This window comes from Coregonus lavaretus, assembly GCF_964263955.1.
Source record: "Coregonus lavaretus genome assembly, chromosome: 5".
NCBI lineage: Eukaryota > Metazoa > Chordata > Actinopteri > Salmoniformes > Salmonidae > Coregonus > Coregonus lavaretus.
Genome location: NC_139992.1, coordinates 23,900,478 through 23,971,792, shown reverse-complemented (window position 1 = coordinate 23,971,792; position 71,315 = coordinate 23,900,478). Strand labels below are relative to the sequence as shown.

Here is a 71,315-nt window from a genome sequence, read left to right as displayed (position 1 = left end):
GTCGCGTTAAGGCCCAAACACATGATTAACACTAGATATGAGGTCCATCATCTCTGTGAAATTACATTTCACTGTCCGGACACTTATCTGTCTCACTCTGGAACTGCCTCTGCTTCTCTCTCTCAAGGTTTCTGATGTTCCCAATCACTAATAAAACTCTCCTAGAAAATGTGTAGGCTTAGGCCCGACAAACACTGCCACCAACAGAAACAGTCGTACAGTCCTCCAGCACTGGCATGTTTAGCTGCGTAATTACAGCACACAACAGATGGCTCTGAGACACAGGATCTGCTGGCTGATTTTACAGGCCGCTTAGTTTACGGTTCTCTCTCTGATAATGAAGCGTAGAGGAGCCCAGGCAGACCTGCCCCAGCTGGAGTTCCTCCTCATATCCTAAATATGGCTGCTCCCAGATTAACAGGTTTTTAAAACAAACTGTAAACATTTCAGATGGATTATTACACAATCATTAGTTGTGGCTGTGTACTGGCGAAGCCAGGAGAGGCAACATCCACTGGTTGTTTGTCAGGAATGTCGTTAACAACTCAAATGTTGTTGTTTATGTTTCTGTCTAAAACTCACAAATTCACAGGTTGTTGTTCTTTCAATTAAAATTCAGTCTGAAGCTTTGACTTTGTGTCAATTTTCTATTGAATTTTGCTCTATACATTTATTGATTACATTTATTTTGAAAATAAAAAATCTAAAATTAGTAAAATTTGACACAACATTTGAGCAAATTTGTATTTGTACTAATATTTTTGTAAGGATATTATTCATTTTCAGAAATTACTTGTGCAAAATGTAGATACCAAACTGAAATAGTCTAATAAAAAAGCATGATCACACTAAACATCATATTTTAAAATTGATATTGGTATGTTCTTAGCAAAGTATTTAATCTGTTGACTGAATACTTGATTAACAACTACATTATGGTCTCAGATAAGTCAATGAAAATGTATTCATAATTTATATAATAATTATATAATTTGGATTTGTCTATCAATCATGACTAGCCACGATCCCTCTCTTTAAAACCAGGAAAGTGTCAACTAGCAGAAGAAACCAGCCTTTTTACATTTCAAAACTACTGACTCACAGAAAGAGAAACAGAGAAATGGATCCTATACATCTGCCTGATCTCAGTAGTTGTGCTTCCTAACAGCCTGTCTGCCTTTGTAACCCACATCCTCTAATGTGGCTATATGTTACCCAATGACTCTATTCACTTAGTATTTCAAACATCTCTCACATTCCTCCAGCCGTTTGTTCAGCTGGGTCCTACCTCAGGTTAAACAGCTTCTCACCTCACAAGGGATTCACACCCACAACCCTCTGGCCCGAGGATCAGAACAGACTGCCTTTGCTTACTGTCTACCCTGCCCGCAGCAGCCTGAGCAAAAACGTTAACAATAATTACATTTCCTGATTTTCTCATTTAAAAGAGTTACTTCATGTCTTACGGCTGAATAATGTATTTGTCTTTAGAGTGGTGATTTATTTGATTAATGGAGGTATGACATTTAATAACGTTATAGTTTAATTAGTTTAAAGAGTTAGGTGTTGGAGAGAGCGGTAGGGCCCTCTGCTGGTTCTGATTGGTTAGCTGGTCTCTCCTGACACTACTGGACTTGTCCGGATGTTGTAGGCCTACACTAATACCAAGTTAACGTGCTAGTCGGAACTAGGAAACTCAGACATTTCCGACTTGCTAACTGGTTGAATGCTGCACGTGTATAACTACAACCAGTTAGCAAGTCAGACATTTCTGAGTTTCCTAGTTCCGAATGGCACTTGAACGCGGCATAAATGCCAAAGCCAACCACCGCCACCCCTAAACTTTAAAGGTTATGTGCAATATGGCAAAAATTCTGTCAGCCTATCAGAGGGCAAGGTAAAGATATTACCCACTGAATATTTCAATATACACAAACAAATACACACATCTTTCTCAGATATATTCTCTTGCAGCAAGAGTCAGACAGAGATATTCAGGCCATAAAAGCAGAGACATATTGGTGGCCTACCAGACTTCTACATCCTAAGCCCTCTCTGCTTGTCTTCTCCTCAGTAATGTCACATTTCATCTGCAGGTTTCCTCTCTAGGAGGGATGCATGTGGCCAGCAGGCTGAAGCCTTGACTTCACGCCAGGGGCAGACAGCAAGCCTTGGCAGAACACTACTGCAACTATAGCAATGTCAAACAATCATCCACTTCAGATGGTGAAAAATAATATATTCCCAAATGGAGCAGAAGATGTACTGTATATACAGTAATGCACCATATTGTGATATTCAAATTTTACAAAAATCATTATTTTCACTAAAATATTACAAGTGATTACTGAACAGAGGAAATACATCACTAGTAAAACCTTTACACAATATGTGGGGTTCCCAATACATGTAGGCCTATGTACTGGACAAGAAGACAGGGTATCTTTCCTGTGTAAAGGCCTCCGCCTAGTGGCCAGGCTGAGAAGTGCCTCAGAGAGCAAGGCCCGTTCCACCAGGCTCTTCCCTGAGCAGAAGAGACAGAGAGAAACAATTAAGTGTCATGAAGAGAGTTAACAATCCATGACAGCTCTGAGAGAGCGATAGGGTAATGAGTCCCAACGTTGACCACAGTTTACGGGTGAACGAAGCGGAGGCACGCTACACTAATGGAAACGATACAGAATGATCAGGCTTTAATGTGTTCTCAACCCATGTGGATTGAATATCATATGGAGGGAAAGTGTGTGTGTGTGTGTGTGTGTGTGTGTGTGTGCAGTTGCTTGTGCATGTGCGTGTGTGAGGGGAGGAGGGATGGGCTGTATTCAAGAGAAGGTGCGTCAGTGTGACACTACATCTGCGCATCAGCAGTCCCATCCCTCCATGAAAACGATCTTCGATCCCGCTAATCAAGGGCCCTGGAAGAAGAGGAATCGGGTCAGCAGCCATGTAAAAGGAGCTGGGTTGCCGTGGAAACCGAATACAGTACATGTAAATAATGCGATCTATTGGTGCCATCTGGAATAGATTGGACCAGGGTGCCTTCGCTGCCTTCCTCTTACTATATGAAGGGATCCATTACGGTATTTATTTGTGCAGCTAAACCCTGGTCGGCGAATGAGATTATGTAGTGGGGTATTGAGAGTATATTCTAAACAAACAGAGTTATTAAAGCTGGATCTCAGCTATATCCCGAACAATAATGGATTTACAAGGCAAGAGTTTGTCCTTTTCACAACCTCTTCATTTTCCAGAAATGTAAAACAGACCTAGAGAAAGAGAGGGAGAGTTCTCTGCTTTGTGCACAGCGAGGGGGAGGGACCTGGCCAACTTATTTATCATAGCTTTAAAAATCAGATGTGAGGGAGAGAGGGAGATGGCGAGAGAGAAAGAATACTTACAGCATTTATGTACGTCCCCATACAAGCAAGTTCTGAGTCAAACCAACTCTTTCTGAGAGTGAGGCTTTCAAGCATTCTATGTTCCTTATTTTTCCTCCTCCCTTCTCTACCTCACTCCTGCTCTCAGAAGAATGCCATTCTCTCTCTCTTCTCCTTCTTTAGCATTCTCTTTTCCTCTTTTCATATGTGGTCTATAACTCTACCGGTCTATCTTCAGGTTGACACTGTTTTTCTGTGTTCCCCTGAATAGCTCCCTTGCCTTTCTCCTACCAACCAATCAGTGTCATTGTTACTTTAAAAAAACACTCAGGCAAGCAAACTCGTGTTACACCCAATCATCTCTCAGTCAGCCATAGCGAGAGCTTCCCCCAGTGGGAGCTGTAGTTGGGGAAGACTGGCTCTGGCCTCTCCATCAACAGAACAGGAGGAATCTTTATCTACTGTTAGTTGCTCACTGCATGCTTTTTCCATCCGAGCCATGCCCAGAGGCCTGCTGTGCGTGCTGTACTGTACTGCTCTCTTCTGTGTATCCTCCTCTATGGCCTCTGCTGCTCTTTCTGACTCTTCAGACTGCTCTGGTTTTATGTTCAATCCTCTCCCCGAGCTGAGCAGTAGGCCGAATGCTCTTTGCATTCCTGTGTTAGTCTTGGGAGAGTAGGTCAGGTCCTGTCCCAGCTCTGAGTGACTGTGACTGGTGATATCCCTGACCAGCTCTGTGTTTGTTTCTGATTGTAGCGGACCACCAACCTCAAAGCCCCCATGTGTGTGTCAGCTCCAGGAAGGACCAATCAGGGCACTGATGGGGAGCGAGAGGAAAACTGCCAGCTATCACACACACACTCGAGATTACAGGCCCAGATCGCAGACAGGAGATAAGAAAGAAAGTGAGACCAAAAGCTGGACCGAGGCATCTACACCCCCATCCTATCTACACCTCCACCCCTCCATAGCTTCTGCTCTACCTCTCCAATCAACACCAGAGGAACAGAGACAGAGATGGAGAGAGAGAGTCAGCACAGTGTCTTTGGAACCTGTCCACAACACAACTCCGTGGATCAGCATGTCACCACCATCAGTGTAACATCTAAGCTAAGCCCTAAACGCAGGGCTGGAATTCTCCAAAAAGCAGGCTGGATTTGTATGGGCTGATGTTTCGATTATCAATCTATACTGGACAAAAATATAAACACAACATGTACAGTGTTGGACCCTTGTTTCATGAGCTGAAATAAAAGATCCCAGACATTTTCCATATGCACAAAAAGCTTTTTTCTCTCATATTTTGTGCACAAATTTGTTTACATCCCTGTTAGTGAGCATTTCTCCTTTGCCAAGATAATCCATCCACCTGACAGGTGTGGCATATCAAGAAGCTGATTAAACAGCATGATCATTACACAGGTGCACCTTGTGCTGGGCACAATAAAAAGCTACCACACAATGCCACAGGGAGCCTAGCGGTTAGTGCGCTGGGCCAGTAACAAGGCTCTGTCGATGTGCCCTTGAGCAAGGCACTTAACCCTAATTGCTCCTGTAAGTTGCTCTGGAGCATCTACAAAAATGTCTCACATTTTGAGGGAGCGTGCAATTGGCATGCTGACTGCATGAATGTTCACCAGAGCTGTTGCCAGATAATTTAATGTTAATTTCTCTACCAATTGACTGATTTTCTTATATGAACTGTAACTGAGTAAAATCTTTGAAATTGTTGCATGTTGCATTTATATATTTGTTCAGCATAGAATGCAGACAGAGACCAGTTAGGGAGTGTCTGTTGGGAACAGATACAGATTATCAGCACTGATGATTTCTGTTGTCTCCCTCTCCTCTTTGGTTCTCATCTGGTCTTGATTTCTTTCTCTGCATCTTCCTCCTCAGTCTCTTAGTGCTGCAGCATCTTCCCAGCCAGCCAGCCAGCCAGCCAGCCAGCCAGCCAGCCAGGCCAGGCCAGACCCGGGAAAAACTGAGAGTAGGCTCTGCACTAATTAGGCATCCTCCACAGAGCCAAGAGGAAGTGGAGCTGCCAGGTCCCCTTTCCCCCACGATCCCTCAACCTGGCTGAGCACAGACCGCCCGGGGCTGGGCCCCTTCCCCGTGGAGCTCTCGCAGAGTGAGAGGTACCAGCTCCAATCTCCCCGATTTCTCCTCACCACTGCTGGGTCACCCCCTTGGGAGAGGGGGGACAGTAGGGGAGGGAGGGGAGGGGAGAGGGGTTACAGTAGGGGAGGATAGAGGGGGGACAGTGGGGAGAGAGAGGGGTTCTCATGGTGGTTCTCCTTCCATCTCTGTCTAAATAAGTTGGGATTGGTCTCCTGTCTTGGGTTACGTGATGACTTGTTAATTTGCCTGGGAGTATGAATGCAGCTGCATCTCAACAGTTGAACAAAACACACACACACACAGTTTTGTATTGCTATCCTTGTGGGGACCATAGAATTGATTCCCATCCAAAATCCTATTTTCCCTAACCCCTAACCCTAACCCTGACCATAACCCTTAACCTAACCATAACCCTAACCCTAACCCTAACCCTAACCCTAACCCTAAACCTAACCTTAACCCCAAACCCCTAAACCTAAAACTATACCTAACCCTAACTACTAACCCTAACCCTAAACATAACCCCTAATCCTAACCTTAATTCTAACCCTAACCCTAATTGTAACCGTAACCCTAAACCTAACCCCTAAGCCTAAAATATCATTTTTCCTTGTGGGGACCGGCAAATGTCCCCACTTGTCCGAATTTTCCTTGTTTTACTATCCTTGTGAGGACTTCTGGTACCCACAAGGATAGTTAAACAAAAACACACACACACACAGCACATTCGCAAATACAGTTCACACACTGACACACACATGCCTGACAGACTCCTGAGGCAGATCGATGTCCACACGCAGCTGAGTACCCCGATACTCAATGTGCTCTACAGATGTGTGTTACCAGAGTTACCAGTTCAGCACAGCATGAGGTGTTCGCATTTATATCTGAGAATGCTGAAAAAAACAATATGGGAAGCCGCCAGATTTTACTGGCGTATCGCACACTTTTGTGAGGTTTACCGTCAAGGTTTCAGACTGAGATGGAGCTCAAGATAAGGAGAGGATCAGAACATGAAACATGTCTGAAGTCTGGTAGAGACCCTCACATAGTCTGTCCAGTCCATCTCTCTCTCTCTCTCTCTCTCTCTCTCTCTCTCTCTCTCTCTCTCTCTCTCTCTCTCTCTCTCTCTCTCTCTCTCTCTCTCTCTCTCTCTCTCTCTCTCTCTCTCTCTCTCTCTCTCGTTGTCTTATTCCAACAATTATGTTCTCTTTCTCCTCTCATTCTCTCTCTCTCTGAGAGGTAGTTAAAGTGTCAGTTTGTGAACCGAGTCCAGGCCTCTCTACTTCCCCTAGAGGTTTCAGACACTGACTGGCACACACACCAGAGGACCCCTATGGAGCAGGCTCCACAACACACCCACGCTGCATAGGGACCCCTACAGTGCCGTCTCCACAACACACGGCTGATATTTTGATATTATTTTTTGTAAAAGCTGTACTGGAGTCTGTAGTTTACGGCACATTACACTATGTAAAGTTACACTACATTTACTTTACTTGCGCTACACTACCTTTACTTTACAGCAGAACCTTAGGAAGCAGATGGTCTTCATTGGTAGATAGAGTAACTACAGTACCAGTCAGACATTTGGACACACCTACTCATTCCAGGGTTTTACTTTATGTTTACTATTTTCTACATTGTAGAATAATAGTGAAGACATCAAAACTATGAAATAACACATATGGAATCATGTAGTAACCAATATATTTTATATTTGAGATTCTTCAAAGTAGCCACCCTTTGCCTTGATGACAGCTTTGCACACGCTTGGCATTTTCTCAACCAGCTTCATGAGGTATTCACCTGGAATGCATTTCAATTAATAGGTGTGCCTTGTTAAAAGTTAATTTGTGGAATTTCTTTCCTTCTTAATGCATTTGAGCCAATCAGTTGTGTTGTGACAAGGTAGAGGGTGGTATACAGAAGATAGCCCTATTTGGTAAAAGACCAAGTCCATATTATGGCAAGAACAGCTAAAATAAGCAAAGATAGAAATGACAGTCCATCATTACTTTAAGACATGAAGGTCAGTGGGGAGAGAGTCTTCAAGTGCAGTCGCAAAAACAATCAAGCGCTATGATGAAACTCAGCCAACAAGACGAGTAACGAACACCAAATCCCTAGCCTATGTCAATCTAATATCCCCCATAGTAATATCCCCCATAGTGGAAAAGTTTACCTATTCTATTGGTCAGCTTGTCATTCTGTGCGAGAAAGGACAGTTGCCAGATAATTTAATGTTAATTTCTCTACCAATTGACTGATTTTCTTCTATGAACTGTAACTGAGTAAAATCGTTGAAATTGTTGCATGTTGCATTTATATATTTGTTCAGCATAGAATGCAGACAGAGACCAGTTAGGGAGTGTCTGTTGGGAACAGATACAGATTATCAGCACTGATGATTTCTGTTGTCTCCCTCTCCTCCTTGGTTCTCATCTGGTCTTGATTTCTTTATCTGCATCCTCCTCCTCAGTCTCTTAGTGCTGCAGCATCTTCCCAGCCAGCCAGCCAGCCAGCCAGCCAGGCCAGGCCAGACCCGGGAAAAACTGAGAGTAGGCTCTGCACTAATTAGGCATCCTCCACAGAGCCAAGAGGAAGTGGAGCTGCCAGGTCCCCTTTCCCCCACGATCCCTCAACCTGGCTGGGCACAGACCGCCCGGGGCTGGGCCCCTTCCCCGTGGAGCTCTCGCAGAGTGAGAGGTGCCAGCTCCAATCTCCCCGATTTCTCCTCACCACTAACCCAATTAACGGGAAAACACTTGTCAAAAGCAAGCGGTTTCATATGACAGAGATGAAAATATCAGTTAGAAATGTAGAAAGAGGGGAGATGCAACAACTAGCATTGGTTGCTAATATGACTAGGATTGTGCCTTTGGCTACTGGACAATGAAAGAAAGTTCATTTGTAAACCAATAGAACATGAGAAAAATAGGCTACTGGTTTCAATGGCATATGGAAGTCTTTATAAAATAATTGCCTCCATGTTTCAATGGTTGGATTTTACTTTGAAGCAAGGTAAAACATGCCTCATAATATGAAGTAAAAAACGTTCAGGTTTCAAACAATTAAGTATGTGTTTTCAAAATGGATACTGCCTCCAGTGACGTGTGTGTGACACGCTGAAGCAGTTAGGAGAATATTCCATCAACATCACACCAAACATACACAGAACACTGTGTGTGTGGGTATCCCTAATCTTGCCAACAGACAAAGAGCTGTGAATGGATCCGTGGTTCACCAATCAGGGTCTTGTTGGGCTCGGCAAAAGTAACAAGGGGTAATGTGTACGTTGTTTTGGGGGGTGAACGTTTCTTTGGGACCATCAGGCGACATCCTAAAAACGTCTTTAGGGACGTCCCGGGAACAAGCCAGGAACTAGACAAAAACCTCCAGGGGACCAGGACAGAATATCCTATGTTTTAAACATTCATGGACACAGGAATGTTCTTGCAACATTCTAATGAAACATGTCTAGAACATTAATATCTTATATTGTAAGAAAATGGCAACAATGTTCTGTGTATGTTTGGTGTGACGTTGATGGAATATTTTCCTAACCCTCAGAAAACAAGACTTATTAATGTTCTTGCAACGTCCCATGAAACGTGTCTTGAACATTTATATTGTATATTCTGAGAACATGGTAACCACATTCTGGGTAAGTTCTGTTTGACATTAAAGGAATGTTCTTCTAACTCTAACGCCAAAACATGCTAAATAGGTTCTCAGGAGGTTTTTGCTAACATACATAGTGTTCTCCTAACTAACAGAAACCTGGACACTCAAACATCAGGGGAACATTACGGGTAAACTAGTGCTGAGTGACTACTGCTTTTTGAGGTCGGTTCGGTTTCGGTTCGGTTTTTGAAAAATAATCACGGTTTTCAATTTCAGTTTAGATTTTTTTTAAACAATAAATGCATTATGTGGGTTGATTACTTTATTATTAAATTAATAACACCTCAATGAAGGTAGTGACTGCCCATTACGGCATATCACTTATTAATAAACCATCCTTTATTCACATTACTTTACTTTAATACAATATTTCAGTTCTTGTGTATATACCATTTATTATTTGATTACTTATTTAATTCCACATCATCTTCTCATCTCTGCTCAGGCAGTAGCAGCCAGCCAGCCATCTATATCTGTTCTCCCCAAAGAGTCATCCTTCAGGCTAGTAGGCTAGTCTAGCTGACTAGCTGCCCGCCGTCTGACGAAATCACTACTTCAGTAGTTCTTCAAAGTAGATAAGGCATACTTTTAAGACTGCTAAATAACAATTATCAATCAATTAGATGCAGTGGCGAATTTAGCATGTAAATCTTGGTGGGGCAAACTAAACATATATTTTTTTAGATGCATGCCAACAAAGCCACTACACAACACAACACAACACTAAACAATACATTAATTGCACTAAAACAGTGACAAACGGTGCCCACAAACTGTTAGGGCCTACATAAAGCTGTCCCTTTCTTTTCAGCACCATGGAGTGAATCCTTACTAGTGCTACACCTGGCTATAAGAGGAGCCTTGTCTGGCGGCGAAACAGTTCATTCAGCCTCATACAGTGAGGGAAAAAAGTATTTGATCCCCTGCTGATTTTGTACGTTTGCCCACTGACAAAGAAATGATCAGTCTATAATTGTAATGGTAGGTTTATTTGAACAGTGAGAGACAGAATAACAACTAAAAAATCCAGAAAAATGCATGTCAAAAATGTTATAAATTGATTTGCATTTTAATGAGGGAAATAAGTATTTGACCCCCTCTCAATCAGAAAGATTTCTGGCTCCCAGGTGTCTTTTATACAGGTAACGAGCTGAGATTAGGAGCACACTCTTAAAGAGAGTGCTCCTAATCTCAGCTTGATACCTGTATAAAAGACACCTGTCCACAGAAGCAATCAATCAATCAGATTCCAAACTCTCCACCATGGCCAAGACCAACGAGCTCTCCAAGGATGTCAGGGACAAGATTGTAGACCTACACAAGGCTGGAATGGGCTACAAGACCATCGCCAAGCAGCTTGGTGAGAAGGTGACAACAGTTGGTGCGATTATTCGCAAATGGAAGAAACACAAAAACACTGTCAATCTCCCTCGGCCTGGGGCTCCATGCAAGATCTCACCTCGTGGAGTTGCAATGATCATGAGAACGGTGAGGAATCAGCCCAGAACTACACGGGAGGATCTTGTCAATGATCTCAAGGCAGCTGGGACCATAGTCACCAAGAAAACTATTGGTAACACACTACGCCGTGAAGGACTGAAATCCTGCAGCGCCCGCAAGGTCCACCTGCTCAAGAAAGCACATATACAGGCCTGTCTGAAGTTTGCCAATGAACATCTGAATGATTCAGAGGAGAACTGGGTGAAAGTGTTGTGGTCAGATGAGACCAAAATGGAGATCTTTGGCATCAACTCAACTCGCCGTGTTTGGAGGAGGAGGAATGCTGCCTATGACCCCAAGAACACCATCCCCACCGTCAAACATGGAGTGGCGCAGTGGTCTCCACTAGAGATCCTGGTTCGAATCCAGGCTCTGTCGCAGCCGGCCGCGACCAAGAGACTCATGGGCGGCGCACAATTTGCCCAGCGTCGTCCAGGGTAGGGGAGGGAATGGCCGGCAGGGATGTAGCTCAGTTGATAGAGCATGGCGTTTGCAATGCCAGGGTTGTGGGTTCGATTCCCACGGGGGGCCAGTATAAAAAAAAAATATATAACATTATTCACTAACTGTAAGTCGCTCTGGATAAGAGCGTCTGCTAAATGACGTAAATGTGGAAACATGATGCTTTGGGGGTGTTTTTCTGCTAAGGGGACAGGACAACTTCACCGCATCAAAGGGACGATGGACGGGGCCATGTACCGTCAAATCTTGGGTGAGAACCTCCTTCCCTCAGCCAGGGCTTTGAAAATGGGTCGGGGATGGGTATTACAGCATGACAATGACCCAAAACACACGGCCAAGGCAACAAAGGAGTGGCTCAAGAAGAAGCACATTAAGGTCCTGGAGTGGCCTAGCCAGTCTCCAGACCTTAATCCCATAGAAAATCTGTGGAAGGTTCGAGTTGCCAAACGTCAGCCTCGAAACCTTAATGACTTGGAGAAGATCTGCAAGGAGTGGGACAAAATCTCTCCTGAGATGTGTGCAAACCTGGTGGCCAACTACAAGAAACGTCTGACCTCTGTGATTGCCAACAAGGGTTTTGCCACCAAGTACTAAGTCATGTTTTGCAGAGGGGTCAACTATTTATTTCCCTCATTAAAATGCAAATCAATTGATAACATTTTTGCCATGCGTTTTTCTGGATTTTTTTGTTGTTATTCTGTCTCTCACTGTTCAAATAAACCTACCATTAAAATTATAGACTGATCATTTCTTTGTCAGTGGGCAAACGTACAAAATCAGCAGGGGATCAAATACTTTTTTCCCTCACTGTAAGAGACAATCCGTAATTTTGATTAAGACATTAATGAGCGAGCTAGGATGGATATAGTCAATATAACTATTTGTTCAGCACTTTGAAATGTACAGCGACAGATGTACAGTATTCTCCCTGTACATCAAGTCAGAACCGTAGGATAAATAAAGGGGGCATATAAGCAGACAATGAAAGCTCTTACAATATTCAATGATTACATTTCTCTAAAACATGTGCACCACCAAGTCAGAACAGTAGGCTAAGTTGTGAGGGGGAAAGGGACCAAATTATTAGGGTGAGGCACATGGGCTACTAACAGTTTACTACACAACATACACTTAGTATTACTTTCTTAGCTACAGTATACATATCTACCTGGAATATTACATCATTTATGCAGAAGCATACAATACATTTTTGGACTCACCTTATTGTGCTGTGCTCATTTGAACATGAAGGTGGCGAGGCGGGGCTTCTTGTGGCACGGCGGTCCTTCTTGTGGCACGGTGGTCCTTCTTGTGGCACGGCGGTCCTTCTTGTGGCACCGCAGTCCTTCTTGCGGGTCCTTCTTGTGGCACGGCGGTCCTTCTTGCGGGTCCTTCTTGTGGCACGGCGGTCCTTCTTGCGGGTCCTTCTTGTGGCACGGCGGTCCTTCTTGCGGGTCCTTCTTGTGGCGTGGCGGTCCATCTTGCGGGTCCTTCTTGTGGCACGGCGGTCCCTCTTGTGGTGCGGTGGTCCTTCTTGTGGCACGGCGGTCCTTCTTGTGGCACGGCGGTCCTTCTTGTGGCGTGGCGGTCCTTCTTGTGGCACGGCGGTCCTCCTTGTGGCGCGGCGGTCCTTCTTGTGGCACGGTGGTCCTTCTTGTGGCGCGGCGGTCCTTCTTGCGGGTCCTTCTTGTGGCACGGCGGTCCCTCCTGTGGCGCGGTGGTCCTTCTTGTGGCATGGCGGTCCTTCTTGTGGCACGGCGGTCCTTCTTGTGGCACGGCGGCCCTTCTTGTGGCATGGCGGTCCTTCTTGTGGCACGGCGGTCCTTCTTGTGGCGCGGCGGTCCTCCTTGTGGCGCGGCAGTCCTCCTTGTGGCACGGCGGTCCTTCTTGTGGCACGGCGGTCCCTCCTGTGGCGCGGTGGTCCTTCTTGTGGGTCCTTCTTGTGGCGCGGCAGTCCTCCTTGTGGGTCCTTCTTGTGGGCACATGTTTTTCCCTGGTTAAATAAAATTTTATAACCCACTCCACAGGCTAGTGATTTCTTTGCAACGCTTGCAGTTAGCCACTGATTCCTTCCAAACCACTCATTGTTGAATTTGAGATTTCCAACTTGTTGTTTAATGTTTATGTCCAATGGCCGATGAGCACCGATACATTTTATCTATAATTTCTCTTCATATGACAAGGATTGAAAAGGATTTGCCAGTAGATTGTCGATGTGATTCATGATGATGACTGCTTTCTAGCTAAGATTTTGAAAGTATGATGTTGACATGATCAGTCCAATCAAAGCTACGGTAGATATAATGTGATTTGACGTCATATTATCTGTAGCCAATGACCTTGAGCCTTGTTGGATGGGCACTTCTAATATAACTCTATGGCAGCACCCAAGGGGCTTGAATTTTCGAGCTCTCCCCGTAGATTTTGCAGTGACGTAGTGTCCCCATGACTGACAGAACACTGAGCCAATCACAGTGCAACTAGAGAACATTACCAACCCCTACACTCCGTATTTTCCGCTGGCTGCCCCACCACCACAGAAAGCACTGAGCTAGGCTGAAACACCTGCAGTTTGGAGTTTGTATGTGGCTTTATTAACTCACTGATTTTTGTTTTTACATTGTTTGCAAACTGATATGTGACACGTATTAATGTCAAAATAATATGCAAAACAGGCATTGCTTTGCCCCACCTGCCCTGAATGACGGGTCGTCACTGATTAGATGTATTGTTGGGTAGAGATACCTAAACAACCGCTCTCTATCCCTCTCGTGTATCTATCGCTCTTCCTCTCCGTGTCTGTCTGTCTGCTGGCCCCACAGGCTTGACCGGCAAGAACCAATAAGAACAGGCAGCTATAGGCCCAATGGATTCTGATCAATGTAGTTATCTATGGTCATCTGCGCTTAACTATGATGAGTTGGAAAACATGTCCCAGAGAGAAATCTCTCCAGAGAAACGGCACAAACGTTGCGTTGAGCGCACAGAAAAAACTAAATGGAATTAAAATAATTGAACCAACATTTTGGTTAATTGCTCAGCACTACGGGTAACAACAAAAACGTTCTCTCTCCCTACAATTGTTAGCTGGGTAACCAAGCATTTAATGGAGATAAAGATAAAGATGAAGAGAGGAAGAGCCAGGAGGTTCAGGACATGAGTATATCTGCTCTAGAGGAGCAGTGGAGAGGCTCTCTATCAAAGACGCTTTCCTTCTCCTCATAAATACCAAGTCAGTGAAAAACCTCAGATCTGGTCAACACATGGGCTCCCCACTCACCACTCCTCACCCCACTCCCTCCTGCAGAGACTGAAGTCCAGTTATTTGATTGAGCATGAAGACATTCAACATTTACCCACAGTATAAAAATGGACTAGCTAGATTGGTGCTGATTATCAAGAACTAAATGCACAGTAAGTATGAGTCTGTCGAAGAGCAACAGTGAAAGTCAGTGACTCATCTAGCAGCTCTATTTCTATGATAACCTTGATACTGGGTTAATCTTCTAAGATGTCTTAACCTGACAAAGAGCCCAGTGGCCTTAAACACTTCATCTGAGGATTAACCCAGTATCCTCTCTGGCTGAGCCAAGACCGCGGAGGGGAAATATGGGCCTTAAACAACCCTGGTGCTTCCTTTATTCTTTATCCTGTATTCATCACGGAGCCAGGTTGAATACAAGGAGTACATAGGATTTTTTTCTTCATGTCTCCCCTCTTCTCTTCTTTGGAAAAACAGGGAGGAGTGGAAGGGAGCTTTCCGTCCTTCCACCAAAGATGCAGTGCTGAGGACATTTGCCAGCGAACAGCGCTTTGAAAGTGAAACACTAGAGTGGCAGATCACAGAGGCCAAGAAAAATGATATTTCTCTCGTTACGACTCCCCCGGCCAATTCCTTTGTTGTGGGAGCTTCTGATTTTAACTGGAAACAGGTCTCCCTCCGCTCTCCTGTGTGTCCCGCACACACACACCCACACCCACCCACACCCACACACACCATCATCATCATTTCTCCATCTTCTAAGGCCTAGTGACAGCTTGTTAAACCTGATGCCCCGTGCACACTCTTTCTCTCTGCAGGAACTATGTCCTCACCTGTCAGTGAGACGTGGGGTAGTGAGGTGTAGGGGTGGGGGACATTGACTGTACTGTACTGTATGAGACCCAGGGGAGTTCTGACCAGGTAGATCTGCTGCAGCACAGAGGGAGAGGAGAAGGAAACCCCAGAGAGAGTGAGCGAGAGAGAGAGAGAATATCCCTACTGAGTGTGTTAACCTGTCAGAGCCATCTTTCGCTCTCCACCTGTTACACACCAGACCACTGACAGGGGACTGATATTCAATCAAATTCGGATATCAATTTTTCTGGGATAAATCAAGAATACATTTTTTTTTACACTGCATTAAAGCACAGGGTATGAATTACAGGGAGCCACGGGGGGCTCAGCTCCCCTGAATGAGCCATTAGCTCCCCTAAATGCAACAAAAGTCAATCTTTGGGATGGTCTCTAAATAATGCTAATTTAACCTATCTTCTATTTGTTTAAATGCAGTGGTAAATATATTTTTACAGTGGTAAATATGAAAATAAAACTTCCAAATGAAACGAACACTCCCACCTTTCTGCCATGCTTTTGACCATTAGGACCGTGAGGGAAAAAAGTATTTGATCCCCTGCTGATTTTGTATGTTTGCCCACTGACAAAGAAATGATCAGTCTATAATTTTAATGGTAGGTTTATTTGAACAGTGAGAGACAGAATAACAACAAAATAATCCAGAAAAACACATGTCAAACATTTTATAAATTGATTTGCATTTTAATGAGGGAAATAAGTATTTGACCCCCTCTCAATCAGAAAGATTTCTGGCTCCCAGGTGTCTTTTATACAGGTAACGAGCTGAGATTAGGAGCACACTCTTAAAGGGAGTGCTCCTAATCTCAGTTTGTTACCTGTTTAAAAGACACCTGTCCACAGAAGCAATCAATCAATCAGATTCCAAACTCTCCACCATGGCCAAGACCAAAGAGCTCTCCAAGGATGTCAGGGACAAGATTGTAGACCTACACAAGGCTGGGATGGGCTACAAGACCATCGCCAAGCAGCTTGGTGAGAAGGTGACAACAGTTGGTGCGATTATTCGCAAATGGAAGAAACACAAAAGAACTGTCAATCTCCCTCGGCCTGGGGCTCCATGCAAGATCTCACCTCGTGGAGTTGCAATGATCATGAGAATGGTGAGGAATCAGCCCAGAACTACATGGGAGGATCTTGTCAATGATCTCAAGGCAGCTGGGACCATAGTCACCAAGAAAACAATTGGTAACACACTACGCCGTGAAAGACTGAAATCCTGCAGCGCCCGCAAGGTCCCCATGCTCAAGAAAGCACATATACAGGCCCGTCTGAAGTTTGCCAATGAACATCTGAATGATTCAGAGGAGAACTGGGTGAAAGTGTTGTGGTCAGATGAGACCAAAATCGAGCTCTTTGGCATCAACTCAACTCGCCGTGTTTGGAGGAGGAGGAATGCTGCCTATGACCCCAAGAACACCATCCCCACCATCAAACATGGAGGTGGAAACATTATGCTTTGGGGGTGTTTTTCTGCTAAGGGGACAGGATAACTTCACCGCATCAAAGGGACGATGGATGGGGCCATGTACCGTCAAATCTTGGGTGAGAACCTCCTTCCCTCAGCCAGGGCATTGAAAATGGGTTGTGGATCGGTATTCCAGCATGACAATGACCCAAAACACACGGCCAAGGCAACAAAGGAGTGGCTCAAGAAGAAGCACATTAAGGTCCTGGAGTGGCCTAGCCAGTCTCCAGACCTTAATCCCATAGAAAATCTGTGGAGGGAGCTGAAGGTTTGAGTTGCCAAACGTCAGGCTCGAAACCTTAATGACTTGGAGAAGATCTGCAAAGAGGAGTGGGACAAAATCCCTCCTGAGATGTGTGCAAACCTGGTGGCCAACTACAAGAAACGTCTGACCTCTGTGATTGCCAACAAGGCTTTTGCCACCAAGTACTAAGTCATGTTTTGCAGAGGGGTCAAATACTTATTTCCCTCATTAAAATGCAAATAAATTCATAACATTTTTGCCATGCGTTTTTCTGGATTTATTTGTTGTTATTCTGTCCCTCACTGTTCAAATAAACCGACCATTAAAATGATAGACTGATCATTTCTTTGTCAGTGTGCAAACGTACAAAATCAGCAGGGGATCAAATACCTTTTTCCCTCACTGTATTCTATGTGGCTGCACAAACCACAGCGCTGTCCCCTCAGTAGTGCTGTATTTCGGCCTCAGCTGAGCTCCTTTAAACGCATAGATGTTCCTTTATACTTGATCATTTTCGCCAGTTGTTTGCCATGCGCCCTTGATAAAAAAATTGCCTTTATTCCAATGCATTAGATTTATCAGTTGATGTATCATTGTTTGCTTTTGTCAGTCAGCTGTTTAGAGCGCTCATTGCTTTGTTTTCAGGTGCGTGCGGGTATTGTTGTTCTCTGTGTCATACGTTTTCTTTCCTGGATCAGCTGATGATGGTCGCCAATATCACAAGACAACTAGCCTACAGCCAGACACCAATGTGTATCCAATCCATCCAACATGAATGACAGTAGTCCTATAGTTGACTCTTTCGGTTAGAAGCATTAGATTTTGCAATGGCATAGGCCTACATTATTTTGGATTTGTGTGCCCATAAGAACTGTTTTCACAGCGAAATATAATTAAAAGTTATGTAGGCATAGTTACACTTACAGAGCACTTTCCGAGATTCAGGAATCGTACAGTGTCACACCTACCCCCGGTCCCTCTCTCCAGCGCTCTACGTCGCCGGTGTACTAACCACCGGCCCTGGCAACCATCATTACGCACACCTGCACCCCATCATTACGCACACCTGGACTTCTTCATCACCTTGATTACCTTCCCTTTATTTAGCCCTCAATAGCCTCAGTCATCAGGCAGTATTAGTTTGTTTTCATGTTCAGTATGCATCTCCAGTTTTTTGTTCATTTGCCTTGCATCTTTATTATTCAACTCTCCTTCTGCACCTGCTTCCTGACTCCCTGCGTTTATGTAACATACAGGTTTTAAGTTCAATGTTCTAATTCAAATGTCAAATGCTTAATAATGACAAATAACACTGTCATAAATGTAATTAATGTAAGGAAAGAAAGGTAGTGTTTTATTTCACACGATCTGTGACGACTCCAAGCATTCAACTCATGAATTAAGGACAACTCATAAACTAGGGTGTAAACATATTTTGATTCAACTCATGTATTATATTGAATGTAGGCTACCTGTTCTGTGTGTGATCATGTGTGTAAAATTGTCTCGGCTGAGAGGGTAGGCTACCAGCGGTGGTATAGGCCTAGTGGAGGGTAAACGCAAGCAAACGCAGTTCACCCACCTTTTTCAGAACAAAATCATTAAAATTATAGGGAGCGTAACTTTTTTCACCGCAACCAGCAATCAGAGTTTACCCACATATTTTTTTTACCACTACATCACTGGCTACCGGTAGGCCTATTTGAAGTTCAAGTTAATAGGCCTACATATTGTAGCCTAGTCTAGTAAATTGACCATGTGTGTTAGGGTGACCATTCCGTTTTTCCCGGGACAGTTTCAGCCCCATTACAGGTGTCCTGACTTTTCAGGCTACAAAAAGGTCAATTTGTCAGCAAGACGCATCAATTAATGCAGGCCTAATCAATGGCAATCACAGAATGTCATTAGCCACACTTTTTGGTGTTTTGTTAACAAAGCAGATGTCTATTTCCATTCATCAAATGGTGCGAGCATACATGCATTGCACTGTTTGGATTATTTTGGAGTGGATGAACATGCACAGGTAACCTACTTTTTTAAATGATTTGCTTGATAATCGGACGAAAGCATCATGACTGGTTGTGTTCAGGGCTGGGAATTAACACCCGCCAACCGCCAAATGCAGGTAGATTTTGTCATTGGCGGTAAGAATGTGTATTTCACCAGCCACGTTGGCGGGTGGTCACACAGAGCATTTGTAAACAGTTTTTTTTTTCATCCAAAGCTCATATGTAGAAGTTGGTCGAATTGACAAGAATGGCGAATAAAATGCGACTTTGTCCTTGTGTTTCTTGGCCAGTTTTTTTGTTAGTTTGAGTTTGCTGCAACTGGCTGCTGCTAGGAGGACATCGCCACAGATAGAACAATGAGCCAGATATTTCACCGGATGTATAAATGTGAAGCATCCGGTTGGCGTTTCCACTCACTACCAAATATGGTAAGGAGAGGAAGCCCAGTGACCGGCAGTGGGAGAAGATGGAGCGAGATGGATTTTGCTAATTTACCCATTGATGAAACATTTGATCTCCATACAGTTTTCTGCTTCCAAAACTAGAATCTGTAACAAACAGAGTGGACTGCGTTTTGTAGACCTTACCCTTTGCCAAAGATTCTAAAACGTGCGTTGTTTAGAAGGACTGCAAGGGCGAATTGAGTTATTGCACACGCGCACTTCACAGAATAGTCGTTCCCTAATGGAAATATGCAAATATATGCTAGAACGTGCCAATACGATCTCACTAGCTCATGCTTGGCTCTGCCCACCTCCTTGATTGTTCTGCCCACTATGATTAATTTGCTCCCATTGGAAATGACAGGCTCTGGTCTATCTATCCTCTGGTCTATCTATCTTTGGCAAATATTTGACATGGCAGTCTGCGATCTTTTTTATCACAGACAGCCCAAGTTACCACGGTAACGGCACGTCCCTTAAAGGGGCAGATGAAAATGTTTGTCTCACCCAATGATTGTGCTTGATTGAGCATGGGTCACATCATGTAGCCTACTCCTTGTAAAAATTGTCAGCTTAGAGTCCTGAACTATAATAAGAAATAAGCCTTAACACTCAGCATTTTGTGGCAGGCCAGGCACTTTGTTGATTATTGATGTTCAGTTGTAGAACTGTTGATCTGTTTTTACTATTGTATCTAAATCATTTATTTTAACATACTGTACATTGGTAAAAAGACGCAGGTCACAGAAATGTAATGAAATTAAGCAATATGCCCCATTTACTTCTTACTAGTAATACATTTCTTGTTTTAAAAATATTAGAAAGCATGCTCATCTTTTTTGTAGTTTATTTGTTGAAGTAATTATGGCAATAAAAATAAATGAAAAAAACACCCTGGTAGTGTTCACATCACATTAAAAGGTAATTCTCCGTAAAATTCTGTCTTTATTGTTAGGCCCATAAAATGAATTTTGAGACCCCCCCGAATATCATGGTGTAATTCTCACTCTGCTAATGCACATGTGGGTTCATGTACTCATCAAGACCATGTTTAGAGCGTGAAACTCAAAACAAGCTCAACCGCATATTCATTCTAAGAGAGCTGATGTGTCTCAACAAAGCAACGTGGCATAGCCTTGCTAACTCTCTCCCACTCTCATTTGCACCCCCAGTGGTCCTGATGCAGGCTGCTGCTGGCTGCCTGTTTTACGGTGAGCCTTCCTTCCTGGCTGTGTGATGGCGTTGGGAGGCCCGTTCCTAACCCAGTGGTTAAATGAAACACCCCTTCTCTATCTGGGTACGGTAAACCATACCACAACATCCTTCCACAGGTCCATCCTCCAACACTCTTTACCGCTCATGTTTTCGATTTGCCATCTGATATTGCTGATTTGGGGGATTTCATGCTTTGTTGAATAAAACAGAAAATTGTGTAAAGCTAATCCGGCGCCACTTTTTATTTGGCAGATATGCTTTTGTCTCTGTCACCCTGGTTCTATTTTCCGGAGGGGAGAGATCGTCGGGCTTCCGAGGCTGTGCCGAGGCCTGTAGCGTGTGAGTGAGTAGCGTGCAGCATGTGAGCGCTCATCTTTTTAGCATTAAAGGTGATTGACAGCTTTCAGTGGAAGCCGGACGGTGGGGATTTGGACCCATTTTGGTTCGAAATACACACTGAAACACACACAAACAAAAACATCGACTCCCCCGCTGAACCCAAAGCAGCACAACAGATTTGTCTTCATAACAAAACAGTTGTTGACTAATTTATTTTGAAAGTTAGAGGGGACAAAACCAAGGTCCCAAACTCATATCATCTTCAGAATGGCCGAAACAATGCCTCTCAAAGATCAAAGGTAAAATAGGGATTGACTATATTTGTCCTGTTTCACACATGTACAAGTGTGTAATCTGAACAAGTGTGTGGTGTGAAATGTAAATTCGTTTTTTGCACCCCCCCCCCCGCCACTGAGACACCCTCGGAGAGTGGGCTCATGGCCTCTATGACCCCTGACCCGTCAGAAAAGGTCACAGGTCTAGTTGGTTCATTCTCATTAGTTTGTCACTAACAAAGCCATCAGGAAAGCCGGGTTTCCCATGCATCCCGCCTCCCCTCCCCCTCCACATCTGCTGTGTATCATTAAACGGAGAAACCCAGTAAAAATATTTACTTCCCTTTGCCTCTTTGAGCTAAATATACTTTTGGAGACGTGGCCGTGATTGGGCTCTGAAAAATGGTGTTCCTCTGTCTCTGTATGCAGTTGTAACAAATTGACTGGCGAATTTTCATCATTTGTGTTTTCGCTCAGCCCTGCGATAAATTACTGTCACACAACATCACATCGCAACACGTGAACTGTGCTGGAGATTGATGCGTTCGCACCTCCACCACTTTCCTGCAGTCAAATAACCAAACCTCCCTCTAATGGCCTTATGGGTGGAATATTATTAATATTTTTCATGATTTCATAATTATATATATTTTTTAAATGCTGAAAATCTGGTGTTTCTATGTCAAACGGTTTTGACTATGACAGAATGAAAGGACAATGTGCTCTGTGCTTAGAAATGGACTAAAAACTAAATCAAGGTCAGATTGTTATATCCCAGATGACTGTGATCTCTCAGATGTAGTCAGAGTTCAGAAAATATTGGCAGCTCCAGCTTAAGCACTAAAGATCCAAGACTAGCCAACATACTGAGCCAAATAAACTAAAGTTGATGCAGTCAGAACTTGACTTGACTTTTTGGTCGATACCAAAAAAGACCAAGACAGATTCAGACAAACAGAGCACATCACATGTACAGTGTAGAAGTCCCTGACTTGTGATGATGTCATTTGCATACTCCCAGACGAGGAAGTCGAGGGCCAATGAGTAATTTGAATCAGTGGTTGGGTTTGATTCTAATTGGCCAGTATATTGTATAGTAATTAGCATAATATTTCAGCAGAGTGGAGAGGTACACAGAGAGTTGATTAGAGGAGATGTCACAGTAGATTCAGATTTCAGCAGCAACTGATTGACCTTGAAGCTCCTAAATTAGCCTGAACGACATGAAAAGTATTGGAAAGTTGTCGAGAGAGAGAGAGAGAGAGAGAGAGAGAGAGAGAGAGAGAGAGAGAGAGAGAGAGAGAGAGAGAGAGAGAGAGAGAGAGAGAGAGAGAGAGAGAGAGAGTTGGAGCATTGTTATCCTGCTCTTATTTCATAGGCATACTAAATAAAATAAAATGATATTGAAATTTGCTTGATTTTGGATGATCTGACAGATTCATTGCAGGACATTTACAACAAATGACAAAGTTATAATGAGTCTCACGTCGTCATGTCTTTTCCATGTCTTTCATGTCTGCTTTGATTTTGTCTGTCTCTAGAAGCAAGCAAAAATATTCACCCCAGTAAAAAAGTGGACTAAGATAAGAGGTCATATGAGGTTTATGGTTGGCTTTAGACTTTCACTTTGGATAGGAAAAGACAGAAAAAAAAATCTTCATTAAATAGTGCCTTTGGAAAGTATTCAGACCCCTTGACCTTTTCCACATTTTGTTACATTACAGCCTTATTCTAAAATTGATAAAATAAAATAAAATCCTCAGCAATCTACACACAATACCCCATAATGAGAAAGCGAAAACTGGTTTTAGAAAATTTTGCAAATGTATTAAACATAAAAAACATAAATACCTTATTTACATAAGTATTGATCATCCTTGACATGTTTCTACAACTTGATTGGAGTCCACTTGTGGTAAATTAAATTGATTGGACATGATTTGGAAAGGCACACACCGGTCTATATAAGGTCCCACAGTTGACAGTGCATGTCAGAGCAAAAACCAAGCCATGAGGTCGAAGGAATTGTCCGTAGAGCTCTGAGACAGGATTGCGTCAAGGCACAGATCTGGGGAAGGGTACCCCAAAATGTCTGCAGCATTGAAGGTCCCCAAGAACACAGTGGCCTCCATCATTAAGTGGAAGATGTTTGGAATGACCAAGACTCTTCCTAGAGCTGGCCGCCCGGCCAAACTGAGCAATCGGGGGAGAAGGGCCTTAGTCAGGGAGGTGACCAATAACCTGATGGTTACTCTGACAGAGCTCTAGAGTTCCTCTGTGGAGATGGGAGAACCTTCCAGAAGGACAAACATCTCTGTAGCACTCCACCAATCAGGCCTTTGTGGTAGAGTGGCCAGACGGAAGCCACTCCTCAGTTAAAGGCACATGACAGCCCGCTTGGAGTTTGCCAAAAGGCACCTAAAGACTCTCAGACCATGAGAAACAAGATTCTCTGGTCTGATGAAACCAAGATTGAACTCTTTGGCCTGAATGCCAAGCGTCACATCTGGAGGAAACCTACGGTGAAGCATTGTGGTGGCAGCATCATGCTGTGGGGATGTTTATCAGCGGCAGGGAATGGGAGACTAGTCAGGATCGAGGGAAAGATGAACGGAGCAAAGTACAGAGCGATCCTTAATGAAAACCTGCTCCAGAGTGCTCAGGACCTCAGACTGGGGCGAAGGTTCACCTTCCAACAGGACAACGACCCTAAGCACACAACCAAGACAATGCAGGAGTGGGACAAGTCTCTGAATGTCCTTGAGTGGCCCAGCCAGAACCCGGACTTGAACCCGATCTAACATCTCTAGAGAGACCTGATAATAGCTGTGCAGCAATGCTCCCCATCCAACCTGACAGAGCTTGAGAGGATCTGCAGAGAAGAATGGGAGAAACTCCCCAAATACAGGTGACAAGCTTGTAGCGTCATACCCAAGAAGACTCAATGCTGTAATGGCTGCCAAAGGTACTTCAAAAAAGTACTGAGGAAAGGGTCTGAATACTTATGTAAATTTGATATTTCAGTTCTTTATTTGTAATAAATTAGCAAACATTTATAAAAACCTGTTTTTGCTTCGTCACTATGGGGTATTTTGTTAGAGTGATAAGAAAAAAAAGAATTGAATCAATTGTAGAATAAGGCTGTAACGTAACAAAATGTGGAAAAAGTCAAGGGGTCTGAATACTTTCCGAAGGCGCTGTATATCCAGTATAGAGACTGGAGTGGTGAGGTAGAGAGATTCTGGCCCTGGCTCTGGTCTTCTTCCTCTCGTGTAAAACTGCCCGACGTGACAGGGAAGTCTCCACAGACGGCATTAACACAAAGGACACAAACAGGCCAGACAGACAGTCCTGAGAAAACACACACACACACACACACACACACACACACACAAACACACATACACACACTACGGAAAATACTGTACTACCTTTGGCCAGAGCAATTTTTTTTGTTTTGCCTTGTGCCACATGAGAGATGTCCATAGTGCTGAACACCACTGATCAACCTTTCTCAGCACAAGAACATCAAAAGAACCCTGAAACCAACCTGAACCAACCTTAAAAAATGGTGACAGCTTGGGGAGCAGTATAAAGTCTCCCCTGCAGTAAGGCCTACTGTAGATGAGAGGCCTGATAATACAGTAGAGAATGAATTTAATCATGAGGGCTCATTGCCAGTTAAACTTTGAGTTTCACTCCCAGTCGCTCCCAGATATCAAACACTGGAGACATCCATCACTCATCCACTACATTACATTTACAGCCACTCATGTGTTTGTCACATCTGCTCCTTCAACGCCCTCTACTGCTCATCCTGTGTATCTCCTTGACCTGCCTCTACTCCCCCAGTACTCTCTCCCTCTCCCTCTCTCTCTTTCTGTGTGTGTGTGTGATTGTGTGGGAGGAGACAGGTGTGCTGGAGTCAGAGCAGATCACCACCAGCTGCAACCGGTTCCATAATCAAGACCTCTACAAATACTCAGTCCTGCCACTTCCACACTGCCAGATCGTAATCTCTGCTCAGTCAGTCTACGGTCCTAGCCGTTTGTTACTATTCAGATCCTGTTATCCTGTTGTGCCTGTTTTCCTTGCCTGACGCTGTTTTCCTCTCCGCTACAGTTCTGCCTGCTCTGACTCTGGTCCCTGTCTCCAGTCCCACGTCTCGTCATCCTGCTACTCCGTCCTCGATTCCCCACTCTTGGATTCCCCTCCGGACCTGCTCACCCTGTCTCAACCCCCCTTGCTCCAGCCTCAGCCTCCGCACCTGGTTTCTAGCAGTTTCCCCTGACCTGCACTCCATCTTCCCCCTGTGTTTCAATAAATACCTTGGTTACTTCATCCCAGTCTCCTCATCTGAGTCTGCTCTTGGGTTCCCCTGTTCCACTCCGCGTAACAGTACAATCTGGCCAAAGAGATGAACCCAGCAGACTCTGCTACTCTCCACCAAACCCTCGTCGGCCAAGGCACCCTGCTCAAGCAACATGACCAAGCCCTGAAGATCCTTCTGGAGCACATCAAGGAATTTTCACAGAGCCTGTCTGACCTACAGGGCCGACCCTTCGCTAAGAGCTCACAACCAGTTCCCTCCGATGGAGTTCCCTCCGATGGGTTGCATGTCCCATAACATCTGCTTCAGTGCCTTGTCCTCCTTCTCTGACTGCGTCCCATCCCCATGCAGCTCGGCCGGGCCCGTCTCTCTCCAGAAGAGAGGCAACGACGAATCGGCGCTAGGAGCTGCCTATACTGTGGCCAGGTTGGTCACGTTGTCTCCACTTGTTCCCTGCGTCCAGCAAAAGAGGGGGCTCTGCAGTAGTGTGGGATATACTGTTGAGCCAAATCACCTGCCCATCTTCCCCAAGACCCCTGCTTGAAGGCAGACTTGTGTGGCAGAGCCAGGCTTTTCCTCTCTCTGCTTACATCGATTCGGGTGCCGACGAGAGCTTCCTGGACCGAGGTGTCGTTACCCAGTTGGGCCTGGACACTGTCCCACTCGATTCACCCCTCGATGCTAATGCTCTCAATGGACAGCTTCTCACCGTCTCTGTCATCCTGCATCTCTCTGTAAATCACCAGGAAAAGATCAGTTTCCACATAATCGACTGTTCCTACTCTCCCCTGGTTCTTGGCCATCCATGGTTAAAGCTACACAACCCACAGATTGACTGGACCGCCGGAAAGGTAACCACTTGGAGTTCATTTTGTCACTCTAATTGTTTACATTCTGCCCTTCCCCCTGCCTTGTCTGTGTCCCAGTTCATTCCAGAACCTCCGGACCTGTCATCAGTTCCTCCCGAGTATCACGATCTAGCTCCTGTGTTCAGCAAGCACCACGCCCTGTCGCTGCCGCCTCATCGGTCATGCGACTGTGCCATTGACCTCCAGCCTGGAGCTCTTCTCCCCAGTAGCCGGTTGTTTAACCTCTCTCTTCCCGAGCAAGAGGCTATGGAGAGGTACATCCAGGATTCTCTGGCTGCAGGACTTATCAAGCCATCTTCCTCCCCGGTGGGTGCTGGGTTTTTCTTTGTGAAGAAGAAGGATTGATACAACAGCAGCTAAGATGGGGAGAAGTCTGTCCATAATAAAGCGCTGCTCTGCCTTCTTAACTGTCACGAGGGTCTATGTCGTCCAAGTATGACCAAGGCGCAGCGTGTCCAAGAAACATGACTTTATTAAATAAACGTATTCGAACTACAAACAAAAGACGACTCAATGAAGTCCACGGTACACTGACCAAAAGGAACAAAAACCCACAACTCCCACAGGAAAACATACAGATAAATATGGCTCCCAATCAGAGATAACGAGCCGACAGCTGCCACTCGTTACCTCCGATTGGGAGTCATTGACCAAACCTAGAAATGAACGTGACAGAAATGCAAACATAGAAATACACCCAAAACCCAACAAAACAAAATACACCCTGGCTCAAATACAAAAGTCCCGGAGCCAGAGTGTCACAGTACCCCCCCCTAAAGGTGCGCACTCCGGGCGCACCAGCATACAGTCTAGGGGAGGGTCTGGGTGGGCGTCTGTCCACGGTGGCGGTTCTGGCCCTGGTCGTGGTCCCCACCCCACCTTAGTCACTATCCGCTTCCGTAGCCTCCTCCACATGACCACCCCCCAACTAAACCCCACTGGATTAAGGGGCGGCACCGGACTAACGGGCAGCACCGGACAAAGGGGCAGCACCGGACTAAGGGGCAGTACCAGGATAAGGGGCAGCACCGGGCTAAGGGACAGCGCCGGACTCAATGGCGGATCCTGGCTGGCTGGCTCTGGCGGATCCTGGCTGGACGGCTCTGGCGGATCCTGGCTGGACGGCTCATGGCTGGCTGAAGGATCTGGCTGCTCATGGCTGGCTGACGGATCTGGCTGCTCATGGCTGGCTGACGGATCTGGCTGCTCATGGCTGGCCGACGGATCTGGCTGCTCATGGCTGGCCGACGGATCTGGCTGCTCATGGCTGGCTGAAGGATCTGGCTGCTCATGGCTGGCTGACGGATCTGGCTGCTCATGGCCGGCTGACGGATCTGGCTGCTCATGGCTGGCGGAAGGCTCTGGCTGATCCTGTCTGGCGGAAGGCTCTGGCTGATCCGGTCTGGCGGAAGGCTCTGGCTGATCCTGTCTGGCAGAAGGCTCTAGCGGCTCCGGTCTGGCGGACGGCTCTGAAGGCTCATGGCAGACGGGCGGCTTAAGCGCCTTTGGGCAGACGGGCAGTTCAGGCCCCGTTGGGCAGACGGCAGACTCTGGCCGTCTGAGGCGCACCGTAGGCCTGGTGCGTGGTGCCGGAACTGGAGGTACCGGGCTGAGGACACGCCTCTCAGGGCTAGTGCGGGGAGAAGCAACAGGGCATGCTGGACCCTGGGGACGCACATAAGGCCTAGTGCGGAGAGCCGGAACAGGGCATGCTGGACCCTGGGGACGCACATAAGGCCTAGTGCGGGGAGAAGCAACAGGGCATGCTGGACCCTGGGGACGCACATAAGGCCTAGTGCGGAGAGCCGGAACAGGGCATGCTGGACCCTGGGGGCGCACATAAGGCCTAGTGCGGAGAGCAGCAACAGGACGCACAGGACTCGGGGAACACACAGGAGGCTTGGTGCGTGGTGTAGGCACTGGTGGTACTGGGCTGGAGCGGAGAGGTGGCGCCGGAAATACCGGACCGTGCAGGCTTACTGGCCCCCTTGAGCACTGAGCCTGCCCAACCTTACCCGGGTTGATGCTCCCCGTCGCCCGACCAGTACGGGGAGGTGGAATAACCCGCACCGGCCTATGTGGGCGAACCGGGAACACCATGCGTAAGGCTGGTGCCATGTACGCCGGCCCGAGAAGACGCACTGGTAGCCGGATGCGTTGGGCCGGCTTCATGACCTCTGGCTCAATGCTCACTCTAACCCGGCCGATACGTGGAGCTGGACTGTACCGAACCGGGCTATGCCTGCGTACAGGAGACACCATGCGCTCAACTGCGTAACATGGTGTCTGCCCGTACTCTCGCTCTCCACGGTAAGTCCAGGGAGTAGGCGCAGGTCTCCTACCTGACTTCGCCACACTCCCTTTAAGCCCCCCCCCAATAAATTTTTGGGTAGTACCCACGGGCTTCCAGCCTCGACTCCGTGCTGCCTCCTCATACCACCTCCTCTCGGCTTTAGCTGCCTCCAGCTCTTCACGAGGGCGGCGATATTCTCCCGGTTGTGCCCAAGGACCCTTTCCAGCCCGTATCTCCTCCCATGTCCAGGAATCCTTAGGAGCTGGGTCCTGTTGCCGCTTGACACGCTGCTTGGTCTTGTGTTGGTGGGTTTTTCTGTCACGAGGGTCTATGTCGTCCAAGTATGACCAAGGTGCAGCGTGTCCAAGAAACATGACTTTATTAAATAAACGTATTCGAACTACAAACAAAAGACGACTCAATGAAGTCCACGGTACACTGACCAAAAGGAACAAAAACCCACAACTCCCACAGGAAAACATACAGATAAATATGGCTCCCAATCAGAGATAACGAGCCGACAGCTGCCACTCGTTACCTCCGATTGGGAGTCATTGACCAAACCTAGAAATGAACGTGACAGAAATGCAAACATAGAAATACACCCAAAACCCAACAAAACAAAATACACCCTGGCTCAAATACAAAAGTCCCGGAGCCAGAGTGTCACATTAACAACACTATAAACAAGGCAGGTCCTACAGGCCCTAGTTTTGTTGCATCTGGACTACTGTTCAGTAGTGTGGTCAGGTGCCACAAAGAAGGACATGGGAAAATTACAATTGTCTCAGAACAAGGCAGCACGGCTGGCCCTTAAAAGTACACGGGGAGCTAACGTCAATGATATGCATGTGAATCTCTCATGGCTCAAAGTGAGAGAGAGATTGAATTCATCACTACTTGTTTTTATAAGAAGTGTTGACAAGCTGAATGTACCGAGCTGTCTGTTTAATCTACTAGCACACAGCTCGGACACCCATGCATACCCCACAAGACATGCCACCAGAGGTCTCTTCACAATCCCCAAGTCCAGAACAGACTATGGGAGGTGCACAGTACTACATAGAGCCATGACTACCTGGAACTCTATTCCACATCAGTTAACTGATGCAAGCAGTAGAATCAGATTTAAAATTTAAAAGGTGTAAAAATACACCTTATGGAACAGCGGGGACTGTGAAGAGACACACACAAAAGGTACAGACACACGCATATGCACACAAGCGCTAGCACACGCACTCTACAAACACTTACATTGTAATATTGTTGTATGGTGGTATTATACATTTTGTATTGTAGATATGTACAGTAGTAGTGTAATAATGTTATATGATGTACTGTTTAATATTTTGTTTTATATGTAATGTAAGTGCCTTAATGTGTTTGGACCCCAGGAAGAGTAGCTGCTGCCTTGGTAGCAGCTAATGGGGATCCGTAATAAATACAAGTACAAATACAAATTGCCCGCTCCCTTAAAACTTGAGACGTCTGTGGCATTGTGTTGTGTGTACATTTTAGAGTGGCCTTTTATTGTCCCCAGCACCTGTGTAAAGGTGCACCTGTGTAATGATCATGCTGTTTAATCAGCTTCTTGATATGCCACACCTTTCAGGTGGATGGATTATTTTGGCAAAGGAGAAATGCTCCTTTGTAAACAAACATGGGATGTAAACAAACATGTGCACAACATTTGAGAGAAATAAGCTTTTTTGTGCGTAAGGAACATTTCTGGGATCTTTTATTTCAGCTCATGAAACATGGGACCAACACTTTATTTGTTGCGTTTATATTTTTGTTCAGTGTAGTAAGCGACAAGTACAGTTCACAATCTGTTGGGTGGCAATTCTGCCACGCGTTTGACCCCTGGTCACATATGGGTTGCTCCTCTCTGTTCTAAGAACTGGGATCAGCAGCCAGCGTTATGGCCTCAATGCAAGGTGGAACATAACAGTGAGACCCAAACACCTGAGACTACAGACCTATGTAATTTATTTGTTCTCAGAATGAGAAAAAGAGAGCAACTTAGGTATAGAAAGAGTAGAGGATGCTAGCCAGGGCAGGATAACGCCCTAACAATCCAACACACATGTCGTGGGCTAGCTGAGCCATAGCCTGAGGGAGAAGCAACATGTGGTAGAGGTTTTCTCCCGTCCACTCCTAACACGTCTGAGGAGTGGGAGCAAGATAGACGCAGTGATAGGCATCAGAGCCAGCTGTGGATTAACACAATTTACACTTCACTTAGAGTAGGTAACAGAGCCACCTCCCCATGGCCCTTAGACGGGCCTCCAGACTCAGCTTCAACCCCAGCCTCAGTCCCAGCCTCAGCCCCATTCTCAACCCCAGCCCCTGGCCTGCACCTTCACAGTCTTTGAGTTTAAACAAAATAAAACACTACAAAGAGCTGTTTTAAGAGGCCTGGCTCTGTTACTGCAGCAATTAAATTGACTAGGAATAAATCAAATTCCAAAGTAGTAATGAAATAGAGAGACAAAATCTAATTTAGCACCACTGCACCCACTGCTGTTTTAGAATGCTTGAACAACGTTTCATGGCGTTTTGTTACGTTCGTGGCAAGTTCAGACGCTGTGACATTTATTGAATTCACTCTCTATCTCTCTCTCTCTCACTCTCTCTCTTGCGCTCTGTCAATCAATATTTGTCTCTCTCTCTCTCTCTCTCTCTCTCTCTCTCTCTCTCTCTCTCTCTCTCTACTTCATCCTTTCTATGTAGTGAAAATATTTATGTGTGGGTGTACAAAGTCCTTTGGAGAACAAGTTGGACATTTTCAGAGGACTTTGACAGTAAAGATTTAGAGTCAATGGGGTATTGTAGATATGACAAGATGAAGACTATAATTAATCTAAAAAGCGGTAATCATTCACATGCACACACACTGTTCAGTGAGCAATATGACTGTCGCCTTACTCACTCTTACATTTTTACATTATTTAGCAGACGCTCTTATCCAGAGCAACTTACAGGAGCAATTAGGGTTAAGTGCCTTGCTCAAGGGCACATGGACAGATTTTTCCCCTGGTCAGTTCGGGGATTTGAACCAGCAACCTTTCTGTTACTGGCCCAATGCTCTTAAATGCTAGGCTATCTAACTCACAGCCACCCAACCACCCATACATACAATTGATGAGAAGGGTTGCTATGCTATCCTATCTGCCCCCTCTTTATCAGGCATGTACAGAGAGAGAACAGGGGCCACATACTGCTGACAGGGGAGGTTAGTGTTGAGCCAGTGTGTGTGAGTGGGTGGTGGGGGATGGTATCAAAGGGATTCTCCCAATGGGAGGGTGTGGAGCTAGAGTTGCCCTGCCCCTGACACTGTCCTGCCCTGCACAGGTGTCACATGAGAGGTGACAGGCTACGAGAGCAAACCAGGTCAGGGTAAAGGACAAGGTAAGACACCTCACATCTTTTCCTCCTGTCTTGTTGACCCCAGGGCCTTTTTACATCAGCTAGGCCTATAATAACATAGCAGAGCTAGGGAGAGAGAGGGAGAGGGAGAGAGCGAGAGAGACTGTAGACAAAATTCCGATGTTCGTTGCTCAATAACACCATTACTGCCTATTTATTTTTGGAAACTGATATGTAGCTGCGCTTTCTTTGATTAATATCAAAACATCTGAAATCATAATCATTTACATGGTGTGATCTTCAGTAAACCAAATCTTGAAATAAATAGTCAAAATGTAATTTTATTTTATGTTATTTGCACTTTTCCATTGAGTTTATTTACTTATAATACACACAGCTGCTCTTCTTGAAATGTATCATAACAATGTTGAGAGCGCCTAAATGACCGATATTGACAAGTGTAGAGAGGTAGGTAGCTTAACATTCATCATCTATAGGACAAAGGCTAAAATTACTTACTTCGACTGTTATTTGTGGAGAAACGTTAACATAGGCCTGGTCGGATCTGAACATTACCTGCAAGTCTATCTTGCACATTCTAAAGAAGACAGAATTAATCAGAAACAGTATGATCATTGTTTGAACAACTAATCTAAAGGTTTTTAATGAAGGCCTCACAATTCAACACAATGCATTTTACAGTAGGCCCCTATGCATCTGAGATACAGTATTATGTCAATGGCCATTTTCATTTGAATGGCAGTTTGTACTGTACATGTCATGTTCTCTCACTGAATGTGTGATGGCCTGGGATATAATACAGGTTGAGATTGAACAGCTCTGTGTACAATACCTTTATTCAGTATTACACTGCCCTCAAGTGTTCATAGATCACATTGTTATCAACCATAGCATGGGAGACGGACAGGCCAAAAGATACACACTCTGCACAACAAACAAACATGAGTTTTTATGATTAGCATTTTTTGGCATTGTTATATTTGAGGTTGACTTTATTTTGGAGCTATTGAATCGGGGGGATCATTTTTATCTTGATTTTCTTCCAGGTTATGACGCTGCCAGGAGTGTTGAAGTCCATTCAGAGGCTATGAGCACCAGCTGTAATCGGTGAGTGGTTCTCCATGGATGGCTGCTCAGGTCAGCGGGTCAGATACAGTCACATACAGTATACTCAGATAAAACTGTAGGATAATAATCTCAGTCAGGCAAACTCAAAGATAAACCTATGGCAGTTTTATATCTGAGGTGTCACTGACAACCCTGTGATCATTTGGTATGTAGGCCACAGTAGCGCTGCAAGTTTTTTTAATTTACCTTTATTTAACTAGGCAAGTGAGTTAAGGACAAATTCTTAATTACAATGACAGCCTACACCGGCCAAACCCGGACGACACTGGGCCAATTGTGCGCCGCACAATCACGGCCGGTTGTGATACAGCCTGGAATCGAACCAGGGAGTCTGTAGTGACGCCTCAAGCACTGAGATGCAGTGCCTTAGACCGCTGCGGCACTCTGGAGCCCGTACAGTAGGTCTATAAAAGTCATTGACCACCCTACTGTTACAGTACTGTTACTGTAGTGCTTTGTGTTACTGACCATGCTGCTGTTTGCCACATTCTGTGTGTTTTATATGTAGGCCTAGTATGTATGTCCCCATCTGTGCTGTAGTATGTAATGTGCGACCCCCCTCCCCTCTCTATGGCTCACTGTGGCATCAGCACATTTCCAGCCTCTGTAAACACAATAACCCCAAAGGTCACAGCGGGGTCACACTCACTGTCAGTGTTCATCTCTGTGATAGTTTTATTGAACTCACACAAAAGCATACAAACACACAATAGGAAGAGAACTAACTATGAGCTGCATCGTCAGATACCAGACATTTCAGAATGGAGTTGGTGTCATAAGGACTAGAGTACAGAATGATATTAGTAGATCCTTCAAACTCAATACCAAAATGTATTTTGAAGCAAGTGGGATTGATGAAATGTTTCTGAGATCGACTAAAATTACAATCTGTTACGATGTTATGAGGTTCATTCTAAGGTTTATCAAATTTTGTTTGGGTGCATTGGTGTTTTCAAATGACTAAGATGGCCTCAGTCTATTGAAAATTGTTAATATTTAATGGAGTTCATAGTACAACACCGCCAAGATGAGAGATGCACTGTTAACCATTTGTTGACACTTTTACAGAGCTCTTTTCAGAATAAGCAGTTGCCTGGTTTTTAAGGCTTGCTAGGGTTGCTATTTGTGTTATCATTCACCATAGCCTATGTGTGAGAAGGTAGGCCTGTATCTTCCCCTAATACATTTGTTGCATAGATAAATTGTTTATTTTTGCGAGTTTTACACCCCGCCCTCTGTCTGTCTGTGTTCAGTCGGCGCCGTGTGTGTTGCATTTTTTGCTGTTTCACTCACGTGTGCGCCTCTATTGACTTAAGTTTCCATCGAAATACGTTTTTTCCCGACACAGATTGACATTTCGTGAAATGACAACGACTAGGTGAATAAATAGCCTGTTAACGTGGCAAACTAGTTACGCTACTCAACTGAAGGAAATGAGATTCATAGGCTACTGTAATTTTATTTTTTACATTTTAGTCATTTAGCAGAAGCTCTTATCCAGAGCGATTTACAGTTAGTGAGTGCATACGTTTTAATTTTTTTTTTTCAAATTTGTTTGAAAAGGAAAAAGAATGAATGTGACTGCACTGTTATGTTTTCTGGATAACAAATTGTAAATGGTTTATTGTGTAGATTTCTTGCTCTGCCGTGGTAATTGTTTAGTATTGTGCTAGTCCAGTAGGCATTTTTACAAATGAAAAAAAAACTGGTGTTGACAAGTAGGCTAGTTTAGCATTTTGTCCTTAGTTATCTTTGGGTAATTTGAGGTCATCCCTGTGCACACAGATCCAAGCCCAGCTGTATTTCCAATGCAGTTTGTTTTGTTGTTGCATTTAAAAATGCTGTTATCGAGGTAATTTCCTTAGTAGGTGACATCAGAGGTTAGCATGTGGGAGCTCAGGATGATAGTTGTCTACGGGGCGGCAGGTATCTTAGTGGTTAAGAGCGTTGTGCCAGTAACCGAAAGGTCGCTGGTTCTAATCCCCGAGCCGACTAGGTGAAAAATCTGTCGATGTGCCCTTGAGCAAGGCACTTAACCCTAATTGCTCCAGTAAGTCGCTCTGGATAAGAGAGTGTGCTAAATGTACTTGGAGGCAGTGGCGGCTCCTGAAAAAATTCTCAGGGGGGGCAATTTTTCTGATGATTTAGGTGACCTACACACATTTTAAAAAAGATATGTCCAGCAACAACATGAAGACAGGGGCAGCATATAAGTCAATACCAGAAGCATTTATTGACTGATCTCAAAAGTGTTGGCTTACCAGGGTTGGTGGAGCCCTCAGTTTCATCTTTGCCTCGCAAAGCTAACTCAAACACTCCGCAAAACTTCACACACTGGATTAGCCGGCTGAGGATGTGGCGGTTCTTGCTAATGTCGTAGTAAATATATTTGTTATAGTGAATATGGAATATGATATGTTGAGTAAAATGTTGTGCTAAGATCTATTTAGGTCAGGAGCTGGTTATAAGTTCTGTTCCTATCCAATAACAATGGACAAAAGGGTCCTATCTTGTCAGCCTTGTCAGCAGGTGGCCAAGGACAACACCCACGCCATAGGCCTCTCAGTTCTTCCAACTCACGAGTTCTTGCTCTGAGGACACACACACACACACACACAAACACACACACACACACATCATCACTGTTAAACACACACACACACACACACACACACACACACACACACACACACACACACACACATCATCACTGTTAAACACACACACACACACACACACACACAAAAATCCCCTCTCTTAGGCTGAACATTTGAAGACAGAGAACCCGACTCAGAGCCAATGCAACAGTGACACTAGCCTGGAGGGGACCTCGCCCAACTCATCAGGACCAATCAGAAGATCAGAACTACTAGATTCAACCTACTTCATTTATTGCATAAAATGTCTGCACACAATGTTTCGGGGCTCTCTTCAGATAATAATAATAATAATAAGCCATTTAGCAGACGCTTTTATCCAAAGCGACTTACAGTCATGCGTGCATACATTTTTGTGTATGGGTGGTCCCGGGGATCGAACCCACTACCTTGGCGTTACAAGCGCAGTGCTCTACCAGCTGAGCTACAGAAAGTGGATACTCATGGATGCGCATCGCAATTGTAAAATGTCAACACAATTGGAGACACCACGTCATTTTTGGAGACATGTTATTGACAGTAAACTATTGTAGATGCGACTGCTAACTAAATAAAACATTTTAGCTGGCTAGCTAATCATCTTAGCTAAATGTGGGGCAAACAATTCAGTTATTTACCGTTAATTTGAGGGATTGGGGTGAAAGAAATCGAGTTACATAGTGATACTTTACGATATACTGTATTGACAATATCGCAATATTTTAGCGCTAGTTGGCTGTACCTGCACCAAAACACCATTATTGTTCCATCATAGCTTGTTCTCAATCTTTTCACATTGGGAGCCAATTTGTTTTCAGCACTTTTATTTCCATGACTGATCAAAACTCGTTCTCATGGCTTTCTGATCCCTCTGCAACAGACATATGGTGCGCAATAAAATCACAGTATCGAATCGCAATACGTATAGAATCATGAGACTCGCAATGCATATATCTTATCGTGAGGTTCCTGGCAATTCCCAGCCCAAGTTCATTTGCCACAACAAATCTCTTCGCTAGCAAACGCGATGTCTTCTCCAAAACGGCAATGTGTCTCCAGCAATGTTTACTTTTTTGACGTTCTATGGCATCTCCACTTTCCAAGCATATATGACCACATGTAATATTTTGGTAAGTGATGCAAATACTGAACTATGTAGGGCCAGGATGTAAAATATATGTAGCTGCAGCAATTTCTCTTATCTGATATGGTAAGTAATGGGGCTTAATGTATAGCTCCCTAAGAGTTTGACGAACGGGTCCGTGCACGCGATTCCAGATATCTTTACCTCTGAATAAACTGCCTTTATTTTACCATATCCACCCTGTCCAAAGTCTCTACTTGGTCTCAGTTCTCCAGTAAACTTGTGATTATCAACACCTCATCGTTGTGGCGGCGGACAGCTAGCCTGTATCCCTCATCCAGTTGAGTGGCAATGTCTTTTTTCGTTCGTACCAATTTTTGGAAAATCCTCGGGTGTAGGACTTTCCGCCTTTAGTAGAAACCTGTTGAATTATTAAATTTGGTCTGGGAGGTCCTAATTGTTTCGTTGCCAATTTATCTTCATTTGTTCGCCGACAAAAAGGAACTTCTTTCAAAGACACAATCGAGTTGCACTGAACGCTATAGCCATCTTGATAGTAGTACGTGAATTGATTGATGAGGCTACCCGCTCTTTTCTTAGTTACGTTCATGGTTACGTTACGTATGACGAAAGCGCGTAAGTGCAAGCCCTCAGACACCCATAGAGATTGTATTGAAAGCTCTGAAATTTGAAAAAAATAGATTTTACATGGGAGTCTATGACAGACTTCTGGGCGATTTTCAACCTGACTGAAATCGCCCCAAAAGGGGGGGGAGCCATTTGAAGCACGACTTTAGCCTGATTGGACATTTAGTGGCAGTGTGGCACTGTGGCAGATCAGACGTCTAGATTACAACACTGATAACTACTTTTGCCGTGATATAATTGATTAGAAAAAAAATCCCTTCCTTTTCCCGTTTGGCAGTGCGTCGCCCATATCGCCCTATTGAACACACCGCCCCTGCTTGGAGGGCCATTCAAGTGGATTTTTTCCAGTCGTATGTGTTACATTTCCACTTCCTTCTTGGTTACGAACGCAGCATTAGCCCCCAGGTTCTGGTGACGCCACTGAATGTATTTGTGTATTCGTGTGAAATATGCACCAGAAGCTGTTTGCAGTTATTGTATGCGTTTAAACTGCACAATTTACAACTCCATTCAGCTCACAACAAAGAACAGTGTTTTTACTGTGTTAAATCTCCACCAATGCCATAACTATTTCTCCATTCTGCTTTTAATACAGGGTTCCTGATAGTGTAATTGACATATTGATAGCATTTCTTTACACCTGCTGTCCCTGACAGTGATTGTATATCCTACAGAGAGGGAACCTGCTGTGCTGAGATGGCTATGGTATGTCTCACAGACTTTGAGGAGTATGCCAAGGAGCACCTCTCCAAGGCCACCTGGGACTACTACGCAGCCGGAGCAGACGAGTGCTGCACAAGGGATGATAATCTGCTGGCCTACAAACGGTAGGTACCTCTCCCATCCTTTAAACTACAGTAGCCACAATTCAATGTCAGTCACTAACATCACTCAATAACACGACACCTCAAACTTTAGTGCTTGGAAGATCCAAAATAATCACTTTGTCTCGGTCCCAGGATCCGTCTGCGACCACGGATTCTACGGGACGTGTCGATGAGTGACACCAGGACCACGGTGCAGGGCACAGAGATCAGCTTCCCTGTGGGCATCGCCCCCACTGCCTTCCACTGCCTGGCCTGGCATGAGGGAGAGATGGCCACCGCCAGGGGTGAGGACTAGGAGGGGTTTAACAGCTGTAGAGGTTGAGCTCTGTAGGCCAATAGCTTTGTTGTCACTGAGTATCCTAGGGGTGGTTCACTCAAAATCTCTTTCTCTTGTTTACTATTGCTCTTGTTTACTATTGCTAATACTGCACAATTTAAACACTTGCCCCCCAATTGTGCCTTCCTGTATTATACTTATGTAAAAAAAACTAATCTACTGAGCCATTTACTTTATGTTTTGTATTCTTATCTTGTATTATTTCTTATTGTTGTTGCATTTTCCAGAAGGAACCTGCAAGTAAGCATTTCATTGGACGGTGTATACCATGTGTATCCTGTACATATGACTAATAAAACTTTAAACTTTAAACTCTCTTTCTCTTTCCTCAGCTACGGAGGCAGTGAACACCTGTTACATCACCAGTACCTACTCCACCTGCTCTGTGGAGGAGATCGCGGCTGCAGCGCCTAACGGCTACCGCTGGTTCCAGCTCTATGTGTACCGGGACAGAAAGCTGTCTGAATCCATCATTCACCGTGTGGAGGCCCTGGGCTACAAGGCCTTGGTCCTCACCGTCGACGTGCCCTACACCGGGAAGCGCCGCAACGATATACGCAACCAGTTCAAGCTCCCGCCGCACCTCAAGGTCAAGAACTTTGACGGGGTCTTCCAGGTAAATATTTTTAACAGTAATGATTTTGCCATAAAATCATATAGGGACGGTTTCATGGACAAAGATTACGTCTAGTCTTGGACTAAGAAACACTTTCAATGGAGAATCTTAATCTGTGTCTGGGAAACCGGCCCATAGTGCCATAATAGAGAGACAGTAGCTGCTCTAGAATTATTTAAGAATAATCCAACTAATGCATTTCCCATGAGGCCTCCTTCTGTGTGTATGTGTTCTGTTATGTACTGTACTGTGTTCTGTGCTTTACTGTGTTCTCTATTGTATGCGTCTGTCGTGTCTGGGTGGGTGTCCCTCTGACTCCTTCTGTAGGAGGCTGCGGGTCCTGCGGGTGAGGAGTATGGGGTCCCTGCCAACACCCTGGACCCCTCCATCAGCTGGAAGGACGTGTACTGGCTTCAGTCTCTCACCCGCCTGCCCATCATCATCAAAGGCATCCTGACGAAGGAGGACGCTGAGCTGGCTGTGGAGCACGGCGTCCAGGGCATCATCGTGTCCAACCATGGAGGACGCCAGCTGGACGGAGGGCCCGCCACAGTAAGAAGGGGCACAGAGTATATAACTTCATCCTCATTTCAACTCTATTTGACCCTACAGTCAGCAAGCCATTTTGTTTATGAAATGTTGATATTAAAGAACCGGGTTGTAGTCCCGTGTAGCTCAGTTGGTAGAGCATGGCGCTTGCAACGCCAGGGTTGTGGGTTCAATTCCCACGGGGGACCAGTATGAAAACATTTATGCACTCACTAACTGTAAGTCGCTCTGGATAAGAGCATCTGCTAAAATGTAAATGTAAAATGTTCCATTTGATTTCAATCACTTTTTGACCGCACACCTTTTCATACATATTTGCCCATGTTAGAAGTGGTCAGAAAGTGAAATTTTGGACCTGAATGCCAACACATTCAAGAGATAGAAGTGGTCAAAGTTGACCCATTTTGCAAAACACACCATACCATGAGACATCCATGTCCTCATCACTGGAAAAGATAAACAGTTGAGTTTGATATCATTTAAAAGCTTAGAAACAGGGTTGTCAAACTATTTTAGATATTTTCTAAATGTAATGTCAATTATCTAAAAATGTCTAAACTCCCATTTCTTTTATTTTCGCATGTGTCCAAACTTAGACCCTATTTTACATAATCTGAAGTGTTTGTGTTGTGCCAGCCATCGGTTTAGACACAGCATGCTCTTGAATACAGGGTGGGTGTCATGTTTTGGCTGATAAATGTACTAAAAGGGAATACAATATAAATGTCCACTTTCAAATGGTACCACAAAGACGGTTGGAGGTCCACACATCAGACAGCGTTGATTTGAATGGGAATATCAGTTGTTTTAAATTATACTGTTAATATTCCATAGGAAGTTTCCTCTGCTCTCTTCTCTACCACATAGATAGATGCCCTGTCTGAGATTGTGGACACAGTGCAGGGGCGGATCGAGGTATATCTGGACGGGGGCATCCGCACCGGTAGTGACGTGCTGAAGGCTGTAGCTCTGGGAGCCAAGTGTGTGTTCATCGGCAGGCCGGCTGTGTGGGGCCTCGCCTATAAGGTAACTATTAACGTTGTGTGTGATCAACCTACTAACTTGAGATACTGAGAATAACAAACTGTCTTGCTGCTTATGTTTGTTCCCTCAGGGTGAAGAGGGGTTGAGGGAGGTACTACATATCCTCAACGATGAGTTCCGTCTGTCAATGGCTCTGTCTGGTGAGTGAGGAACCAAACTTCTTACATAATCATATTTTTTCCAGTCTGAGATTAAAACCCCTTGCTTAGCTATTATTACCTCAACCTCATAACAATGCAACACCAATGTTTTGTTTATCTTTCCTCCCTTAGGGTGCAGGAACGTGGCTGAGATCAACAGGAACCTCATCCAGTTCTCCAAACTGTGACTTAACAGCAGGGGTCGCCAGAACCAGCCTGACGAATAAAGACGGCAGCAATACAGCGCTATCCATTCAATCAGTAGAACTTCCAATTAAACCAGAATTTGGGACAACAAAATGAAACCTCTCATATGAATCATAATGAACTGAAACTGAATCTGACATCAATCTAATAAATCCTAGATTTGAATAGTTTCATCCAACGTGGCTGCCTTAGTTCTTGTGGAAAAATAACCAGACATATTTCAATAAGCAGCTTCCATATGATATAACCAACAAAATATGTTTTTCACTCAGCTGTTCCTAACTCTCAATGGCTGCCGGCCCCCTGTCAACCCATCTATGAATGAGAGAGGCCTGATATTGTGTCTCTGATGAACAGGGTTGGCAGAGAATATGGTGACTAAAGAACAGTGCCTTCGGAAAATATTCATACCCCTTGACTTATTCCACATTTTGTTGTGTTATATATTTTTTATCCCACCCATCTACACAATAATGACAAAGTGAAAACATGTTTTTCGATTTTTTTCTGCAAATGTATTGAAGATGAAACAAAGAAATATCTAATTTACATACAGTAAGTATTCACACCCCTGAATCACCTTTGGCAGCGATTACAGCTGTGAGTCTTTCTGGGTAATTCTGTAAGAGTTTTGCACACCCATTATTTACCCATTATTATTTTCAAAATTCCTCAAGCTCTGTCAAATTGGTTGTTGCTAGACAACCATTTTCAAGTCTTGCCATAGATTTTCATGCAGATTTAAGTCAGAACTGTAACTTGGCCACTCAGGAACATTCACTGTCTTCTTGTTAAGCAACTCCAGTGTAGATTTGGCCTTGTGTTTTAGGTTATTGTCCTGCTGAAAGATGAATTAATATTCCAGTGTGGTGGAAAGCAGACTGAACCAGGTTTTCCTCTAGGATTTTGCCTTTGCTTAGCTCCATTCCGTGAATGTTTTATCCTGAAAAACTCCCAAGTCCTTCATGATTAGAAGCATACCCATAACATGATGCTGCCACCACTGTGCTTGAAAATATGGAGAGTGGTACTCAATGTGTTGTATTGGATTTTCCCCAAACATAACACATAGTATTCATGACAAAAAGTTAATTGCTTTGCCACGTTTTGCAGTATTACTTCAGTACCTTGTTGCAAACAGGATGCATGTTTTAGAATATTTTATTCTGTACAGCCTTCCTTCTTTTCACTCTGTCAATTGTGGAGTAACTACAGTGTTGTTGATCCATCCTCAGTTTTCTCCCATCACAGCCATTAAACTGTTTTAAAGTCACCATTGGCCTCATGGTGAAATCCCTGAGCAGTATCCTTCCTCGGAAGGACGCCTGTATCTTTGTCGTGACTGAGTGTATTGAAAGAACATCCAAAGTGTAATTAATAACTTCACCATGCTTAATTTGTTTTAAAAAATCTAAAAATATGATTCCACTTTGATATTATGGGGTATTGTGTGTAGGCCAATTACAAAAACATCTGAAATTAATCCATTTTAAATTCCGGCTGTAACGCAACAAAATGTGGAAAATGTCAAGGGGTGTGAATACTTTCTGAAGGCACTGTAAGTGAATTGTGAAGGTGAATTTGCTTTTAGATCAGGGATCCATCAGTCAAAACAATTTAGAGGGTGAAATGATTGATCCCTTCTGGTTTGATTGTAATAACTGTTCTGGCTGGTGAGGTGGAATAAGGTTGTGAATACAGCAGCGAGAGGAGTGTGGTTGGTTGGTTGAAAGAGTGATGTAACGGGGCTGTTTGGCATTCCAGTTCCTAATCCTCTGAGAACAACAGCGTGATTTGATTCAGAACCCTGGAGACACAATGAGATGAGAACTACTGTAAAACCACTTTGAGAATAAAATATATTTTAAAATACTTTCTGCCTCCTGTCTTTCATTTAGTTTTGTTTGATGCTACAATATTTGATGGTGTTTGTTATTTGTTTCCTCTTACAATTTAATTCACATTTCTTTAGATATGACATCTTTAAAACATGAGATAATAATGGGATTCAAAAAAATTATTGTAAGAAACTGTAGTGCCACATTTGACACTGGAGAAGTATAGGTGTCTCTAGGGACTGAAAGGATGAGCAACAACCCACTAGGCACACACTGGTTGAATCAAAGTTGTTTCCATGTCATTTCAATGAAATTACGTTGGACCAACGTGGAATAGACATTGAATTGACGTATGTGCCCAGTGGGAAGTCATTGTATGCATCTGTCTTTACAACAACTAATGTGTAAAAATAAGAGTGGGGAAGGCTAGGACAAAAAGAGAGAGAAAGAGAACTGACACAGGAAGTGGCTAAGGTCTTGGTTAGCTGTGAGAGAATGACTGTGTTGCTGCTTACCCCACTCTACATAACGGTTTCACTCTGCATCCAGCTGCTGCAGGGAGACATTTAGTGATCTGTAAAGCATTTAATAGATTGCTGTACGTTGGTTATATGTCAGAAGAAGGCCTTTTGGTTAAGGAGAGCCTGTTGAAAGAATAGCTTCAAGGTAGGTTCCTTCCTTTCCTATCATTTCTGTTAATGCAGGTGTAAAGTTTGTACACTTGATAAAGAGTACAAAGTCTTGCACAGAAACTAACTGCCATGACCCAAAATAAAGAATATAAATACAAATAATGAATACGTAGTGAGGCGAAAGTTCAGAGTTCAGAGGCTACTGAGTTAAATCTAATAAACACTACTGTTATCCACATGAAACATCAACCAATGTGGAAGTATTGAAACAACACCACAGCACGATAAATCAAATAAAATTGTATTGGTCTCGTACACATCTTTTGCAAATGTTATCACAGGTGCAGAAAAATGCTTATGTTTCTAGCTCCAACAGTGCAGTATACTTAACAATACAAAATTAAATTAAGAAATTAAGAAATATGAGATACTGCAACATAATCAAGTTGAGGACAACAATATTAAAATAGAGAAGTTAATGAATGAAGTTACAGGAGTTCAATGTATTAACATTTACAGCGAATACACATAGTATAGTAACAATGTTATCAGGAAAGCCCCACATCTGCATATGTGCCCTGGGCCTGTTGATTAAGGGAGTCATACTGCCTACCAAACAAATTACACATAAAACAAAGACATACTCAACAGTTTCATTTCCCATTTTGTAGCTTGTTCAGAGTGAAGAGGCTCTGAAAAAGAAAACAGCAAATTATTGTGCAACAGGAAATCCAGCAACACATCAACTGATATGGGGTAGGCTAATCCAATTTTATGGGTCATCTTTAGGTAATTTAATTGTAGATTATAGTGACTAAATACTGTACATTCCATAACGATCAATATTAGAATGTACTTGCTTCTGTAATCTGCAATGTGAACTGCCAGCAGTGGACTAAACTAATACAGTAGCTGAAGATGTTACAGCAGCACAAGGACCCCAGTTGTTTTGTGTTCCAGGGGCAGTGGTGAGGAGAAGGAGAGAGGGCAGGGGAAGCTTCACAGGAGACTATCTCGTCTGGGGAGCAGAGGCTCTCTTAGAGAGGCCCCCAGACCTCCACCCCAACCTGTCCAACCCCCAGCACCATCTCCGGCCCCAGCCCCAGCTCCGGCCCCAGTTGACAGACCCACTCCCACTCCCCCAGCACCGAACCCTCCAACCCCTCCAGCCCCAGCACCTAAACCATTGGAGCTTCCCCCGAAACCCCCTGATATCAACCTGAAGCCAAGCCTCCCTCCATGGCCTCTAACCAGGGTGTTCAGCAGCAATGAGCACGGCACTGCAGTCCTACAGGTACAACCCAGCCTCACCCCTCATACACCAGACAGAGTTATTTAAAGGTTATCGGGGTTATTACTTAGCTGTGAATGTTGTCAAGATGTACAGTGCCTTGCAAAAGCATTCATCCCCCTTGGCGTTTTTCCTATTTTGTTGCTTTACAACCTGTAATTTAAATAGACTTTTATTTGGATTTCATGTAATGGACATACACAAAATATTCCAAATTGGTGAAGTGAAATGAAAAAAATAACTTGTTTCAAAAAATTCAAAAACATAAATAACTGAAAAGTGGTGCGTGCATATGTATTCACCCCCTTTGCTATGAAGCCCCTAAATAAGATCTGGTGCAACCAATTACCTTCAGAAGTCACATAATTAGTTAAATAAAGTCCACCTGTGTGCAATCTAAGTGTCACATGATCTCAGTATATATACACCTGTTCTGAAAGGCCCCAGAGTCTGCAACACCACTAAGCAAGGGGCACCACCAAGCAAGTGGCACCATGAAGACCAAGGAGCTCTCCAAACAGGTCAGGGACAAAGTTGTGGAGAAGTACAGATCAGGGTTGGGTTATAAAAAAATATCTGAAACTTTGAACATCCCACGGAGCGCTATTAAATCTATTATTAAAAAATGGAAAGAATATGGCACCACAACAAACCTGCCAAGAGAGGGCTGCCCACCAAAACTCACGGACCAGGCAAGGAGGGCATTAATCAGAGAGGCAACAAAGAGACCAAAGATAACCCTGAAGGAGCTGCAAAGCTCCACAGCGGAGATTGGAGTATCTGTCCATAGGACCACTTTAAGCCGTACACTCCACAGAGCTGGGCTTTACGGAAGAGTGGCCAGAAAAAAGCCATTGCTTAAAGAAAAAAATAAGCAAACACCTTTGGTGTTCGCCAAAAGGCATGTGGGAGACTCCCCAAACATATGGAAGAAGGTACTCTGGTCAGATGAGACTAAAATTGAGCTTTTTGGCCATCAAGGAAAACGCTATGTCTGGCGCAAACCCAACACCTCTCATCACCCCGAGAACACCATCCCCACAGTGAAGCATGGTGGTGGCAGCATCATGCTGTGGGGATGTTTTTCATTGGCAGTGACTGGGAAACTGGTCAGAATTGAAGGAATGATGGATGGCGCTAAATACAGGGAAATTCTTGAGGGAAACCTGTTTCAGTCTTCCAGAGATTTGAGACTGGGACGGAGGTTCACCTTCCAGCATTTAAATGTATTGGAATGACCTTGTCAAAGCCCAGACCTCAATCCAATTGAGAATCTGTGGTTTGACTTAAAGATTGCTGTACATCAGCGGAACCCATCCAACTTGAAGGAGCTGGAGCAGTTTTGCCTTGAAGAATGGGCAAAATCCCAGTGGCTAGATGTGCCAAGCTTATAGAGACATACCCCAAGAGACTTGCAGCTGTAATTGCTGCAAAAGGTGGATCTACAAAGTATTGTAAATAGTCATGCACGCTCAAGTTTTCAGTTTTTTTGTCTTATTTCTTGTTTGTTTCTCAAAAAAAGTATTTTGCATCTTCAAAGTGGTAGGCATGTTGTGTAAATCAAATGATACAAACCCCCCCAAAAATCTATTTTAATTCCAGGTTGTAAGGCAACAAAATAGGAAAAATGCCAAGGGGGTGAATACTTTCGCAAGCCACTGTATTAGGATCCTAGGACGATTATTTTCGTTATCTATCTGAATGGTGGCCAACACATGCACATATCAATAGGACACATTGGGAGATAGTCATTCCGTTTTGTACCGTAAAAACTGTGATTATATGTAGAAGCCAGACAACATAGTTTAAATTAAGCCTTTAAAATGATAGATCAATATATCCCAAGCAAACGGGAGAAAGTGAGCGGTTAGTAATACACAACAGCGAACCAATCTGTGAGTAAAGTGACGCTGAGACTCAAACCCAACAAGCCATGGCTTCCCTTAGAGGAAAAGACAAAGAACAACTTGGAGATGCAAATGAGCGCAACGAACAGCTGACGGATATCCAGGAAAACATAGCTAAAATGCTCTCAATGCTCACCCCCCCCCCCCCCCCCCAAAAAGTAGATTTGCTCGAAATGTATCAAAACATGTTTTTCATGTGTTTGATACCATTCCATTCCATTCACTCCATTCCATCCATTATACTCCATTCCAGACATTATTATGAGCCGTCCTCCCCTCAGCAGCCTCCACTGGTGTCTGTGAATATGAATGGGAGAGTGATGGAGGGTGAATATGAATATGTGTAGGAAGGATGGGTGTGCGGAGGCATCGGGTATATGTTGTGTGTGAATGAATGAGAATGGATGAGTAAGCAGATAAATAGAGGGGTGTAAACGTGTTTGAGAAGAAGGGAGGGGGGAAAAGACGGCGGTTGGGATAAACTTAGCCTGGGTGGGTAAGGGAGGGCAAGGAGGGGAGGTGGTTGGGGGGAGGGGGCAAGGATGGGTAAGGATGGGAGGGTGGTACAAGCTTGGCTTGGGGGGGCAAGGGGGAGTAAATATGGGCGGTGGAGATACGTTTGGCTTGGGTGGGGTAAAGGTGGGAGAACAGGGAGGGGGTGGTAGAGAGGGATGGATCTGGTTTGGGAGAAAGAGAAGAAAGGACTTAATTATACTACAATGTCATTGTATTTGGGGGTTTTATGACTTGTAACCCATTGTAAAATGAATAAGTGTTCTGGACAGATTAGGAAAGGATGTCGAATCATTATTATTCCTTGTTTGTAATTACAACTAAGATTTAATGGTGGTTATTGGTGAGAATGGAGGGGCCATATCCAGAGCATTGGGATGGGGTGACTGGGACACGCTCAGACACTTCTCTGAGGTGTGCGTAGGGCCTCCACGCATCCCATTTCAGTCTCTCGGAGGACCCACTCACCCCAAGTGGACCCCCACCAACCACTATACTTATATTGAATTTATAACGTAATACAAACCAACCACAGTACTTAAGTGGCAGTCTTTCTTCAAATGTACAGTACCAGTCAAATGTTTGGACACACCTACTCATTCAAGGTTTTTTCTTTATTTTTACTATTTTCTACATTGTAGAATAATAGTGAAGACATCAAAACTATGAAATGTCCCCTTCCTGTTTGCACTGGCATTTGAACCGCTTGCAGAAAGACAGTACCCAAATGTAACAGGTATCAGTATTGGTAGATATAAATTAATATAAACTAAACTTATTTGCATATGATCTCCTGATATACCTGACCAATATTGAAAACTCAATGCCCCCTTTGCTAAAAATATTTTCAGACTACTCAGAAATCTCAGGATTTAAAATATACGTGGAAAAAAACTAAATAATGGTCATAGGAAAAATAATAACTTAAGATCTACAGCTATTCTTTAAGTGGACCACACATTTTTTTTTTTATATTTAGAATGCTTAATAAGTGACAACAAACAACATGCATAAAGATAACTTTATCCCATTACTCAACAATATGAAAGCAGATCTAATTTAATTGAATAAACTTCCCAGAAATCTTACAGGTAGAATAAACCTCTTTAGAATGGCATGGCTGCCAAAGTCTTTGTTTTTATTTTCGGTAATACCAATTACCCCACCGAAGACATTCTTTAAAAAAGTACACTCAGTCATAACAGACTTTATATGGGCAAGTAAAATGAATAGAATAAAGTCTGAGGGTGGTTTTAACCTTCCAGACTTGGAATTGTATCAACTTGCTACCCAACTTGCTACTTGCGACATATAGTAAAATGCACTAAAGAGGAACAAGTGGTACATATTGAAGATGCGCATGTTCATCCCCAGAATCTTTTTACGTATCTATTTTCAAAGGATAAAGCTAAGAACATTAACAACTTCATAGTTAAGAACATTATAACAATATGGAAGAAAATGAAACCTATTCTACAAGAACCAATGCCACTCCCTAAAAACACAACCTTATGGAACAATCCTTGGATAGCTTTTCAGAATTCGCCGATAAATTGGTCCACATGGAAAACTAAAGGCATTGAAACCGTAAATGACTTGGTAATAGGAAACACATTTATTTTCATGACAGAATTAAAAAGTAATTTTGGACTGACCAATGTAGATAGTTTCAAATACATGGAACTTAAAAGTTACATATCAGATTTGAAATCTTTTGGACATCAGAGCAACCTGGAGGGAATCTTAGTTGAATCAGAAAAGGATGTTTATATGATAGGGAAGATATACAAAACCTTGCAGGGAGCACATCCAACTACAATCTCGTAGAAAAAAATACAATCTATTGGAACCAAGATTTAAGAAGAATGGATGTTGGCACAAGATGGAGGGAAAGTTGGAGCATAAGTAACGAAATTACAATTAACTAAAATGTATGCTTAATCCAGTATAAACTAATGTGTAGAATTTATTATACAAGAAACTAAATTCACAAATTCTACAGCACAACAGCAGTCATGTCATAAGTGTAAAACTAATAATGACTCAATAATCCATGCTTTCTGGGAATGTTATAAAGTCCAGAAGTTGTGGGCAGAGCTAGAAAGTTGGCTGTCAGAAGTATTACAATGTAAACGTACTTTGAATCTCTCTGTCTGCATATTTCAAGACATGGCATATGGGGGTGTAGTGAGATACCCAATGGGCTGGACGATTCTCTTCTCATCACTCATCTTGAAAAAACATATACTAAAAACTTGGAAATCAATCCGGCATCATTAACACAATGGAAAAATCTAGTGATTTATTACTGAATTATTGAAGTAGCATGGGCGACTGAGAAAAACAAATTGGTACAATTTAAGGCCAAGTGGCAAACAATAACTAGGGATGGGGATGGGGGTGTGAGTATGCGGGTCTGGGCAGATAAGATGTAGTCATTGTTTGTATGTGTCTGTATGTTGTTGTACTTATGTATAATTTTGTATCTGGAGTGAAAAATATATATATATTATGAATGAAAAATATGTATGGTGGCTTTCACCATTAGACATTGGAGGGGATCCAGACCATTCATGGAAGATTAATGTTGTTCTTCCTTTCAGGGGTTTCAGTTGTTCAGAGGTGATGAGACTATGTGTGATGTCATCCTAGTGCCTGGGGACAGCAGTGACACCTTCCCAGTACACAGAGTCATTATGGCCTCCGCCTGCGACTACTTCAAAGCCATGTTCACTGGTTAGTCTGTGATAAATAACATTCAATTAGGTTTTTCAATTATGTGCAATATGTTAATATATTTCAATATGTCAATATATTTAACTGGTGATTGTTTCACAATGTGTGATGGAGAGCAGTCATCAATGGCCTATGCTCCCAAAGGAGCGATGGGCCTAAGTAAGTAAGTAAGTAATATTTTTAGGGCTGAACCTATGAAAAGGCTCTCTCTTACTGTATTTGCTCTCATCACGTCCACTCAGACCATTTTCAAACTATGTTTGAAAATACTTGCACTCTTGCACCATTAACTGTAACAGCATTCACCCTCTATATCTCTTCCTTTCCCTCTTTCCCTCTCTCTAGGGGGTATGAGAGAGCAGGAGATGAGGGCGATTAAGCTCCATGGTGTGAGCAAGACAGGTCTGAAGAACATCATAGAGTTCATCTACACATCCCGGCTGAGTCTGAACATGGCCAACTTGCAGGACACTCTGGAGGCTGCCAACTTCTTACAGGTCCTCCCCGTCCTTGGCTTCTGCAACGAGCTGCTCAGCACTGAGGTGAGTGGATCAGGTTACTTACTGGTACTGAAACAATTAACAGGTGGATGGGCGGGATGGGTGGATTGAAGAGTCAGTGAAAAGCATGGCCAATGTAAAGACAGGCGACCTGTCACATGTTCATCCAGTCTTGTCTGGTTTCCGGTGTTTGTGGTAGATCACCATTGATAACTGTGTGGAGGTGGAGCGCATCGCTGGGGACTTGCTCCTGGAGGAAGTGCAGGCCCACATTGGGAAGTTTGTGTGTCAGAATCTGTCAGCGCTGCTGCAGTCTGGCCGCTACCTGCAGCTTTCTGAGCCCAGCCTGGCCAACGCCCTGGCCAGCGACAGCCTCAAGGGCTTCTCTGAGATGGAGCTGTACCGCATCGCCCGCTCCTGGCTGGACCACGACCCCCCCACCCGCTGCACCGCCGTCTATTCCCTGATGCGGCACGTCCGCTTCCCCCTCATGACCCCCATGGAGCTGCTCGAGATCTCCCAGGAGGACGAGGGGTACGACGACGGCAGGGCGGCCATGATGCGCTCGGACACGGCCTGCGTAAACCTCCTGCTAGAGGCCAGCAACTACCAGATGATGCCCTTCCTCCAGCCTTGCTTACAGACAGATCGCACGCGCATCCGGTCCGACGCCACACACCTGCTGGCGCTGGGCGGGGTGATGCGGCAACAGCTGGTGGTGAGCAGGGAGCTGAGGCTGTACGATGAGGAGAGCAGCCACTGGAGGGCGCTGAGGCCCATGGAGGTTCCCCGCTACCAGCACGGTGTGGCTGTGCTCGGGGGCTTCCTCTACATCGTGGGCGGCCAGAGCACCTACGACACAAAGGGCAAGACGGCGGTGGACAGCGTCTACCGCTATGACCCACGCTTCGACCGGTGGCTGCAGGTGGCCTCGCTCAACGAGAAGAGAACCTTCTTCCACCTGAGCGCGCTGAAGGGGAAGCTGTATGCTGTTGGGGGCAGGAACACCTCAGGAGAGATCGGTGAGGCACTAGTGTACTGGAGATATTTTTACTGCAATCTGTTACACAGAAATAGTGATCTTTAAGGTGCATATCGAGTGAATTTACGTTTGTTTTACTCTTTCAGACACCGTGGAGTGCTACAACCTCAGAAAGAACGAGTGGACGTTCGTGTCACCCATGATCGACCCCCACTACGGGCATGCTGGGACAGTCCATGGTGACCTGATGTATGTCTCAGGTGAGTTTCTCAGACCACTGACAGTTAGAATACAAACTTACCAAACAGTTAAAACCTACAATGTGAAGGCTTGAATTGACTGTGATTGTTGTCCTGATGCAATCAGCTCAGTCAGACCAGAGAGGTTTTCAGTTAATGAATTCAGGCAAACAAAGGCTGTGTTGTTGACCTGTTTTAATCCACTCTCGCCGCTTAACAGTTTTGATAGACTTTAACATAACATAGTAGTTCTGGACCGTTATCATTCTCATCTTGGTCGATTTCTATGATGGTCTCCTAGCAACCTTGGAGTAGAAACCAGTTTCTCGTGTTGAGAACAGAAGTTAAAAAGTCTATGCAGAAAATGTCATCGGAGGCATGGGGACATGTAGAGGATGGTGTAATGGAGTAATGGGCACAGCTCTCTGCAGCTCACAGCACCAGACCACATCCTTCCTGACTCAAACATGTCTGTTTTTCAAAGTAGGGCCCTACTGCTCCTGTCCCACTCTATGCTGGTGGTTGACGATGTGGGTAGAAGAGCACCTGACCACTGCCTCACCGTTCAGCCCCCTACACCATCACTCTTTTCTTCTCAATGTCCATCCTTTACATATGCTTCCAAAGTTACACTGCCCTCCCCTTGAACTCTCTCTGACTATGGTGTATTCCAAGTCAGAGGAAAATCGCATGGATGGATTTAAATGTTTGTCTTATTAAAGCCATAGTATATTAGTTTGTAGACATAAAACTGTATTTTAGTAAACATGTTTTCATGGTATCTATCTAATAAAACCAATGTGAACCCACTGATTCAACAGGTGGCATCACACGGGACACATTCCAGAAGGAGCTGTCGTGTTATAACCCTGAGACTGACACATGGAGTCATCGTGCCGACATGATGGAACTGCGTGGCCTCCACTGCATGTGCACGGTGGGCGACCGGCTCTACGTGATGGGAGGGAACCACTTCCGGGGCAGCAGCGACTACGATGACGTACTGGACTGTGAGTTCTACAGCCCCGAGGTAAGGCATGGCACAGGCCTTAGTTTTTGTCCAACAATATGATAAGCAATTTGACCACTTTGCCGATACCTTACCCTTATCCTAACTGTTACTTAACTAAGTCTTGACTTTGATGGTCACATGTCTGGAAGTTTTAGGAACTTTCTGGGTTGGGCAAAAATGGCAACCAAACAAGGAACCAATTAAATTAGGAGAAAAGCAGAATTATGTGAGGCAGCTAGCCAATCAGAGCTCAGACCTTATCATGTTGTTGTCCCAAAACAAAAGACCTGTGTTTTATATCTTCCCCCAGGTGGACCAGTGGACGGTGGTGGCAGCCATGCCATGGGGCCAGAGTGACGTGGGGGTGGCCGTGTTCCAGGGCCAGATCTACGTAGTAGGGGGCTATTCCTGGAACACCCGCTGCATGGTGGACATTGTGCAGCGCTACGACCCAGAGAAGGACGAGTGGGACCGGGTGTTCAACGTGCTGGAACCCCTGGGCGGGATCCGGGCCTGCACCATGACTGTGCACCTGCCTGAGGGTGCCGTGGACGACGGACAGATGCATGAGTGCCCGCTAGACACCGCCAAGAACTAAGAGCTGAGAGCAAGGACATATGGCTTTAGCCTCTCTGTGTTTGTGATGCTGAAAAATTTGACCTTTTTGCAAGTTTTAACTGTGGGAGAAGTGGAACGTCGAACATGAGCATTTCTGTAATAGGTCCGTACATTTCGTTGACTGACAGTTCGTTTCTAATCATTCAGTCTTTTGTGTTGGAATTATTTTAGTATCTGAATGACTTCTGCTTTGCTCTTTAATGTGAAACATTTCTCAAAAAGCTCGTTTTCATGGAGAATATGTTTTTCTAACTATAAGTGATGACTTAAATTATGTTTTATTGATAAAACAATATTTTGTATTGTATATGAATGACTAGTGTACTTAAATGAAAATAAAATGCATACTATTAATCATCATACTTTTCAAAGCAAACCAGACACCACACAATCTAACAAGTCAGCCCACTAACTAGTCTAGGGGCTTAATTGACCATTCGCTAAGCCCCGCCCTCCTTGGTTACTGTTGCAACCTCAGACAACCTTTTCCCGGGAAGCCCAATTCCCCATTCAACCATTGGCAAAATTCCCTTACAATGATCTCACACTGTGTTTCTAATACACAATGGAATTAAACACAGACTACCCCTTGCTAATCAGGAAACTCTTGGGTATGTTGTGGTGGACTGTCATTACAAATGCTTTACAGGAACCTGGTCAAATTTTGTTTGGAATATAGCAACCGGTGTTGGATCTTAATTTGATCACTCTTTTATTGCTGATCATTTTACTGTACAGCAGCAAATGCAAACTTGTAGTGTATTCAAGGTTTAAAAAGGCTTTTAAAGTTTGTAATTTCCACTTTAAAATGTCAGACTTGATTTGCCCTAACAAAAAATGAATCAACCCCAACAAAAAATGTCCATTAATTATAATTCACATAATAATTCACATTTCCTGTTGCAACAGGATTATTTTCCTGCTGTAGCAAACTGGCTCAAATTAAGATCTTACACTGAATGGCTCTGAATTCACTGTCAGCAGGCAGTCAAAGCTATAACCACTTTTGGAGCTAACTAGTGCTCTCAAATCGCATCCTGATGTCTACAGCAGATGGGAGAGGTATTCATAACATTGCTAACTTAGCTAGCTAACACATTTTGAGAAAACAAGGGCTGCAGTCCAGACACATTATTTTCTACCCCCTCAGCCCTCGCGCTAGCTACTTTCCCTCAGGGGAATCCCCATCGATACCGGATGCAGTTTGATTACCATCTTAAGTGGAGGTCCAATTCACAAACGTTGTCCCCTCGATTTAGCTCAAGGGAGCGAGTGAAGAACTTTGGCTGCGTTTCAAAGTCAAAGTAGACAGACCTCGGCCCTAAACCCTCAGCCCTTGAATGACGTTTTACATCGTCACATCCGAGTGTACCTTAAATGTCCCTTGCCCAAGAGAGGGAGAGTGATGATCGGAGACAACGTCCTGGGTTGAGCTTAAAAACAACCAACCTAAAGCTATTAATGTACCTAGTAAGGTAACGTAGTTAGCTAGCACTCCTGTCAGGTAGCTAGTTACAGTTACCCATAGCTGGCTAGCTAGTTTTATAGTTTGGTATTTTATTCCAATACATTTCAGAATTCCAAAAAATATGTTTATCAATCTAGCTACATTTTATAAGCTCCTTACTACGAGACTAAGCCAATTTGCCAACGCTAAAATCAGTGTCGTCTATATATATTTTTTTAGCAAGCCAGCTTCGTAATTTTTTCGGACATACCAAAAATGTAGCCCTGTTGATTAAATTTGACACTTCGCGGCCACCAGAGTTTGACATGTGACTACAGTTTGCATTGAATTGTGGGTTATATCAACCACACAAGTGACCCAAGTTCTTCACTCGCTCCCTCAAGCTAAATCGAGGGCCGAGGGGGCAACATATGTGAATTGAACCTCCACTTAAGATGGCAATCAAACTGCAGCCGGTTTCAACAGGGATTCCCCCAAGGGAAAGTGGCTAGCGCAAGGGCTGAGGGGGTAAAAATAACATGTTTGGACTGCAGCCTTTGATCACTTGTGTGGTTGATATTACCCACAATTCAATGCAAACTGTAGTAATGTGTCAAACTCCGATGGCCGCGAAGTGTCAAATTTAATCAACAGGGCTGCATTTTCGGCATGTCAGTTAAAATGATGATGCTAGCTTGCTAAAAGATATAGATTACATAGATTTTTAGAGTTGGCAAATTGACTTAGTCTCATAGTGAGGATCCTATAAAACATAACTTCATAAACATATTTTGGGGAATTATGACATTTATTGGAATAAATGACCAAACTATAAAACTAGCTAGCCAGCTATGGGTAACTGTAGCTAGCTACATTAGCTTGCTAGGTACATTAATAGCTTATGGTTGGTTGTTTTTTAACTCAACTTCAAGATTTCCACCAAGGATGTTGCCTCTCCGATCATCGCTTATGCAAGGGACATTTAATAAGGTACACTCGGATGTGACGATGTAAAATGTAATTCAAGGGCTGAGGGTTTAGGGCCGAGGGCTGTCTACTTTGAGTTTGGACTGCAGCCCTTTAAGTTATATTAAATTGCTAGCTAGCTGGTGTTTGCAACGTTTGAAATGGAAATGGAGACCTGGCATCTTTTCACTCCCTCCTCTCTACATTTTCTTCCTCTGTTTCTGCTGCTAAAGCCACTTTCTACCACTCTAAATTCCAAGCATCTGCCTCTAACCCTAGGAAGCCCTTTGCCACCTTCTCCTCCCTGCTGAATCCCCCCCCCCCCCCCCCATCCCTCTCTGTGGATGACTTCGGCAACCATTTTGAAAAGAAGGTTGACGACATCCGATCCTCGTTTGTTAAGTCAAATGACACCGCTGGTCCTGCTCACACTTCCCTACCCTATACTTTGACTTCTTTCTCCCCTCTCTCTCCAGAGGAAATCTTGCGACTTGTGACGGCCAGCCGCCCAACAACCTGCCCACTTGACCCTATCCCCTCCTCTCTTCTCCAGACCATTTCCGGAGACCTTCTCCCTTACCTCACCTCGCTCATCAACTCATCCTTGACCGCTGGCTATGTCCCTTCCGTCTTCAAGAGAACGAGAGTTGCACCCCTTCTCAAAAAATCTACACTCGATCCCTCCGATGTCAACAACTACAGACCAGTATCCCTTCTTTCTTTTCTCTCCAAAACTCTTGAGCGTGCCGTCTTTAGCCAACTCTCTTGCTATCTCTATCAGAATGACCTTCTTGATCCAAACCAGTCAGGTTTCAAGACTGGTCATTCAATTGAGACTGCTCTTCTCTGTGTCACGGAGGCTCTCCACACTGCTAAAGCTAACTCTCTCTCCTCTGCTCTCGTCCTTCTAGACCTATCTGCTGCCTTTGATACTGTGAACCATCAGATCCTCCTCTCCACCCTCTCCGAGTTACATTTACATTTACATTTACATTTACATTTACGTCATTTAGCAGACGCTCTTATCCAGAGCGACTTACAGTTAGTGAGTGATACATATACATTTTTTAATTATTTTTTTATACTGGCCCCCCGTGGGGATCAAACCCACAACCCTGGCGTTGCAAACGACATGCTCTACCAACTGAGCTGCATCGCTGCCGGCCATTCCCTCCCCTACCCTGGACAAATTGTGCGCCGCCCCATGGGTCTCCCGGTCGCGGCCGGCTACGACAGAGCCTGGATTTGGGCATCTCCGGCGCGGCTCACTCTTGGATTGCATCCTACCTGACAGGTCGCTCCTACCAAGTGGCGTGGCGAGAATCTGTCTCCGCACCACGTGCTCTCACCACTGGTGTCCCCCAGGGCTCAGTCGTAGGCCCTCTCCTATTCTCGCTATACACCAAGTCACTTGGCTCTGTCATATCCTCACATGGCCTCTCCTATCATTGCTACGCAGACGACACACAACTAATCTTCTCCTTTCCCCCTTCTGATAACCAGGTGGCAAATTGCATCTCTGCATGTCTGGCAGACATATCATTGTGGATGACGGATCACCACCTCAAGCTGAACCTCGGCAAGACGGAGCTGCTCTTCCTCCCGGGGAAGGACTGCCCGTTCCATGATCTCACCATCACGGTTGACAACTCCGTTGTGTCCTCCTCCCAGAGTGCAAAGAGCCTTGGCGTGACCCTGGACAACACCCTGTCGTTCTCCGCTAACACCAAGGCGGTGACCCTATCCTGTAGGTTCAGAGAGTACGACCCTGCCTTACACAGGAAGCGGTATAGGTCCTAATAAAAAATAAAAATAAACATATTGTAAAGTGGTTATCCCGCTGGCTATAAGGTGAATGCACCAATTTGTAAGTTGCTCTGGATAAGAGCGTCTGCTAAATGACGTAAATGTAAATGTAAATGTTTGGTGGTCAATGAGACTGAGAGCTAGCTAACCAGCTGAGCTAGCAAACAATGTAACAAAAGTATAATTTCAGATTAGAAAAATACTGCATCAACAGGCTCTGCCTTTTAGGAATCACAGTAGCAAGTACTCCTGGTGCACTGTTAAATAATTTAGCTATTTATTTTTTTGCCATAGCCCTCACTGCCTTTCATGCGATTTAAACGTGATCTTGTCCGAGGTTTCGGTCTTGACGACAGTTGCTATCCATTGGGGCGCTTTGATTGGTTGCCCAAAATTATGGGGCGGGGCTTAGTGAATGGTTAATTGAGTTGAAGTGATGCAGGTGGAATATGGAGGCCCTTGCATGTTTCAGCTCTAGCCTTGGCACAGTGACATCATCCTTCATCCTCCAGATAAGGCAGCAGAGAGAGAGGCCCTGATACCAGACCAAGGACTACTTACATGTTTGCTATCACAGGGAGATGGAGAGCTAATGAAACTGGAGACAATAAACCCAACAGACACCAAAACCATCCTTTTAAAACCATCCCATATTGATCAATGATGTGTATAAACCCTGGATGACTGACAGGGGACACTGTATTGAAGCCCCTGCGCACTCATCTTGGGACTCCTCCATTGTATAATTTTTTTTAGAGAGTACTGTTACTGTCCACATTACAACAGTAAAATACTTAAATACATGTAATTTTGTCCTTGAAACATTTAATTGAAATACCATGAATTCCTATGGAGGACTTCGCCTAATTGGGAGTGCCAATATGGCCGGACAGTGGCTTCAAAGCATCTCAATGGCCAATACATAGCGTCAGCAATCAAGGGTTTACACACATCATTGATATTGTAGCCTTTCATTATAAGACTATCACGACTCAGGATAAGACACAGATGCAGACACAGGAGGCGGATAGTTTGAATCTCAGATATATTTATTTTAACACAGACGGCAGGCAAAGGGCAGGTAGAGTCAGGCAGGTACAGGACGGCAGGCAGGCTCAAGGTCAGGACAGGCAAAAGGGTCAGAACTGGGAAGACTAAAAACAAAAACTAGAGAAACAAGAAAACTGGAAAAAATACGCTGGTACGACCTGAGAAGACAAGACGAACTGGCAACAGACAAACAGAAAACGCAGGTATAAATACAGATAATGGGGAAACATGGGAGACACCTGGTGGGGGGTGGAGACAAGCACAAGACAGGTGAAACAGATCAGGGTGTGACAAAGACGTGTGTAACCCTAGAATCTTAGTATGTTCCAAACCACCTGCAATCACATACATTTGGCAGTTTCTGAGAGGATGAAAGCACTTCAACATATGCTACTCATGACGAAGCTGATCCTAATGTCAACATGCAGATCCAAGATTAGGTTTCAGATATGTAATAAATGACACTGTTAGGGTGAATATACTGTAGATGCTTTACAAACCATGTTGAGAATCAGTGGCCAAGCCTGTCAAAGTAAACCAGACACTAAATATGCAGCGTATTGACTCTACCCTGACCAGAATCAGTTCATCACTGTGTCAATGGGAGAGCAAAGCGAATCATTAGTCATCTGGCAGACGTTGGTTTGACTTCCAAGTCATTGCAAACTGTTTTCCTTGGCTGGTCTGGGGCCAGTAGCCTTGGTGGCCATCATTGGCAGATACTGGGGAATAAAATGTCCCTGACCTCCCTCCCTCTCTTGCATCTGTCCGCCTCTAGAACTTGCCTCACTTCTCGCCCCAGAGTGGCAGAGTTACCATCACTTCTAGCACATTCCCTCAGGCCAGAAAAAGGGGTTGTCACAGAGGGGAATAATAGAGTGGGGTGATAGGTTTCGAGTGGGGACCAAGTCCGAAGCATTGGTCATTCCCAGTGGCTAGAAAGGGGAGTTTTCTGAGAGGGGTAGTACGTTCAGCGTGTGGACTGGGCCATGTCGCTACAAGGCAATATGTGTGTGGTGACAGGAGCCTGTGGGTTCCTGGGGGAGAGGCTGGTCCGGCTGCTGCTGGAGGAAGGGAAACTCTCAGAGATCCATCTGCTGGACAAACATGTCTGACCACAACTCATACAGTCTCTGGAAGGTAAATACTGTACCAGCTCTCCTCAGGAACACAGCTCCTTCTGGCTTCTGGAGACGTACGTCCAGAAGAATGTGGTGTCCTTCATCTACACCAGGTTGAGGTGGCCGGCCCCAAAGCCAACCGAGACCCCATCATCAACGGTGACAAGAACACCCCCTACACGTGCTCCATAAAGATCCCCTACTGCAGGACCAAGAAAGAAGCTGAGCGGGTCACCCTGCAAGCCCAGGGCGAGGTGTTCCAGAACGGGGGCTGGCTGGCCACCTGCACCCTCAGACCCATGTACATCTACGGAGGGGGCTGACGATTCCTGCTGGGCCACATGAGCGACGGGATTCGAAATGGGGACGTGTTGTACCGTACCTCCCACCCGGAGGCCCAGGTGAACCCTGTGTACGTGGGAAACGCAGCCCTGGCCCACCTCCAGGTCGCCCGCGCCCACCCTGTGATACCCCCAGTGGAGAGCCGCCATTGGAGGGAACTTCTCATCTCAGACGACACGCCACCCGTCAGCTACTCTGACTTCAACCATGTTGTGTTGTCGCCGCTGGGCTTCAGGTCCCCGCCCATAAACCGGAAGCTCCTCAACATGCTGAACATGCCCTTTAGCTTCTCCAATCGGCGGGCTCAGAGGGACATGGGGTACGCCCCCCGGTACAGCTGGGAGGAGGCACGTAAGCGGACCATCGATTGGGTGGCTTCCCAGTTACCCAAAGAAAGAAAGCGAATAAAGGCTAAATAATTGCCCCAGGCCCTGCCTGTAAGACTGTTCCTATAGCTGGGTCTCCCGAGTGGCGGAGTGGTCTAAGGCACTGCATCGCAGTGCTAGCTGTGCCACTAGAGATCCTGGTTCGAATCCAGGCTCTGTCGTAGCCGGCCGTGAACGGGAGACCCATGGAGCGGCGCACAATTGGCCCAGCGTCGTCCAGGGTAGGGGAGGGAATGGCCGGCAGGGATGTAGCTCAATTGGTAGAGCATGGCGTTTGCAACGACAGGGTTGTGGGTTCGTTTCCCACGGGGGGCCAGTATGAAAAAATAATAATGTATGCACTCACTAACTGTAAGTCGCTCTGGATAAGAGCGTCTGCTAAATGACAAAAAAAACAACAACAAAAAAAACAATAGCTGACCATCCCCTGGTCGATGCTTATAATCATTATTACAGTGGTCTATAAACGTGTATATTAAAGTTGTGTGATTACAAATCAAATGTCTGGGTTTTTCTTTCCTGGTCTGTTCCCATTTACAACCACTCTGCCTAATCCAGTTGATAACATTGTTAATTAACAAGAGAAGAGGAGACAGAATGTATTCTCAATCCCAGAAACAATACATGCCCTTGACCTAATTCTCTAGTGAGGAGGACTGTTATATGTAATAGCTGCCTGTCTCAATATAAACTACTACAGTCAGATTGCAGTTGCAGGTCCATCTCTAAATTGACATGTACTAGTATAAAGGTAGAATTGGTAATACATTGCTGAAATGTAGCTTATCACCATGTAACACAGTGAGTGTCACCCCCAGATGGCCAGAGTCCAGCATGAAAACAAACAGGCATTGATCACCAGTGAGGTCATGGATCCACAGCCAGTACCCCCCCCCCCCCCCCCCCCCCCCCCCCCCCCCCCTCCCCATACAGACTAAGCACTAGACCAAGCACTGGGTCCTAAACAAAACACCGACCTACGACTGGAGCAGGAGGGGTACATGGGTATGTGGGTATGTTTTCATAAGCCTAGTTTACTGTGCCAGCTGAGCTTTCGAGAAAGCAGGGAAGTAAATTCCCCCAGCCCCCCATCTCTGTACTGTAATCAGATGTCGTAACTTAGTATTTCAATGCCAGGCATTGTGAAATAACGTATTTTGTGTGACTTAATTCTCTTAAGGAGATTCCTGCCCTGTTTGTGGTTACTGTTGACCAGTAGAGGATTGAAATAGCATTTCCAGAGCCAAAGTGAACTACAGTATTATTAAATAGTAACTTCAAGCACTGTTGGGAGGGAAAATAGGTTTTCCAAAGCTAAGGATCTGAGGCACAGTTCACCAACCTAAGCGGTAAAGCTACGGACCAAGTTACCATTTGTGACATTCTTCTTTCAAGAGAATGGGCTGGAAACTGAAAACAGCGGAAACTTTTCTCAGTATTTTAGCTTTCTACATCACGTCCACAGTAGGTAAGTACCACTCATCTCTATTGCAGAAGCTTCTTCCTAATCCATTTTCATGTAATGAATAAACCCTATCCTTGCTCTAAGCGTATTTATTATAGCATATGCCACTTCACTGTATGTAAAGAACTCTGTTGTGAAACATGATTTTTTTGTCGTTGTTGTTGGTGGTGTTGTTGTTGTCTTCAAGGTTCTTTATGGACATTTCTCCTCTGAACCAGCAGGGGAGGATGAGGAGCCCAGATCAGAATGTGCTGACTTCAACAACACGACCTGGCTGGAGTACCGTCAGCAGGGCAGCAAGCTACAGGTGCAATACCTGCTCCTGACACGCAAGAATACAGACTGTGCCAGCCTCTTCAGTCAGGAGTGCCTCAGCAACAACACCTCCTACTTCAACTCTTCCTTACCCACCAAGATCATTGTCCATGGATACAGGTGAGGAGAAAGGGAGGGTGGTCAAACACTTGACACAGTATGTTCACACTCTCTTTGAGGAGGTGGGCACATATGAAGTGCGAGGGGATCTACATATAAAACGTACAAGCTATCTCCCTCCCTCCCTCCCAGGGCTTGGGGCAGTAAGCCGTCCTGGGTAAAGGACCTGGCCCAGGCTCTGCTGCGGGCGCAGGATGCCAACGTGGTGGTGGTGGACTGGGTCTACGGGGCTTCCTTCGCCTACAACCTGGTGGTGGAGAACTACAAGGAGGTGGCCGTCCAGATCTCTGTCCTCATCAACCAGCTCCAGGTCAGGGCCTACTCATTTGTTTATGTTTACATACTGATAAATGCAATCTCAATGTTCACTGACAGACAGCAAATTAAGTTAAAAGAAATGAAAATAATGTAGAACTGATGTCTGTCTCACAGAACCATGGATGCAAACTGGAGTCATTTCACTTCATTGGGGTTAGTCTCGGGGCACACGTCTCTGCATTCGTGGGGACCCTGTTCAAGGGTGAGATAGGGAGAATCACAGGTGAGCTCCATCTGTGTCTGACCCATTAACAGTTCCACAGGGCATTTCCTGTCTGCAGAACAAGGCTCTACAGGGCCAGACAACGACTGGTCACCACAAAGCAGGGCAGTCACTCACCCTTTCATCTCTGCCAATTGGACTGAATGAGGCTTTGTGAAAGAGAGAGCGCGCTCCAGAAAACAACAGTGGCAGACATTGAAAAGCGCCGCTCTGAATTTGTGAAAGAGGGAGACGTTACCCTTCTGAGTACACACAATGGCACAATGCATACAATTGTCTGTCTGCACACTATCTCTGGTGTTTTTGTCTGAGTAGAGGCATTCAGCCCTGTGATGTGAAGTAGTCTGAATGTTTAGGTGCAGTAATTCACAGCCGTATGTGTGTGTGTGTGTGTGTGTGTGTGTGTGTGTTTGTGTGTGTGTGTGTGTGAGTGTGTGTGTGTGTGTGCCATATGCCCCCTCTTTTTGCTGTAAAACTGCCCCATGGCAAAATGAGCAGAATTGCATGAAATTAGTTATAAAATGGCAAAATCTTCTCTCCGCCCCATGGCAACATCTGTACAATTGCAGCAAACTTGCTTTAAAACTGCAACATTTTCTCTACGCCCCATGGTAAAATGTGTAGAATTGCAGGAAATGAACTCTAAAACAGATTTTGAGGGGCCGCTTAAATGTTTTACCCGCACTGCTCTATATGGATGTTGGTACGCAGACCCACGGGCCACTGCGGCCACTCATGATGCATTTTTTGTGAACCCCACCCCCATCAAAGTTGCCCATTGCTGCTGTAGCCTATCACTCACTCACCTCAGTCATTCACTGGTCTGTCTGAATCTCCTCCTGTAGGTCTGGACCCAGCTGGACCCATGTTTAAAGGAGCCGACACATTTGACCGTCTTGACCCCTCAGACGCACTGTTTGTGGAGGCCATCCACACAGACTCTGACTGTAAGAGAATACACACAAATAATGTTTGGATGCTAGTGTGTTCTGTTTTGTTGTAGGTCTAGTTCCTTGGAAATTATGTCTTATTCACTACACAAATGTTGGCGGCACCCCAGCAACACTGCTTACCTGACAATCTCCTGATATCAGCCATTTGTCTACATTTTCTCTCAGACTTCGGCATCTCCATCCCTGTTGGCCATGCTGACTTCTTCCTTAATGGCGGGATGGACCAGGCAGGTTGTGCACGCTCAAGGTTTGAGTCAAGTAAGTGCGTGCTTTTGCCGCCAAAATGTTTAATTGGTGTAATATTATCTAAATTGAGGAGGACATCCTACTACAATTGGCATAGACCCCTGTGCAGAGGCGTCATGCCCATAGGGGGCACAGGGGCACGTGTTCCCTCAGATTTGTCCTTTCTTTTAATTGAATTTTTTACATTTTTTGTTGTTTCTCTGTAATACTACTAGCCCACCTAGCAATTTTATGAAGTTGGCTTTAGCTAGCCCAGATAGGTCCGCAATCTCCCAACCTGATAACTAGCTATCAAGAAGCCATTTTAGGCTATCAATCAAGTTAGAGTAGCTAGCTTGTCTAACTATCTTAGCTGGCATGCCTGCTGGCAAGGTTGGTAGACTTTAGAAAAGCAAGCAATTACTAAATGTACTGAATAAGACTCACATTCCTTTCAATCTTTTACCCAGATTTTTACAGAGAAGTATATTTAGTTTCTTAAGAAATAAGAACCACCAGTCAGATGGATACAGACACCTCAAGAGGTATGCTTAGATATGCAGAACAATATACATATATTTTTTATATAGAATCAATCATAATAATTATGGCTCTAAATTGCAGGAAAAGCTGTTTCAGGTGTTTGAAAAATGATATATTCTACAACTTTCATAATGCCCCTGGGCCTGTGTATGATAGTACTATAGGCCTACATAAACATCAGACATATCATTGTCAACTAAGTACTAACATTCACTACTAGCAAGAATATATATTTGGTGGTAAGCTGATGGCTACCTGAGCCTCTTCGTTTGTTGTCAGTTCTTGTCTACTTTCCAGTGTATGGGTACGTGATCTGTGACCACATGAGGGCGCTCCACGTCTACATAAGCGCACTGAACGGGCCCTGCCCACTGACTGGCATCCCTTGTTCCAGCTATGAGGACTTCCTCAAGGGCCGCTGTTTAGGCTGCCAAGGTGCCTTCAATGGCACATGTCCACAAATAGGTAGGGTTATCAACATGACAAACTTTCCTGAAAATTATACCAACCTGCTGTCTGTGAGTACTTTGATCATGCAAATGTAAAAATAATATATAGCCACTTCATACATGTATAGTAGACTATATGTAAACGATTTTGATCATGTTCAAATGTGTTTAGAGAGGATATTTTGAATAGGCCTAATCATATTCAAAGTTCCCAGCACACTTTCTATTTTCACCTTAATCAGGTTTCACTCAATGAGAGATAGGGCTTCTGTCTGACCTAGCTAGTGTCACGTCTGGTCTGGCGTCCATTTACAGTATCACTGTGGCGCACTGGCACTGCAGATACAGTGACAGACTTATACAGATAAACCAGTTAATGTACTCTGGAGCTCGTTCATCTGTCATAGATGCAATAGGAAGGGCTACTTTACATCTCACTCTCTGTCTTTTGTACGTGCATGTGTCCTTGTGTGTTTCAGGGTTATTGGAGAACAGTGGTATAACAGTCTCTCCTCTTCCTCAACAAGAGAAGCTTTTCCTCCTGACAACCTCTGCACCTCCTTTCTGTGGTGAGCAGCTATATCTAGCCTACCTCTAGTGATCTCAGACTGACTGTCCAGCAGAATTTTTTTGAAATTTCATGACACATCCCCACTACTTTCACCCCACAGTTGAATGGTTAAATAAAGCAATATTTGAAGTGATGATGATAAACTTATTTTCCGTCCCCCTCCGCCACCCTCACCCCTCAGCCCATCACATCCTAGTGCAGCTGGAGGTGTCCCCCCTGGACAAGTCTGCTGAAGTGCAGGTGACCCTGAGAACTAGGGGACTTCCTGAAACAGAGCATAGACTCAGGCTGTAGGTATAACAACCTCTAACCTCACTGTTAGAGACACAAAATGATTTAGACAGCAGCATGAATCACAGCTGTTCACTTTATGATACGTAAACATGGATTATATTCTCAGTAACAGGCATGCTGTGTGCGTGTGTGTATTCCAGAGAGACAGACGGTACCGTTTACAGGAGGGTGATAGCCCACCCGGTGCCACTGTGTAAGATAGACTCCATACAGCTGAAGAACACTGGAGCACGCTTCTACAGACAGGGAGACATCCACTTTATGTCTGTCTGCATATCAGAGTTCCCCTCTGTCGGGTATATGTCCTTTCATCTATTTAACACATGCTCTCTCACACTCTCTCACACACATACACCACACAGCAGCATGCAGTATGTGTGAGTGTACATGTGTGTGCATATGACACTGTTTCTCATCTGTTTCCCTTTCAGAGAAGTGTTGTCATTGTGTGTGAAGAAGATTGACATAAGACGAGGATCTCCGTGGAACCATGATTTTGTGCAGCTGTGTGGGAGTTATTGAGAACCCTTATGTACTAAACACACACACAGCCTATGAACCAACATCTGTTTCTTTCTCTCTGTCAACATCCCGATAGTTCTGAAACAGAATCCTATCCTCATCTCCTTTCCTTTGTCATCAATGATGTGGAAGGCTTTGATAGGTCTAAGCAGTAAGGAGGAAGCCTATGCTGTCCTTATCATTAGGCATGAGGGAAAGGAAATGATGAGTTTTATTGGGACGCAGCCTGTTTCCAGCTCACACAGAAACACACACATGCAGCCAAGTATATTGCAAATATACATACAAACACACACACATACACATTCATATGTTACTGTTGGACCACCTACAGCCAGACTATGCTACAATTTTCTTATTGTTACATTTCTTTTGTATTTTCTAACATCATTAGTATTGCTGTACATAATCATTCCAATGCAGCTAAATGTTACTTAATTAAGATATTCTGTTGAAGCAAAACAGTTCTGAGAAGCAGGGGTGAGCAATGTGTTCAATGTGAAACTGTGATGAGTTTGAATAACTCATCATGATAAACTTCAAGACTCAATCTTATTCTGACTGAGGATGGAGGAGAGAGGAGACATAGATGAAAAAATGACAGTCAATGCATTTTCACCAAGAGCTTTATGGAGAAAGATTGGCCCCATGAAAATACATTTTTATCACATTATGTATATATGTAGGCCCACATTTTTGGGGGAAAACAACACAAACAAAATACTCCTGTTCTATGTTTTTCAGACTAAATTTACAATGTGTGAGACATCTCACGTTCTCAAGCACATACACACAATGCAGAAGTGTGTGTCTGCCTGTTCAATTTGGAATCATGATTTGAAAATATGTATGTATGAAGAGAAAACCATTTTAGCATGCTCTCAGTCAAACATTATTCTCTCAGATTATGTCTGCACAAACAAACAAGATTAACGTGCCCCTAGCTAGCCAACCCAACCCCGGATGTTAAAAAATCTAATACACATGATTAGTTTAATGTGGAATCACAATATCATAATCCTATCTAACACAATCTCTAAGTCAAAAGGCTTTCCATCCAGATGAATGGGAGATGTGAGTGACATAATAAAAAGAGTATACCGTCATTTCTGTGACATTAACTAATAAATTCAGTTTTATAACATAATTCTGTTCAGTGTCCAGAGTCTCTCTCTCTCCTTTATTGTCACGCACAGATGACATCACAGGAGTGAGATAATGTTAGGTGAGAGACTAGGATGTGGTGTTGGGTGGGCCTGATTCCACCCAGGACAGTGGTGATAGTTATATCCCAGGTTGTCTTTCCTGCAGTTCCACTGGTCATCTCAGGAAAATGCTATAGCTATGTATAAACATTTTGTGATAGTGTTATAATCTGCACAGCATGACTGTAATAAAGACAACCTGGAACTGTTTGCACTTTGGGTAAAACTATCACAGTTTAGGGGTGTCCGTGGGGGCCAGAGGAGCTCTCCCTCTTTGGTATCGCATTGGTAGAGTCCCAGTGGTTTCCCCTCCTGTGGAATCAACAGAGAAATCTGTCAAAAAACACAAGCAGAACTGTTCCTACGACAACCTTCCTTATGGCAGGCAGGCAGTACAGAGAGTATTTCATTTTCACCTAAATGCTATGTACCATGCCTTACAGCTTAACATACAGGATAGTGTAGGGTTGCAACATGATCTCACAACGAATGCTCACATTGGTCGAATTACACCAGCATAGTCCTCACATTCCTGACACCTGAACTGGTTAACAGTGAGAGATGGGGGAACTACTGACCTGTGATGTCACAATGACATTGGAGTGATGGGCTGTTCTCTGAGCCTGGCTGGTCTCTGCTTTCATATGACCCACATCCCTCGCCCTTCTCTCATCCCTCGCCCTTCTCTCATCCCTCACCCCTGTCATTCACCAGCTTGCCGTAGCCACTGTCTAACTGACCATAGCCTGTACCTGAAGGTCAGCAGCAGCCATTACAATGACAGCAGAGCCAGAGCCCTCCACCAAGCACCCGGCAGCTGTCCTGGAATCCAACCCCCCTCTTGCTCCCCTCTCCCTCCTCTCCCCCGCCGCCCGAAACACGATCTGCCCCCAATTGGGTCAGGGAGGATTTTGGGATAGCGGGGAAAAGGGAGGGGGAGTGGGTAGGCATGTGGATTAATGGCATGGCACTGGATCTCTGACTGCCAGGATATCCCCAGTTTCCAGCAGGCTCTAATCATTGTCTCCGTCAGAGAAAACACACAGTTGACTGCCAGCCCCCCACCACAACCCTGCTGTCTCCCCATCCTGTTCCAAACTACAAACCTCCAACATACATACAGATGGTACCCCCATCTGTTTGAACCAACATGAGCTACCAGGGTCACTCTGCGGTAAACTGTTTTGTAAACTTTCATAAACTGTAGCTCAACACTGTTTTTCATCTGGCCAAGCCTTGGAATCCAGCCAGAAAGGACAGTCTAACTAACCTAGCTAAACAAACACACTCTCCATATACACTCTACACCCAGCTACCAAGAGGGCATGCCACATACCGGGAGAGGAGTGGGGGAGAGGCTGTAATATACTGTACATACACTACTGGTCAAAGGTTGTAGAACACTTACTCATTCAAGGGTTTTTCTTTATTTTTTACTATTTTCTACATTGTAGAATAATAGTGAAGACATCAAAACTATGAAATGACACATGGGGAATCATGTAGTATCCAAAAAAGTGTTAAACAAATCAAAATATATTTTATATTTGAGATTCTTCAATTAGCCACCCTTTGCTTTGATGACAGCTTTGCACACTCTTGGCATTCTCTCAACCAGCTTCACCTGGAATGCTTTTCCTACAGTCTTGAAGGAGTTCCCACATATGCTGAGCACTTGTTGGCTGCTTTTCCTTCACTTTGCGGTCTGACTCATCCCAAACCATCTCAATTTGGTTGAGGTCGGGGGATTGTGGAGGCCAGGTCATCTGATGCAGCACTCCATCACTCTCCTTCTTGGTTAAATAGCCCTTACGGCCTGGAGGTGTGTTGGGTCATTGTCCTGTTGAAAAACAAATGATAGTCCCACTAAGCCCAAACCAGATGGGATGGCGTATTGCTGCAGAATGCTGTGGTAGCCATGCTGGTTAAGTGTGCCTTGAATTTTAAATAAATCACAGACAGTGTCACCAGCAAAGCACCCCCTTACCATAACACCTCCTCCTCCATGCTTTACGTTGGGAAATACACATGCAGAGATCATCTGTTCACCCACACCGCGTCTCACAAAGACACGGCGGTTGGAACCAAAAATCTCCAATTTGGACTCCAGACCAAAGGACAAATTTCCACCGGTCTAATGTCCATTGCTCGTGTTTCTTGGCCCAAGCAAGTCTCTTCTTCTTATTGGTGTCCTTTAGTAGTGGTTTCTTTGCAGCAATTCGACCATGAAGGCTTGATCCTCTGAACAATTGATGTTGAGTTGTGTCTGTTACTTGAACTCTGTGAAGCATTTATTTGGGCTGCAATTTCTGAGGCTGGTAACTCTAATGAACTTATCCTCTGCAGCAGAGGTAACTCTGGGTCTTCCTTTCCTGTGGCGGTCCTCATGAGAGCCAGTTTCATCATAGAGCTGGATGGTTTTTGCGACTGCACATTAAGAAACACCCCACCTTGTCACAACACAACTGATTGGCACAAACGCATTAAGAAGGAAAGAAATTCCACAAATTAACTTTTAAGAAGGCACACCTGTTAATTGAAATGCATTCCAGGTGACTACCTCATGAAGCTGGTTGAGAGAATGCCAAGAGTGTGCAAAGCTGTCATCAAAGCAAAGGGTGCCTATTTGAAGAATCTCAAATATAACATATATTTTGATTTGTTTAACACTTTTTTGGTTACTACATGATTCCATATGTGTTATTTCATAGTTTTGATGTCTTCACTATTATTCTACAATGCAGAAAATAGTAAAAATAAAGAAAAACTCTTGAATGAGTAGGTGTTCTAAAACTTTTGACCGGTAGTGTACATATACAGTATAATAAGAGTTTTTGGGGTGGAGATCCTGAGATGGAGTGTAGGTAAACTTTAGAACAACAATCCTCAGAGACAGAGAGACCTTTGGGGTTGGGTGGGTACCCAAGAGGCGAGGTGTCCCAGTTCAGCCAACTCTTTGGTCAATCTAATGTTCTTTCTCTCAGGCTCATTGATTTTGACCAAAACATTTATTGATTTGACTAACTCACTCTCTAAACGTTCATATCATTTTCAAAAGCGAAAGAGCAAGCAGTGTATAGCCTCCGCATAAGATATGTGCAAAAACAAACAAACAGAAAATCACTTAAATCATTGCAAAGTTGAAATGATGTTCTTTACCACAGGGCATTGCCATTTTAAAGCTGGATTAGTGAGAGTGTGGACACAGCAAGCAAAACACGCAACCCCCCGCCCAGCACACCCTCTCACTGCACACAGGTGTACTTACATGTAGCTTAAGTAGTGGCCCAGTGTGTTAGCTCCAGCAACCTGCCCTCTACCTCAAATAATCCCTCTCACTCCCATAATCCATT

The 71,315-nt window shown here is 44.5% G+C and overlaps 4 protein-coding genes and 1 pseudogene across 14 annotated transcripts in view; 4 read left to right on the top strand and 1 right to left on the bottom strand.

Moving 5' to 3' along the window:
- Nucleotides 1-32,094: 32,094 nt before the first annotated feature.
- LOC311129890 (2-Hydroxyacid oxidase 2-like) lies at nucleotides 32,095-41,863 on the top strand. 5 transcript variants are annotated; one of them, XM_084162415.1, is made up of 9 exons: nucleotides 32,095-32,178; nucleotides 33,204-33,264; nucleotides 38,328-38,480; nucleotides 38,613-38,764; nucleotides 39,150-39,433; nucleotides 39,761-39,985; nucleotides 40,850-41,008; nucleotides 41,097-41,166; nucleotides 41,299-41,863. In XM_084162415.1, exons 2-9 carry the CDS (start codon nucleotides 33,245-33,247, stop codon nucleotides 41,352-41,354), a joined length of 1,119 nt encoding a protein of 372 aa, XP_084018541.1. In that variant the 5' UTR covers nucleotides 32,095-32,178; nucleotides 33,204-33,244; the 3' UTR covers nucleotides 41,355-41,863. The 5 variants fall into 5 exon arrangements, with proteins under 5 accessions (XP_084018541.1, XP_084018543.1, XP_084018542.1 ...); XM_084162417.1 differs by lacking the exons at nucleotides 32,095-32,178; nucleotides 33,204-33,264 and adding an exon at nucleotides 34,359-34,444; XM_084162416.1 differs by lacking the exons at nucleotides 32,095-32,178; nucleotides 33,204-33,264 and adding an exon at nucleotides 34,555-34,663.
- A 1,866-nt stretch (nucleotides 41,864-43,729) lies between these two features.
- LOC311129074 (kelch-like protein 9) lies at nucleotides 43,730-53,992 on the top strand. Its single transcript, XM_084161344.1, has 9 exons — nucleotides 43,730-43,877; nucleotides 44,515-44,599; nucleotides 44,804-45,137; nucleotides 50,158-50,290; nucleotides 50,636-50,832; nucleotides 50,990-51,812; nucleotides 51,919-52,032; nucleotides 52,833-53,041; nucleotides 53,334-53,992. The coding sequence occupies exons 2-9, from the start codon at nucleotides 44,595-44,597 to the stop codon at nucleotides 53,619-53,621; spliced, it is 2,103 nt and encodes a 700-aa protein (XP_084017470.1). The 5' UTR covers nucleotides 43,730-43,877; nucleotides 44,515-44,594; the 3' UTR covers nucleotides 53,622-53,992.
- A 4,891-nt stretch (nucleotides 53,993-58,883) lies between these two features.
- LOC311128951 (3 beta-hydroxysteroid dehydrogenase/Delta 5-->4-isomerase type 1-like) lies at nucleotides 58,884-60,811 on the top strand (annotated as a pseudogene). Its single transcript has one exon. The product of its transcript is annotated as a 3 beta-hydroxysteroid dehydrogenase/Delta 5-->4-isomerase type 1-like (transcript).
- An 897-nt stretch (nucleotides 60,812-61,708) lies between these two features.
- LOC311129534 (phospholipase A1 member A-like) lies at nucleotides 61,709-67,904 on the top strand. 6 transcript variants are annotated; one of them, XM_084161832.1, is made up of 12 exons: nucleotides 61,709-61,772; nucleotides 62,155-62,227; nucleotides 62,446-62,659; nucleotides 62,792-62,969; nucleotides 63,092-63,200; nucleotides 64,046-64,147; nucleotides 64,319-64,411; nucleotides 65,201-65,386; nucleotides 65,850-65,939; nucleotides 66,123-66,231; nucleotides 66,376-66,531; nucleotides 66,667-67,904. In XM_084161832.1, the coding sequence occupies exons 1-12, from the start codon at nucleotides 61,761-61,763 to the stop codon at nucleotides 66,755-66,757; spliced, it is 1,413 nt and encodes a 470-aa protein (XP_084017958.1). In that variant the 5' UTR covers nucleotides 61,709-61,760; the 3' UTR covers nucleotides 66,758-67,904. The 6 variants fall into 6 exon arrangements, with proteins under 6 accessions (XP_084017958.1, XP_084017957.1, XP_084017961.1 ...); XM_084161831.1 differs by having other exon boundaries at nucleotides 61,710-61,772; nucleotides 62,443-62,659; XM_084161835.1 differs by having other exon boundaries at nucleotides 61,711-61,764.
- Nucleotides 67,905-71,278: 3,374 nt separating this feature from the next.
- The window catches only part of LOC311128727 (popeye domain-containing 2-like), a gene marked incomplete at both ends in the record, with an annotated part of 6,555 nt that continues 6,518 nt past the window's right edge, over nucleotides 71,279-71,315 (bottom strand). The window contains one exon of the mRNA XM_084160972.1: nucleotides 71,279-71,315. This exon is cut by the window's right edge and continues 536 nt beyond it. Coding sequence (XP_084017098.1) covers nucleotides 71,279-71,315 — 37 coding nt within the window.

Bases quoted from the DNA above. Each gene is read 5' to 3' on its own strand.
- LOC311129890 (XM_084162415.1), top strand. From the start codon at position 33,245: ATGAGCACCAGCTGTAATCG. The intron at 33,265-38,327 runs GTGAGTGGTTCT...TATATCCTACAG, and splicing joins ATGAGCACCAGCTGTAATCG to AGAGGGAACCTGCTGTGCTG. The intron at 39,986-40,849 runs GTAAGAAGGGGC...TCTACCACATAG, and splicing joins TGGACGGAGGGCCCGCCACA to ATAGATGCCCTGTCTGAGAT.
- LOC311129074 (XM_084161344.1), top strand. The intron at 45,138-50,157 runs GTACAACCCAGC...TCTTCCTTTCAG, and splicing joins ACGGCACTGCAGTCCTACAG to GGGTTTCAGTTGTTCAGAGG. The intron at 51,813-51,918 runs GTGAGGCACTAG...TTACTCTTTCAG, and splicing joins GAACACCTCAGGAGAGATCG to ACACCGTGGAGTGCTACAAC.
- LOC311129534 (XM_084161831.1), top strand. The intron at 62,970-63,091 runs GTCAGGGCCTAC...TCTGTCTCACAG, and splicing joins TCCTCATCAACCAGCTCCAG to AACCATGGATGCAAACTGGA. The intron at 66,232-66,375 runs GTAGGTATAACA...TGTGTATTCCAG, and splicing joins ACAGAGCATAGACTCAGGCT to AGAGACAGACGGTACCGTTT.